Source organism: Mercenaria mercenaria, chromosome 18, assembly GCF_021730395.1.
Source record: "Mercenaria mercenaria strain notata chromosome 18, MADL_Memer_1, whole genome shotgun sequence".
Lineage (NCBI taxonomy): Eukaryota > Metazoa > Mollusca > Bivalvia > Venerida > Veneridae > Mercenaria > Mercenaria mercenaria.
The window spans coordinates 33724876-33796964 of record NC_069378.1 but is presented as its reverse complement, the minus strand read 5'-3'; the positions used below and the strand labels follow the sequence as shown (position 1 = coordinate 33796964).

Genomic DNA, 72089 nt, shown 5'->3' with positions numbered 1-72089 from the left:
AATCACGTAATATTCATCCCTGGAAGGTACACCTTCTTTAGATATCCACCACCAACAAATTAAAAGGTTCTGTAAAGAACGATAAAAAAATCCAGGATAAATGGTCATAGTATTTCACTTTCATAAAATGTATACATGATTTCTCCATAATAAACATAAAAGTGTATGGTCCATTAACACAACAGACAGAAATCTAAAACAACACAAACCTGCCCTGGTTCACCATCGGATAGGTACAACAATTTGAAAAGTCTGTTAACGTGGTATATTTAAAGCAGAGTCAATATTCCTACATAGCGATACAACAAAATACTTCTTGTGGTACGGATATGGCCTTGGAGTTGTTGGACTTGGATCGGTATTCAATTCTTTGAAAAAAAATCAAGGAAAACTATCCAAAGAACATGCCTGTGAAGTTTTATCAAAATTGACCTGGTTTAGGAGGAGATATTGTTTAAATAAAAATGTTGACATACAGTGGGCGGAGGACAATCACTGACCACAATGCCTCACACTTGAGCACTTTGTGGTACGGTGAGGTAATGAAACAAGGACAGAATCTCAAGAGGAAAAAAAAACACTTTCAAAGATAGCAGCCGCCCACTTTCAGTTGGTAAATAGTGATAGATATTGACAGAGAAACAACTTTTGCTGTAGTTACTGTTGTATAGTTGGTATTGTGTTATTGGGAAGTGTCTTTTACGTAAAATATAATTATACAATTAAAGTAGTTTTGATTGCTCTTGTATTTCATATATGTAGTTCCTATTGTAACTTTTTATGTGTTCCAGTTTTATTTATTTATTATGTAAAATATTACTATACAAATATAAGTTTTGCTTGTATTTTGTATAGGATAGATAGATAGATCCATAATAGATGTCCGTATCATCTTAAAATTCGGATTAGAACAAAAGTAATTAAAAAAAGTCTCATTACTCTGCAAACTTACAACATATTTTATTTCCATGAATAAAGAAAAATAGATACAAGTACATTGTCACACAAGAAATATTAGAGACTAAATACTAACACACATACGTACAATTCTACGACAACATAAAAGCAATCTTTTGTACACTAATAAAGCTATAAAATCTGCTATCAAATTAATATTTTGAAAACATATTCTACTGTGAAACTGCGTTAACGTATCAATATACCCCCGTAACATTTAAAATAAATCGCACATCACGGGCATTTTCTTTGTGTAATATCATTACAGGTACAAAAAGTAAGATGAGTTATTCCTACAACAGCGATGTAAAACATTTTTTTTTTTGTAAATATATAACAATTGTTAATATATCACTGAAATATATTTGTTTTTGATGACCGCATGCAAATACAATGAATATTAAACTTTAAATACGCCCTTGGTTGGGTGCTTATCTATATCCTTTTTTTGGAAACAATTGAGACATAATTGGCATATGATTTTATCTCCTGATTACATATAATCATGATGACAATGCAGATCTTGCCCTTTACACAATATGCACCAGAATCAGACAAAAGTATTTCGTACTGTCAAAGCATTCTGCCAGTATATAAATTCATTGCTTACCAAATAAAGGCTTCATTTACTGTGTAACATTGCGCAATGTTTAGGCGTTCAAGTCAAATATTTCAGTGACATGAGGATTCCATGTATAGATAGTCTCCGAGGACTAGGTCAAGTTTACAAGCCGGACCATTTGAATGTATAGGACGCCCAAGGAGTAATACTAAAAAAACGAAGTAATTTTATATCAAATAACACTTAAAATGTATGAAACACTGGATTTTTAAACAAAACCATGAAGGAAGACAAATTATGAAATTAACGAATTTTACTTGATAATAAATAATGAATCAAACATAGTTGGTGTTCAAACATTTAAGACGTTAAAGTATATGGATGGCGATTTTCTGCTGTGTATTTACAACTTGGCTCATGCAGCTTATGGAAAAGTTAAATATTCTTATCATTTAAGGTAATCAAACTAAATATTTTGTCTGGTCTCAATGCCTTCTCAGAATGCAGTTTAATGTTGATATGCTCAGTACATCTAGGATCGCAACGTATTTTCCCTCGAATTTTACATACTACTTTCCTTGTACACGTATGTTTGAAGTTTGTGTAGTAGTATTGTAAAGTCGTATAGAAACTTGACCATTATCCAAATCCACAATCCCCCACCCCCCTCGCCCCCACCATCCCTCCTCACGAAAAAAATCAAGTGAGTGCAGTTTTCTTGTCAATTGTCAGGCTAAAAATATTGACTGTAGACCAAGTGTTGCGTTTCTATGATAAATTCTTTGATATTACTTTATTTTTGTAGTAAATATTAATTTTTAACATTTACCTTTTCTCGTTTTAATGTTTAATGGCAATAAATCACTATTATGAGATCCGTGTTCCCTTCGATCAGATCGAAGAGAAATCAATAAGGAAAACAATTTCCAGAACTTAGTTAAAAAAGTACAAACGTAAAAAGAAAATTCGCATTGCATAAAATAAGAGGTACTGCTTACACTACAGTATATAACTCATCGTCCTGAATATGCGAGAAAGGAAGTGTAAGGATGCCACAGACTATGTAGAATTAACAAAAAATGCATTCTGTTTGCTTCACTTATATTTGAGACAAACAGCTTATAATTCTCACTTTAAGGTATTAGAGCACTAATAGTAATGTTTACAAAATGGCCTTTGCTTGGTATATTCTAAGAGGTAACCGTGTTTTGCACTATTTTGCAATTTTTAAACAACTTTTACCGTGCCGTTTTTTATAAATTTTGTATAACTTATGGTATCTCCTCAAGCTCACGTAGAGACAAATTTCAAAGTGATAGCCACTATCCAAAACGTTTGCAGAGAACTCATTTTACCATTAATTTTAATAAAAGAAACATCACACTATTGGTAAACAATTATAAAACACAAAATAAAAATGTACATATCATTTTTTCTATGGTGCCTCAAGTAAGCGGATTTAATGAGACAGAATTCATACTTCAACATTGAAAAAATAAGGTCGAATGCTGTGTTTCTGTTTTGAATTTTGCTTACTCCATTTAAAAATAACCCTACGGCAGACGTAAAACCTATCTAAATTTCTTCCACAATATATAATCTAAGAGTGAAAGCAAAATAGAGAACTTTCACCGCGTCTAACTCAATATTTTTAAAGATGTGCAACTCTACCCCTTCTGTTTAAGTAGTAAATTAACTTTGAACACCAAGAAATCGATTATAAGATTCATCTTTTTCCATTTTTGTACAAGAAATCAATAATAAGTCTTGAAAGAAGTAAAAATTACTAGAAAAAAAGGAAAATAAGGAAAAAAAATTTGGTCCCAGTAGGGCTTGAACCTACGCACCCCTAAGAATTGCAGTAAAAGTGGGTTTATAGTAGGAATTGAATACTCTTCAGAAAGGAGGTTCTCTATTAGTGATCTAATACCTTAAGTTAGGAATGTCAAAAAGCAAGGATTATTATATAGATATATTAAATAGGTGGCTTGATGTTTTACCAGCTTAAGATAAGTCTTAGTGAGTGGAATATAGAAATAAATGAATAGATAGAGCAAACATATAAAATATTAAAAAAAGAATGTAAGAAAGACGTTTATCTGATACTGCTTCAATTAAGAGTCGTGTTAGTCTACATTTAAATGGAAATACAATACTATTCTACGGCACTCCAGATATTATGTGAATAAAATATGCGTGACTGCTTTGAGGAAACTGCATTTATTTTAAAGCATTTAAATTGACAGACATGTATAAAACCAATATAACTATCGCTTACTATTATAAATCGAAATCTCTTGATGCCTGCCATTAATTAAATATAAAGAACTTAGGGAAAGGGGACCAAAGTGACATAATCTGAATGACTTAGCATTTTGATGTATGTTTTTTTTATATTTATTTCGATGATTCTGACACTGTGTGAAATGTAAAACATTTTAGGTTCATAAACAGATATAGAGATGTTGTCGAAACTGAGTGCAAAATTATGAATGTGTTGCATATCCCATTTTATATAAGAACTGTACGGACTACTAGTACTTTACCTTGAAAATGAATGAAATTCGCAGTTGCGTGAACTAGTTCTCGTCAAAAAGTAATAGTCATTTTGAATATGTAACAATAAACGCCTTTATAAACATTGGCTTTTATAAAAACATTTTTTCCTTTATAAGAAGACGTTTGTAATACATGCAAAATTTTAATATAATATCCTGCTCATTTTCTATTTCATTACACAAAGGATACTTTCTAAGTTCTTCAGTAAGGTCGTCATATCGTTAAGGTATTACGTATATGTATTACGTAGCAAGCATAATGATAAGATAACACGTTTACGTAATTTACAACGTTCAAATGATAGTGCTAAGTGTGGAACCTTAGAGCCGCCGTTTCTCCAGTATAATTTTCAGCATGATTTCGATGATTCTCCTATATCCAGTCAACGGGATGGTGTTTGATATTGACACGTTATAGTATTTAAATAAAAGGTTTTGAGGAAAACCTCGTTTTGAGAAGCATAAAAGTCTATAGCGATTTTAATGAATAATCTTCTAATCTGATAAAGTCAGGAAGTTTGAAAAAATGGATGTTCTTAGCACAGACTAGTGGAGTCTGAACACAGACTAGTGTACCCCTTGTGTATACACGAACAGATTCTTGATAGTAACGTTCACAAGTACACGAGTTAAATGTATATACATATATGAGCCGTGCCATGAGAAAACCAACATAGTGGGTATGCGACCAGCAAGGATCCAGACCAGCCTGCGCATCCGCGCAGTCTGGTCAGGATCCATGCTGTTCGCTTTCAAAGCCTACTGGAATTAGAGAAACTGTTAGCGAACAGCATGGATCCTGACCAGACTGCGCGGATGCGCAGGCTGGTCTGGATCCATGCTGGTCGCATACCCACTATGTTGGTTTTCCCATGGCACGGCTCATATATGTTTTTCATGCAATATTATTTTTCGATATTCAAGGAAATTTTCGCTATCCTTACAATCTGCTGTCTTTCTTTTTATTTTGGTTCTTGTTTGAACTGAGTAAGTCACTTTACACAAATTTCACAAAATGTTTTAATTTTGCTTTCGCTCTTGTTTTAATGAAGCTATAAAAGTGAAAGTGACCCTGGCAGCCATCGAACATGCAAGCTAATTGTTCTAGGCTAAATTACTAGTACAGACATTATTTCAGCTTTTGTTTCACTTGGAATGTAAGAGAAGCGTGTTCAAATTGTTTATATTTTAGAGAACACTTAATTGTTCGTGAGTCTTAAATTCTAAATTTTAATTTCACAAAAAAGTCCATATTTACCAGCCTTCTGCAGCGCACCACCGTATCACACAGCATCGCATGGACTGATAATTACAAGAATATATTCTTGTCTTTGGAATGTGTTATAGAAGTTAATCATACTGTCAGCATAATTTGCAAAGTTTTGATTCAGGCATGTCGAAGATTATAGAAAGGGTGCGAGTTCGATACGTGCACGTGTAGTTAATCTCTTCACATAATAATAATCATCAGCTAAAATTGTCTGCTATTCGATTCTCCTTAAGGTAGTTCTGCACGTTTGATAAACCGGAAGTGATGGGGTAACGTCATTTATCCGGAAAACGTAGAATAAAGCCTGGATTCGGCGTACGGAAATGAAAATAATTTTATGATTTAATCGAAACCTGTGGGTAAATTCATTACAATGGCACTGTTGCTATATTTCTAAAGTCAAAATATGATATTAAAACATATGACACGTAAAAGAAAAATAAAAAAAAAATGTCTTAAAATTAGTGTGAAATGTCCGGTTCACTTTAATCTTGGTCAGATATCTCAAAAATAAGCACACGGACCTATACATTTTCTTTGACCAAATTATAGGCCATATGTTTATTTACAACTGCGAGAATTTTCTTTAAAATCTACAGTGTAGAAAAATTTCTATTCGCGAAAATGTTATGAAAGCTATGCTTTTCCCATAGACTCCCATTATGAAATATTGCGTGAGGTCCAAATTTTTCAAATCAGTCTAGCAAAGAATCAAGCACACGACCCTATCTTTTTTATTTGAGGAATTTTCTAGGCATATTCTGAAGTTTTGAAATATCAGTGTTAAATCAAATTCTACATTGTAGAAAAAAAATTGATCCGAACGTGCAGAACTACCTTAATGAGACGATTTGGCATGTGTATCACCTAGACTTCCTACATAAAGTTCAAAGTCACACATGGACGTAAATTTCGACAAGGCTTTTCCCTGACCGTTCCATAACTCAACCATCCTTGAAGGAATTTTAATATAAAAATGTTGGTGTAGTTGTTTTAGAATTAGGTCCTTTTAATACAAGGAGTTATTGTACCTTTTACCTTTCTTCTATATTTTTTCAATGATTTAAAATGAAATGTTATTAAGATGTTTCTTTATTAACAGTTAAAAGCAATTAACAAATGTAGGTTTTCAGACATAAAGATTTAAATCCAAACATATTGCACTGTAATATATTGTATATATAGCATTACAGTGTATATGCATCATTGACATAATGATTATACACCAGCTGAGATAATTAATCTCCTTGTGGTAGCTGCATTTTTAAAACATGCTGAAATTGTATAAAAACCCATTTACATTGCTGAGTACGTGTTATAATGTTAAAAACATTGTCAAACAGTTTTCAGGGACGGAGGACGTGTGTGAGACCAGAGACTATCATCATTACATCTGCCATAGCGTAACAATATTGATCTAAAAGGCAAAGTATTCCGAAGGCCGGAGGTCACAGCAAAATGGTTCTAATAGATTTTATTGTTTACATAATTCACGTCGTCACGTTAGACACACGGATTTTATGGGAAGTTGTCCAGAGAAAAACTGAAAACTATGTAATTAAAACAATGTAGCTGAGACAGAAAGCAAACTTTTACATACAGATATGAATTGCTGTTTTAGTAGTTTTTATTTTAGTACCAAATGTGTTTGCAAAACTACTCTACAATCTTTAAAATAATTTATGAAGTTCGTTTCAAAATAAAAACCGCGAAAATGCTCAATGCAGAATTTCAGTAGAGAAACCTTTATACATTATTAATCTAAACAAGGAGTAAAACTTGAGTGAACATAACGTTTTTGTTTATGGGTGTTTTAAAAATAAGCTGTGTGTGAAGTTGGCTAAACAAATGACTTAAAACATACGACATTCCAAAAACTTTGAAACAATGACATGAAAAACAAGTTCAAATTTGAACAGTTTAGTGACAGTTTCAGAAACTCTCTCAGACTTCCAGGAGGTGGTGCCAAACGAGCGCTTCCTCCTTTATACGTCACCAATCCATTTACACCCAGTCTGGTCTGCGAAGAAACACTTGCAAACTTTCAGAAGTCAATGCCTAACAAACAAATTCTTCCACTAATAGACATCCCTTACAGTTTCATATTAATTTACAATAGTCAGCAACATTTGCAGGAACACTCAAAGACTTTCAGGAGGTCTTCCTCCTTAATACATCAACAGCAGGTTCAGTTTTATTTGCATTTGTCTGTGATACTTTATGGAACACTAGAAGACTTTCAGGAGGCAATGCCAAGCAAATTCTTCCTCTCATAGACATGACTTGCAAGTTAATATTAGTTTGCACCGGTTTGCGTCACTTGAAGGAACACTCGCAAGCTTTCAGGAGGTGGTACCAAATGAGTTCTTCCTGCTAAATTTGCACTGGTTTGTAACACTTGCAGGAACAGTCACAGAATTTCAGGAGGCGATGCCAAACAAATTCTTCCTCTCATAGACATCCACAACAGCTTCTAATCCATTTGCACTTGTCTGTGATACTTTAAGGAACACTCGCAATTTTTTCTGAATGTCGTATGTCGTGTGTCGCATGCTTAGCGACATTCAAATTTTGTTCGTATGTCGTGTGTCGCATGCTTAGCGACATTCAAATTTTGTTTCTCAAAGTTTGAATGTCGTATGTCGCATGCTTAGCGACATTCAAATTTTGTTTCTCAAAGTTTGAATGCCGTATGTCGTGTGTCGCATGCTAAGCGACATTCAAATTTTGTTTCTCAAAATTTGAATGTCGTATGTCGTGTGTCGCATGCTGAGCCTCATTCAAATTTTGTTTCTCAAAGTTTGAATGTCGTATGTCCAATGTCGTTTTTTTGCACGACATTCCATGTCGTCTGTCGCGTACTGAACAACATTAATTGTTTTTGATTGTCGTATGTTGTTTGTTTAGCCAACTTCATAAAATATCTGGTAAAGTGTATATAAGCATTATCTTACATCTATATTCTTATCACAACATATTCTTTCCACTGAACAATGCAGACTTGATTTGATGCTTGACGCTGAGCAATGCCGTCATCCAGTAATATTACACTGTAAATTGAAAAAGTAAAAATATGATTTTTAGCTTAACTACAAAGGCTGCATTATTGGAAAGGATACAAAGCGGAAGGGAGTTAATTAAAGAACAGCAAGAGATATAAACGAAGAAATGATATATAATTATCCATTAGCTATTAGGAAATGTCTAAAATGTCTTCTCATTAAAAGAACAAAAGCCGAGCAGGAAAAGCAATATTTCTGAATGAGGTAGACAGAGAGAAAAACGAATTTGTAACGTCTGTATGAGACTACTTACCAGTGTATGGGTCTGACAAGGAGTTCCCATACCTTCCAAAGACGCATGGAACTTTTCCCAGAGGTTCACTAAGGATAACGTTAATTATGTATAAGGATACTATTTTTTCCTTAGAGAAATCTTTTGAGGAGACTAGATAAAAAACTTGAATAGCTTTCAAAATGTTAGACTTGACTTCTGTTTATTTGTTGAGATCATTTAGAGGAGTGACAAGGAACCATAATTCTAAGTGGTCCCAGTTTTAATTTATCTCCCTTTTTGAAAACTTTGATACTATGTAAGGTATTGACTTATTGACAGAGGTCAGTGAGAGAAAGAGCAGTGACAAGAAACCATAGCTCTAGATGATTCCATTTTTGAATAACTCCCTCTTTTGAAAAGACCTTGTCTTAGGGCATAACTTGAATATTACGTAAGGTATCCCGACATCTCTAATCATAACATATTAAAATAATTAACAGTGATAATTGTATTAATTGGCGCATAAGTCTAACTTATCTGCACGTCCATGAATCGACGACAACTATGACATAAAATAAAAACCGAATTAAGTTCAGACTTGTACCAGACAAAATTTTTTTGTAAATGGTTTCGTTTATATTTGCAATTGAAAAATTACCATGTTCGACCGGAGGTCGGAATATCGCCATAAAGGTCACTGCCCCGTTTGACGTTGCTCAGGAAACCTCGAACTACCGATTTTTCGAACAAATTTGGCTTTCCCGAGGTTTCCGAACTGTCGAGAGTCGACTGTATTTACACACAAAGACGCATGCAGATATCCGATATACCAATATTGTTTAAATATTTGGCTTGTCGTTTGTTTGATACGTGCTTTAAAAGTAAATTTATTGGTTTTATGAACAATAAATCAATATTAGTTTAGTAACAATATGCAACTATTACCTAACCAGTGTTTCTGTACACTGAAATTCATACAAGACCCCCAATGCCCTCCGAGAATTACTTTAGGCACCAGGGTAGAACCACTGAATTTCCGTAATCCAGAAGGGCTTTCTAACATGGAAGGATTATACAATGCACACTTGAGTGATGTAACTAACCCACAGCGACAATAGGGCATGTAAAGGGATAACTTAAAGTATTTTGCATAACATATATGATGCTGATCTGTATTATGCATGTCATTAGGATACGGAATAAAATAACTATTTAGAAAAAACATATATAAACTGATAAACTATGTCATAATTCTCCATTGTCTGAAAATTAATGTAGTAATGTATTAAGAATTATATAGATACGTTATAGACCCGATATTCCAGTTTCAACACGTCGTTTAGAGTTACCTAAACAGTGAACATTTAAAAAAGTGTTTTTAAACTATGAAAAAACGTATAATTATTTTGCATGGCCCACCTTCTCCAATTTCGCGACTCAAAAATACCAGAATGATTTATATATTTAATTACAATATATAATAGGTGGTGCCATGAATGTTGGAATAAAAAGATCTTTTCGCTGACGCTTTTCTGAAACAAAGGTAAAGAACCCCAATAATATATGGACTTTAAAATGATAATCATGCCACTGACTGCATTTACAAAAGTAATTCTAAAAAGCTGCTAAGATTCCGTTTACTTTCCGTGAAATTCCGAAAATATAAGGAAAAGTAAATGAGAAGCTCTATTGATATAAATTAATGCTCAAATAAAGCGCCAATTAAACAACACGTTTTTACAACGTATTCCACTATAACACTAAAACCATTTTAGGAATACTAATAATCATATTAGTTATTTTGAGTACGTTTAGTTATTTTGAGTACAAACATGTTGAACTGCATGCAATGATTTAAATAATTTTTGTGGGAAATTTTCTAAAAACCTATTAACTGATACTTCCCAAAAATGTTAATGTGAGTTCTGATACTAAATAAATGCACACAAAACATGAGATTCAATTCATTTACAAATTATCGACGAACTGCTTTCGACTGAATTTGAGTAATAATTCGAGAGTAAACAGATATTAGTGCGCTTTGAAATGTAGCTTATACAGTAAAATAATCTATGGATTGGGTTGGCTCGCATCTTTTATAGTACAACGAAGAGGTTGCAATGGAAAATACTTGTTCTGAATTTGCAGTTTCAGGTTTAAACAGGGTAGTTTCCGACAAATAATGTAGTTTCTTTATTTGTTTACTGAAAAATATTTATTCATTTACCTCCAAAAAGTATAATGACTTACTTTTATTATTATTGTCATTATTAATATTGTTATAATACTAATTATTACTATAATGTACAACGCCATTGAATATAATTTATCATTGTATAAAAATAGGCGTTTAATAAAATTATTCAGTTTTCAGTTTAGGACATTTCGGTATCTATATGGGACATTGTCATCTACGCAACTAATGTAACACAGTTTGTTGTATAGTTTAGGCGCGCATGCCAACGCGTCATGACGGAATTTTGAGAGTGACTCTGTGTCGTCTTTATGCACTTGCCAATGTGGCAAAACGAAATATTTAATATCGTGCTTACCACTTACAAAGATATCATGTTAGTGCGTTTACGTCAACACAAAATGGAATATTTCGTTAAGTCGCGAAGGCGTGTGCGCGGCTCATGTTACATATTTTTTTGCTCCATGAGACAACTAAACATTTTTATTTAATCTTGGCGTAAACGCCAACGCACCAATGCATAACATTTGTTGATTGCGCACTCGTCAACAAACAAAAATGTTCGTTTTGTTGAGTATAATGTTTCGGAAGTGCGCGTTGACAGATTCGTTTTCGTCACTCTGGCGCGCGCAAACACAACTCAGTTGAAAGAATTATATTATGACACTTAGACAAAACTACTTTATTACATACTAACGTGCACGCCAACGCGCAAGTGCAAAATGTTTGTTGATTGCGCGCTCTCCAGCATGAATTAAAATATTTCGCGTAAAATACTTCATTTCTTCGTTTTTTTCGTGTTGGTGCAAGCGCAAATACAACGCAGGAAAACTTACAAAATTTCGTGATTCCGCGATGGTGCGCGTGCCAGGCAGACAAAACGAAGTGTGCTACATATACTGCGCGTAGGCAGATCTACATGATGACTTTTCCTAAAGAGTAGTGTGGTGTGTGTTTAGAGATATGCTACATTTGTACAAGTCGTTGTAACACGAAATCGGCTATGGTTACTACTCCGGACCAGATGCAGCTCCGCGAAACACTATTTTTGTGGTGGTTTTAACCGAATGTTTAATTTAGAGCTAGATTGTTTTTCATTATTATGATACTTTATCAACAAAATGTATCATTTTATTGCTGAAATGTCCTTCTTATTTTTAACGACAGAAAAAAATCCGTGCCCAACTAACAAAAGAGATCTAACTTTCAATGCCCATTTAATGACACACTAATTTCTGAAAAAAAAAACAACAACAACAAAAAAAAAAAAGAAGCAACTCCATACAGTATGGTTAGGCGTAGATTTGCACTCAATCCTAAAAATTCTAAAGAAATCTTCAATTTCCTCTACAACTTATACAATACAGGATTATGAACTTCTAACATTTTATCAATTTTTAACAATTTGCAAATTTAACAGCTTAAGCCGAGGCCTTACTTTATATGTACTTCAGCTTACTTTTGTGGTGTGCCATTAAAAATTATAGCAGTTTTATAATGTACAAATAACATTTTCATACGTATTGCTTCATAGTTAACAGCACGCGTTTATAAATTGCACACATATAACATAAATCGACAAAACGTAAGTGCTTAAACTGAATTATTTCTATTAAATCATACAACAGAAAGGTATTTATTATCATTTTATGAAATCATACAAAAGAAAACCCGAACATTTAATTCTAAACGCTTGGTGTGTGACCTAAGCTTTTGCATCAGAAACTGCTATTTTGTACGGTCAAACTGCTATTTTTGTACTGTCAAAACATTTTGCAATTGTGTTATTGTCTAACAAAGATTTCAATATTAATCGGCATGAGGATTCAAACTATGGACAACCTCAGACAGGAAGGTTCTTTAATTTCCTATTTCCTGCCACTAAAATTACTTCATGCGACCGATACATGTATTTCTGTATATTAAAAGCGTCCTAGTGCCTGTAAATCTATTCAAGTAGTTATACGTAACAAACGAAACAACTTTATACATTCACATTCTCTATACATTTTGTATCGAAAGAAAAAAGGCGTTTATTTTCGAATAAGCAACATTGGTGTAAAAATATCAAGGACGGCCATTCCTGCGAGACTGTACGCGTAGTCTGACGTCATCACAGAAATCATGAAAAAGTGGCGTCATTCGAACAACTATTTCGAAATTTGGCATCAAAATTTCAAAAATAACATTATATTATAGCTTAATCTACATTTTTTCTGACGTTAAAGATCAAAACTGAATCGACACGACTGTATGATTTTTCAACGGATTAACCGATATTTTAGATAAAAACCAGCATATATTTTTATCTTCCGGCTGTTCTATTCAGATATTGAAAAAATCGCTATCGTGTCATTTACTTTGATTTTTTGTTATCCATGGAAAGTAAGCCATTAATTTGTAGCAAGCTACCATAAAATTGTAAATATATGAATAAAATGTTATTTTTGTTTATTTAAAACGGGTAAAAAACACATTTTGATTTCTTGCAAATCATCCATGAATCGCGGTAGGCAAAAAAAAGGTTTTTACTTGAATAACGCATAAAATATCGTTTAATTTTTAAGCCAATACAGTGATGTTTAGTTTATTTCGGATATATTAATAAGTTAAAGATGCTGTATATATTGTTACCTATGACTATAAAATTATGTAATTAACCATGTGATCACATTTAGACCGAGGAATAACTAAAAATATAGATTTAATAATAAAAGTAAATATAGGCCTCTTATCTAAGCAGATAAAACTGTTCTTTGACATTATTTTTATTAAAACATGGAATGTGATTGTGAAGGCTTTTTATCATTGATTTTTCTGATGAAAAGAATTGAATAAAATTTATAAAGTATTATACGTACTTTCATATATTATATTTCTGTCGTCTAAGTTCAATGGAATATATTGCTTCTAATAACACTGGCCTTCTGGAACCTATTTCGTATCTTTGGGCTGTGACATTTGGTACCACCTGAAACAAAATATTTCTCTTTAGTGGAAATGGACGCAACTGACCTATGTTCAAACTTTTCCGGTATATGTATGAGCGAATAACAAAATAAGGAGGCAAATGTACACGCGAAGTAGGCGTCAGTACCAGTAGAAAAGTACTGGTATAAAACACGAAGTACTAAGACGTAAATATTTGTTTCGAATCTTGGAAAAAAAAAGACAGAATATTAGGTTATTAGATTGAAAGGTACCATACGTGTTCAATAACTGATACGTTATGTTGCCTTGGTGTCTATTTCTAAATTAGAATTAAGAGATAATCAGTATAATCAGAAACTTGTAGAGTATGAAGACATTACAATATTTATAGTCGAATGCATTTGCTACTATACGACTATGTATATCTATAATACATTTGTATTTCAGTAATGATAAATATTGTTCTGAAAAGTTAGATTACTAAGTCTGTTTTAAGTTTATAATTCTTGATTTATTTTCATATATATAATCAATATCACGCATTTATATATTTCGTATTTCAACCTTCTTGATAAACAATTTTAAACAAAGGAAATCATTTTCATATGATATCATTTTAAAGACTACAAAATACCTTTCTATTGATATATCTTGCACACAATTCCGATAAATTATAACATATCTATGAAGACACCAACATCACTTTTTGAACAGCCCTCGAAGTTTAAGTATTCTCAATGAATTCAATACATAAATGTACTGAATTCTTAAAACAACCTTATTCCTAAAACTTTTAATCAGCCTTAATATAACAATATTGATCCGAAATGCAGAGTAATCCGGAGGTCCAGCAGAATTGGTTGATAAACTCTTTTTTTACAACAGAAATGACGCCAGTCTCACGTAAAAAATACATTTTAACTGACGCTGTACGGCGAAATGAGGCGGTGTGATGCAAAAATAGCCACCATAAACGCACAGGAAAATGAAACATTGTATATTGTAAACATTGTAATTCAGAAAGAAAACAGACATTTAATATTTATAGTTGTTTTCATATTACTAGGAAATGCCTAAGCGGCGAGCTTAAGGATGTACAATCAGAATTTTTCTACAATTATTAAGATTTTTTTTCATACCCTGTGAGCTTGAAGAACATTAGTTTTTTAAGTCATGTTAGAGCAGAAAAAGCACAGGTAACCGCACTCTTTTATATTTTATTTGACATTTTTTTTCACCCACTGCTGAAGCGTAAAATTGAAAAAGGGGCAACTTTATAAAACATATGATATCTCATTTAATGTTACAGGAATTTAAGGTCTTAAAGGTTACTATGAATATATGATACTATCGATTTTACTTAAGCATAAATGTCACCAACAAATCACTGTCATTTTTACATACTGACATCCTTGCCCCGTCCACTTTTTTTTCAAGGAAAAACAAGTTCAAATCTAAAATAAATTCGTTCTTAAGATTTTAAAAGTATTTTGCTAAATCTATGACACAAAAATATACTTCAAAATGACAAAAAAAAAATTATACTTCCTAGATAATATAAGGTGCTATGTTCATTTTTTTATTATATATATACTGATCAGTCAGAAAAATACCAGAACCAAACTTTCGGCCAAAAATAAGAGTCGAAATTTTATTTTTGCAAAAAGAATATTCTGTATTATTATTTACATTTCTATTCATATTTGATAATTTAGCATTTTATTCTCGGTATAAACTTTGTTCGAAAAAAATATTTAAAGAAACAATTTTAAAAATGACGGATATTTTGAGATAAAACGCTCGTACATCCTAAAAGAACGTCTCCGCAATCTTAAACGACGTTAATGAACCTCATATCAAAATTAAAAACTGAAAAATTTCTCGATGCATTAGTTGAATAGAAAAAACTTTAATACGTCATTCATAAAAAATAGAATGAAACTTTAGCGAAAGTAACGCTTGTATTAACATATCTAGTAAAAATATAAATATCATCATACCTTTGCATCAAGCCTTGACCTTCCAAAATGAACAATGTAAACTAAATCTATTCGGCATGTCTTTTTTCTTTAGATGCTTGGCGCTTAGCAACAGCCTTTTCGTCACCCGGTGATAGTACCAAATTGTAAATTAAACAAGTAAAATTAGAACTTTTAGCAGAACTGATTTTGAAGACCGCATCGTCATTCGATTATCAAATAAATTGGAAGAAAAAGTAATTAACGGAACTACAAAGGCAACATTCTGGGAAGATTAGAAAGCCATAGGGATTTCATTGTAAAACAGCAAGGGATTTAATACTAGCTAATTAGCCAAAGGCTATTCTGAAATTTATGAAATGAATTCGCTTTTAGCATGTGTAAACAACAAGGACAAAGCCCCAGCAGGAAAAGTCACACCCAAAAACCGCAGCTATTCATTTAACTTCCTACATGCTCTTATTCAAATATTATTACGAACAAGACAACGCAATACACCAGACTAATCAGTTACAAATTAAACATATATCAGCGACATATATCGATCGCATTTTTCCCGAAAGTCTGTTCAGGAATATGTTTATTTAAAATAAAAAGTAAGACCTTACCTTGTTTTGCTTTATGTATTTTGTGATGTTTTACTAGTCCTATAGTAATACATATGTTAATATATCTATATTTTTATTTTTAAAAGGTTGATCTCATACTGTGTTATTTAAACTGTTGTAAAAGATTAAAAGTATTTTGCACATGTTTAACTTTAAATTATCTACGATATTCAAGAGTTATGACCTAATAATTCCGCATCTACTTTATGTTCAAACAATGAAATTTATTCATTATCTAACCAAAGAATAAAACAGTTTTAAAAATAAAGCTTCCACAAACATAAAGAGTCAAGTATTCAAAATATGTTTAAAATATCAGTAGTTCAGCATAAATATATACATTTTAGGTTAATTGTCTTCAAATAAACATTTATATATTGCCGAAGCAAAGAACATTTGAGACGGTATTGGTTTTTACTGCAAATAATGGACAACATCATTATAATGTAAGTCAATAAAATAACTTCTTTAGAAATACAAGGGCATTTAATGTTGCTAAACGAATTCGAAAATGTTTACATTTGATACTTGCTGGCACATACTTCAATTGCGAATATGTATCATCTCGTAGGTGCAATCTTAACGTTTACGTTATGGTATATAAATTTTGTCAAGTTCTTGGGAGCTACTTAAGAGTGATTGTTTCGGCAATGTAACATACCAGAAAGACATACATGAAAACAATAAAAATTATCACGTGGGTCGGATAGAGTAATAGTATATTGAACTTTAATCAATCAAGATTATCTACCGGCTTCTTTGTTCCGATGAGGTCTATAAACACCTTATAGACCGCAATTCTGCCCAACCACTTATCTAAAGTCCTGCAGCTACCTCATGATGCCATTTAAAATAAAAATCTCCGGAGTAATTTTGCTATATACATCTGTTGCCGTGATAATAGTCTTTGCCGGGGTGTGACGAACATAAGTTTTTTTGCGGCTATATATGGAGTGTGTCTGTAATTCAAGAAGTGTCCTACCTTTCAGTCTTGTCTAAATATAGTTTTATAAAAGAAATATCTGATAAAGACAGTATGTTTTAGCTAAATTGTAATATAATTCAACAATTCGTGTTAAGGCTTTAAATCCTTAGAAATATGCGATTCAGGGGAAACTGAAGGTTGTTATCGTGTTGACTGTAACAAGTATTCAGTTCTGCTCAAACCGGGGCTAGAGGGCGTGGACCTTATCATACATTTCCACTACAGTCCGTGAACAGGCTCAATGAAAACGTGCCTGCAACATTTACATTTATGTGTTGGGCGACCTGTAGTTTTCCCCTTTTTCAATCTAATCATCACAACAGCGTTGACTGTGCTGTGTGGCGGCCATAAAAAGTATTCCCGTACATTAAAGAGCTGTGATATTTTGATACCTTGTAATTTTCAGCTTGAAGATTTCGGTTTGGGTATTTTCAATACTCGCGCTTTATTAGCTTTTAGCATTGTTTAAGCACTCCTTAGATATAGTGCCTGCTTTTTAATTTTGTCTTTTGGCAGTTTCTGTGAAATGCAGACTATATAATATCAGATTCCCTCTCTAAATTCCAGTATGTTTAGCTCTGCCCATTGTTTTCTCGTTTAGGGCAAATTCCACTTTTTCTGTTTCAGCAGCTTTCGATTTGACGCTTTAACAGATTGAAACAGGAAAGCGAATAATAGACTCTGATGCTTTCAATGGGTCCAGATGTTAGGAATACATAATGGTAATCAAGTAAGCCGAGAATTCATTCACAAATGAGAACTCAACAAATATTCACTTTGCATATTATCAAAACTAAAAGAGAAAAAGAAACGAAACGAAATAAAAAATACTACTCAATATAGAAAATAAAAGTGCATACACAAAAAACCCATCAAAATACATGTATATGATGAAGTTCATTGACCATGTCTTTAGCTCATTGGAACGATTTTTTTAACATTCATTCTACCTTAGAATGAAGGTAAATTCAGTCGCATGTCAGACTATATGAAATCATATTATAACTAGAAGATGCTTTTGTACAACAGCACATGTCTCTCCCGAAAGCATAGTCATAGCCAAAAAGCCACAGGGGGGCATTGTCAAAATGACCCTGATGGTTGGCTAAGCGACTGAAATGCAATAGCGATCATCTAGGTCATCTATAGGGAAATAGTTTCCAATAATCAAGTTCATGTGGTCTTAGGGTGGGGGAAGACATACTTCTCAACAGATACATACATCCTGGCAAGTGTCAAGGTTCTGGGTTAAGTGGTTGTGAAGTAATAGACTCAGCGATTCCAAAATCACAAGGGATCGTCTGCTTGGCATGTCCAATAATCCTTTGAAGTTTCAATGTTCCTTGTCAAGAAGTTCTCAAGTTATTGATTGAAAACAGTTTTTCATGATCTGGTCAGGGTTGGCAAGTATTTCCCTGGGGCGGGAATTACCACAGGTATTTTCCGGTAATTCCCGTCCCGGAAAATGATCCAAATTTCACAAAAGTGGGAAATAGTGGGAAATACTCAATATTTGAAAATTTTTGGCATGAAAATCTACTTTTTAATATAGATTAATTCAATAAATTTGCAAACATTTTAGTCACATCGATAAATTAGAAGTAAACAAATGTATGCTAGTTCAATACATGCATGGTCTGACTGGCTAGGAGTGGAACACTCAATTGGTCCATTACATTTTGCTGTATGTGCCCTTAAACGGTCACTCTTGCCACTTACAACTGTCTTACAGTCTTAACAAGTCACAGTCTTTTTAGAACCATCTTCAAACACATCGTAAAAATCCCAAACTGGATCCTTTGGCTTGAACCTCTTCATGTTTACCCTTTCACTTACAAAATCTAACTGGTTATGTGCTATGAGTGAGATACCGTCAGACCACGATTAGTGACCATGATTAGAAATCAGCAGAGCTGAAGCTAGATTAAGCATTGTATTACCAGTCAGACAAATACAGCTTCAGGCTAATAGATTACCTATACATTGTACAGGTAACTGACTATGACAATTGAGGGGCCAACATAGTGTGAAAAGAGTATTAGTCCCAGTTATTGTGAAAAGGTGTTAATAATGTATAATTAGGCATCACAATGTGATGCTCTGATTCTCAATAGTAATAGGCATTTTTGGTAAACAAAAAAGAAAAGAAAAAACAATTGAAATAAAAATTTAGGACTTGATTTTAGTACATTTAGTGCTTAAAAAGAATATTTATATTATTTGTTTTTAATTGAGAGAAATATTTCATGTTAACTGAATTACATTTGTTTAAGTCTCTGCTCATACAATGAGATGTTCCTGTATTTCCCGCTGTCCTGGTAAAAACTAGTATTTCCCGCTTTTATGCCAACCCTGGATCTGGTCCCTGTGACCTTGGACTTTGAAAGACCTCAAGACCAATATGGACATCTTCTCTGCACGTCCAATCATCGTATGAAGTTCCACCTTTATGGGTCAAGTTGTTATCAAGTTATTGATTGGAAACGGTTTTCCATGTTCTTGCCCCTGTGACCTTGACCTTCAACCGAACGACGCAAAAATCTATTAATGTTATCAACTTGGCATGTCCAGTCGTTTTTTAAAGTTTCAACGTTCTGGATAGAGTCGTTCTGAAGTTTTTGATCGGAAAACGGTTTTCAATCTTCTGGTCCCTGCGATCTTGAACTTGGACCGAGTGACTTCAAAATCAATAGAGATCTTTTATTTGTATGTCCAATCATCTCGTGATATTTCAAGGTCCTAGGTTAAGTAGTTCTCAAGTTATTGATCGGAAGCCGTTTTGCATGTTTTTGCCCCTGTGAATTTGACCTTTGACCTACTGACCAAAAGCCGTCATCTCATCTACTCTGCATGTCCAATCATCTCATAAAGTATAAACGTTCTGGGCAAGTGGTTATCATCTTATAGATTGGTGAGGGTTTTGCATGTCCATGCCATGTGATCTTGACCATTGATGGTGTGACCTTAAAAACAATACGGGTTATCCACTCTATGAGCATTATCAACCTGAAGTTTGCAGGTTCTGGGTCAAGTAGTTCTCAAGGTATTGATCGGAAAAGGTTTACCATGTTCTAGCCCTGTGAGCTTTGATCTACTGATTCCAAAATCAATAGGTGTCATCAACTCTGCAAATACAACCATCCTATATAGTGTCAACGTTTTGGGTCAAGTTGTTCTTAATTTCTGGATCAAACTACATTATTTATTTTGTTAATGATGCGACATTTTAATTTAAAAAACAGACGATTGCGACAATGCATACAACAATGATTATTTAGGAACATGTAATATATTCTCTTGTTTTACAATATTTTACGTTATGGCTTCTTTCTGCTATGGGCCTACTTGGCGATGCAATTAAACGAAGATAATGACGAAAGCGAAGAAGAACTGATAATGAAGATTCCGAATAGACACATTACTAGAATGTTTCAATCTCCATAGAACAGCTGTTACTTTTTCTACGGATAGATGCATTGTGATTCCAGCATAACAGTTGTCCTGTATGGTATATCTGTTATTCTCAGACTGGACATAAAATTCATGTTGAAACTTGTTTGGATTACATAATATTTCAGTTTCGTTTTCTATAATTGATTCATATATCATCGACATATATGATAGTATGGCAGTGTTTAATTTGGTGAAACAAAGATGATAAAATTGTAGAATTAAACAATGACCTATTTCTTCTGTTTTAATTTTTTTTTTGACAAGTTGTATCAAATTTTGATGTTGTAAAGTACAAGGATTCAACGCTTAGGGCTTAGTTTATACATTATCAGTTAAATTTGATCAATAACCGGCAACTATGTACATAAATCGTATAAATCAAAATGTTACATTTCTGCCGACATTTATTTTCAATCGCAAAGATCAAGTTCATATTTTTATTATTAAGTAATAACAACACATGAATATGATTTTCTTACCTTTATTTCATTAATTATAAGTTAATACATAAATAATAATAATGAGTATATTAATCAAATAATAACAAATTCAAATAACAAATATTTTAATTATGCAAAAACCACTTTATGTAAATGCATTAATAACCTGTTTAAATTGGTCGTACAATAATCTACTACAGTATATAAATAAATTGTAACAATTAATTCACTAATTCACTAATTGAAATGTAAATTTTCGTAAATGATTTGAAGTAATATAAAACATCGCCTCATCCAAACACCACCCCACCAAACACCATGGAGGAGAGAGGGGGAGGGGAGGAGAGGGTGCGCTCAAACCTTAAAGTATAAGAAAAAAGCACAAATCATGGAATACGGATTAAGGGGACGCATACTTTGAAATTAGAAAAAAAGTGGGTGGGGTATTATAAAATTTATCTGCAAAAAAGTACACGGTTTTGGTAAATGAAATGAATACTGTTTCAACTGTTATAAGTACACAAAGGATTGCTCACTAAAATAAAAATGAGAAAAACTGAAACAAGAAAGTTATTGTTGAATTACATAAGACTTCTTGTGTACATTCAAAGTCAACAATTAAGACTTTTTGGTGCGAAAATAATAGTGCTTCACTTTGTCCAAACATTTATCAATGTCCTACAGATTCTAATTTAAAGAAAGAATGTGAAATAAGTTCACTGTCTTGCTTTTCATTTGGCATATGTGAGCTAAAACACATTATTTAGTTTGTTTACAAAGTAGTGCATAAGAAAAGATACGGTGGTCAAGGAATGCCACATTATAAAACTAAAAGAGTATATTCCCCTTAAAACATTAAACATTTATCATTACAGAAGTCTAGTGGCTTACAATAAAGGCCTAGAAATGTTGCCATTATTAATTTTTAACTTGGTATTCATGAACTGCAATGCACTTAAATATCAAAACACATTCAACAAACTTTTGAAAATCTACTGTCTTAAAAATCCCTAAAATAAGGTATGAAATTTGGTTGAGAGGTCCAATCAATGTGTATATGTGCAAAAGCAACATTCTAATCTTGTTCACAAAAGTTACTTAATACACAGCAGGAATGTCAATGAATGATCAAAACTGGACGAATATACAGTTATCCTCACTTTAATGTCATTTATAATTTGTCCTTGAATTCTCCACCATACTTTTCATAACTCTGTTTGCACGAGTTGCACGAGAATGCTGTCATTCACGTAAAAAAATGGGGTCAAAGAAGTTGTAAATGCAATATCATGTAAACGTAGTTAATGGATTATGCAGTTCAAGATAAACTTTATCTCATAACGTAACGAACATGTATAATGTTGTAACAACAACTTTACCTACACTGATTTAAGTAGCAGTCGGTTTATAAGTGACTTTATTGATTCATTTTGTGTTTTGTTATTGTTGTCAAAAGTATAACGGAAGTGCCTCACAGCTGAAACGGAAACCAGTTTGATGCGCAAAGTAGTCCACTGTAAGTAATATTTTTTGACAAATGTCCACAGAAATTAATAATTTTCTAACATTAAAGACGAATATCTGAATAGGATTCATTATTTGATAAGAAATTATAATCATCGACATGTTTTTTTAAAAATCGTACACGTGCTGACACCTAAGTTGTCTCCCGTTGTTTATTAGAGTTACCTTTCGTCCGGCACAGTAATACATTTGCAGTGAATCGCCGAGAAGTCGTGGGAAAATTAAAAACCATGTAAACAAACTAAAATTAACCACCTTTTCAAGATGAATTTCAAGTGATCGACATTATGCATTTAACCCGCCTGACCTGTGTAGCATCTTAGATATCTGTTCTAAGGTATTCATTGTGTAGAATGTCATGTTATGTCCTTGCAATGCTAATTCCACTCTGATTTTTTGTTTACATTTTTTGTCAATGAGAAATATGGCGTCCATCCCGAGATGAACTGACGTGGCGTTAAATTTTTACATGTTTAAGCAAACCTGGTGTGTTAGAAAGAAAATCTCATCCCTTCAACATTATTTGGAACACTGTTATTGTAAAAAACCTGTTTTTTCCTTATACAAAAGCTTAATATTTTGTGTTGAATGTACTTTCACAAACACCTCTGTTTTCCTATTACATTCATAGTACCACATCCTTATCTACAAAATACTGAATATTACAGGTGTCCATCAGTATTATATCAGTTTAGGAATATGTTTTTTATTTTCCCACCATCGATTTCTTGAATATGCACCCCTTCCGCATTGCTGTATGAACTGTGAATGTAGCAATATGCGTCCCCTTAACAACATTATGCACAAGTGTCAATTTGGCAATAAGTGTTAAAATATTCAACAGTACAGTGTATTTATTACAATACATATGAAATGGTTCATTACTTCAACATCTTATAATGGCCAAATGCTAAGCTGTCTATGCCGGTAAATAGCGCTTGGCATCAACAATGGAATAAAGAATTTTGACCACTGCGACCCTTTTCCCTGCCAAATAGAAATCAATGTGTTCATAGAGGCTTCAAGAAAGATAATGAGTCGATAAATCTTAAATTAACCAATTTGAAAGAGAAAGAGAGATATTTCTCCATATTGTCTGGCATGCAGGAGATAGTTTTGTCTTTATATTTACCCACTGATTCCATCAAAAGGTGCATATCGTATCCACATAAATTATGAAATATAATTGGAATAAAGAACTTTGACCCTTGCGACCCTTTCCTGCCTAAACTTATTCTGCAAATTACAATCATTATTACTTGCTCCCCTGTACATTCCGTTTACATGATCATGGTCTCTAACCCGGTCTGCGCTTAGTTCCTTTTCACATATATGACAAACTGTTGGAATATGGCATAACCTGACTTAAAATATTGCAAATACTTTTCTCCTCTTATAAAATTCTCAAAAAATGTATCAGCTACGTTAGGTCCTCTATAAACTATGGAAAGTTTTGACAGCTTATCAATACAGCACTTAACAATGAAAATACACAGGGCTTGTGTTTTTGATACCGTGTTTTCGATGAAATGTGTGGGTCTTGATCACAAGAGACAATAGGTTTAACAAACTTTCAAAGTCTGCATAAATAAAGAATGAATTTTTAAGTTGATTGTTAACGTGATTGAAATAAACCTTCTGTTGATCTTTAGGATTTGGGAAACTAAACTTTGAGGTATATGTGGTGAGCAATAGGGTATATGATCATTCAGCAGATCTTCTGTGGTAAAACCATGAAGAAAAAATTTGATGTAAAGTGTCTAAGATTTATGTGCAGTTCTGTCCCCTAGCAAACGGCTGAGATTCCTGATTAGACAATAATTCCTGTGCTCACCCTTAGAGAATAAGAGGATATTTACGTGCTTTGGCATGCTTCTTTCAGAAGTGATTTGTAATGGGTACACCTCCTTGCCTTCCAGTCCTAAAACATTGACGGAGATGTTATTTAGCTTTTCAAATTTAGATGTTTGTGGCAAGGGCAAGGGGAAATTGAGCCTAATCATACCTTAAGCTGTTTTCATATTGCATATTATTACTAAATCGTTCTGAGTGGTCTGTTCTAGATTTAGGATGCAAAGCTACCGATACACACAACAGGAAACATTTCTGATAACCATTTTTAATATATCTGCTGCCTTCCAGTGGTTAATACTCTGCAGTACTGACTTTAAGTTTTAAGATCTTGTCAATGAACCATCCACTGTCGTCCGGCTCAGAATTTGGATATGCATTGTGCAAATGCTGAAAAGCTTCAGCTATTCGGTCACCGTGCTGTGACAAGTTAGTACAAGAATGATTAATTGATCTAAATGTAGGTTCGGAATAAACAGCTCCATTGTCCTGTTGAATTTTACAAAAAAAGATGTCGTGAACCATTTAACACCTTTAAAAATTTAAAGGCGTTCATCCAAAATATTTGCAGTTTGTGATTTGTTGTCTTTAAAGAACTATAGAAATCTAACAAGATGTTTTGCGTTGGATCTAACGTAATCGATTTTCCATCCCCATACTGATACCGATGTCTATTTTGCCATGTATTACGCCTCCTTGAACATCTGTCATACACGTCTGTCTTTATCCCAAAAAATCTTTCTGGAAGAGGACGATGGCACCAATTACATTTACGACCATGAACACACAGCTGGAACAAAAGGGCTTATCGGGTAATACTGATTTTGGTTTTGAACACCAGTTGCATGATTGTGTACTTCTAGCTGTCTTTGTCTTTTTTAAACTGAAGCCTCCATGTACTGATCTAGTTTTCTTTTTCTGACCTTTTGTTCTGACATGCTCTTTTGTTCTGGCGTTTTGTTTTCCTTGTGTAGCTGTAAATGACGTATAGCATTATATTTCCTTTTGAAATATTTATGACAGTGTTGACACACTAGTTTATTTCCCCTTGTTTCGTTCTAAAATGTCGAAGTAAATGAGACTGTTGTTTGAATTCATCTCCGCACGTGCTGCATATGTTTAACTGCTTGTTTGTAAGCTCCTCGGCAAGCAATTCGTGGCGGCGTAAACTTAAATTAGTATTATCTACTGTTGACGCTGTGCCTATACATCTTGCTCTACCACTGTGTTTATATTATACATCTTTTCAAAATAAATAAACAACACACTTCAGTACAGAGAATATAAACTAATACATTTATTTCAAGTTAACAGCTTTAAAGTGCAAAAATTTGCAACACACGTAAAAAAAACCTATGAGATATATTGTTACTTAAACATTATAAAAGTTGTGGGTATTCATGTCTTCGTTTAAATACTCTAATATTTGCATTCAAATACATCACAAAGTATACCTTGAAATTAGATGAATCATTTTACAAATTATGAAAATTAGGTCATTTTAAAGTATATTTACTATACCTTTGTGAAGTATCGTATAGCAGTTTCATTGTATTATGTCTGCTGAAGCGATGGAATAGTTTCGCCTACCCTTGTAAAATACAGTTTTGATGTGAACAGTTCAAATTAGCCGTGATCAACAGAGGTTGGTCTCTCAATTAACCGGTTATATATGTTGAAGTTTCCCATTTGTTATGGTTGCGGTTATGAGTACTCAATTATAACGATATTAATATCATATTCAACAGTGAGATATAGTAAAATGTTAAGCATTAGAATTGAAAAGCACCGATATTATTTTGTACTATTTTTGTAGTGGTAAGATAGCGCAAAAGTCAGTTTAACAGTTAATTGTGCTGTTTAATACAATGACACTTGTCCAGGTAAAATATCATGTTGTATGCTTTTATATTACCATGAAAATCTATAACCTTTGTCATCTGGTTTTCTCACACGCGCACTTGTCCAATATAAACTACTAAAAACTAAAAATAACACAGATAGTATCATTATTTATGATATGATAACATTTCATGACACATTTTGTTAATGTATGCTGATAGAAATACAGAATGAATAGGAATACATATATATATAAAAACTTAAAGCCTGTTGAAACTAGCAGCGTGTAACCAGTACATTGTTTTCTTGTTGACATCTTTTGGGAGCGGTATAAATAATATTATGTCTACGACTTCTAAACACTGATGGATGAGTCAGCCTTTAAGCAAGCTACAGAGTGTCAGAAAAGTTGGTATATTTGATATATTGTTAACGTAACACATATGCCCAGATAGTGTTTGACTCTCTTTACATGCTATCATTGCTATAATTATTGTTGAATTGCTGTTAATAATAGAATTTAGGTAATTTATGAACGATCTGGGTTAATTACAGTGTTAGCTGGATCCAAGCAACAAACATTATATTATGAACAAAGTAGGGGACTAACTATTTGCTAAAGCAGGTACGCTTTGTGCTGATTTGGACCAATCAGAAACAAGTTCTATAAATAGCACTAATCTAAGCTCACTTCTGATATGTATGAATAGGTAGATGGATGACAGTAATTTATCCCAGTACCTTGATGAGAAAGTTATTGCAACTACGCTGTCAGGGCGGATAAATTATTTAAAAGTTCAAAGACTTAAGAAAAGCTGCAGAATTGTATCTAGGTTTAGAGCTATAAAGCCGGCGCATATAAGTTTTACTCTTACGGTAGACGAATGCTATAGACAATTGCAAATACAGGGTGAGCATCGAAAATCTGAGACATAGACACGGAGTTTGGTTATCTACTGAGGTAGTAGGAGAGTTCCAGCTTATAGACGAGGTTCAGCGGTTTTGGCGAAGTACAGCCAAGGCAAAGGGGGTTATACCAATATGGTAGTTGAATGCTATATGTGATAGTATTATAGGCGCTGGGCATCCAGGAGTCAGGACAGTCTTATTGAGTTGCAGCTTCAATTAAAAAAGGACATAGGCTGAATATCTATGCGATAGGGATTCATAGACATTGTCTGACGAGAAACTTCAACAAAAGGATCAGTCAAGTATAGTACCTCCAGCCTATAGTGTTTGTATTGATTATTATTAGTTAAAGGCTCTTAGATTGAAACATTGTTTGATTTGCCTGATCCCTGAAATTTATCTAGCTCATAAATGAAATAATTTAAGAATCATTGGTACACGAATCATTTAGGCAAGGTAGCCAGAGAAAAGTTTTATATATGAGATTATGGTCTCACCAGCCATACGTTTTAACGAAGGACTTGTCAGCTAGTCTAAGAAATAATTACCTTAGCGATTGGACCCATTACATTGTTCAAGATACTAAAGGCGTAGGCTCACACCTATGTCATATAACCCGTATCCTGACAAGAGAGAATCTCTATAAACATCTTAGGAACAACAGAGAAACGCGTTTTGATACAGCATTTTATAACCTGTAGACTGTGTTTTATCTTTGCTAATACATGTACAATTAATACAACTACTAACGTCCGATCAACACACACGCACGCATACACGCATGTACGTACGCTCACATATACACACTTCCCATCCTCCTCTTAAATTTTTGGCTATATATTTCTAAATTTCTCACAAATTTAGAAGAATAACATTTTAAAATTGCAACTTAGTCGAACTGTGCAGTGATAATAATATATTCATCCATTTTAAAAATTACAACAAATGCAAACGAATGTTTTGCTTTTCTTAAACATGCCAGTTCAATTTATAAGGACGCATAGGTGTAAACATTGAATTTTCCGCTAAATATGATTACTCAAGTTTAAACAAACTTAAATTTGTTTCATAGATATGTCTGGATAAAGAAGTTATTTAGTTTTTTCATGATTTTCCTGCTTTATAACGATGTTAGCTCTTTGGTAAATTAAGCGTTTGCGATATTTGTTGTTTTCGTAAAATTCAGCAAAATGGTACCATTGCATTATTCGAAATTATTTAATTTTTAACGTTTTGAGTAATTTTATGCACTATCTAAGTGACGTTAGAAGTATAGGTGTGACTAAAAGACAAACTTGAATATTTATCTCTAATTGGTATTTCATAAAGCGTTAACTATAAATGATTATAGCACTACAACAATACGTCGATGTACGGGAAAAGATTCTAGAAGGACACTATACAGATTTCTATTAGTGCCATCACATTTTGGCTTTTAAAATTTTTGAAGAAACACTAAATGAATACGTACCCTTCGAGATTAGCATAACTTTAAACATAAAAGAAAGAATTTTACGTTGCGATGCGACAGAGTGTTTAGCGTTGCCAATGAAACGTCACTAACGAGATTCTGTAGTAAATTACAAATTCTATTTTGTCCTAAAATCTTATACACATAATGCAAGAAGGAAACAGACGAGTATTGTGAAGGGTTCATTTCTTGTTCCTGATCCTGTCTCTTGATATATTTCCATCCTTTCTTCGGATCTGGAAACAGTTGCATTTGCAATGTAAGCAAATACCTTCATTTGTCCAGAAACGCTTTTCTTTCCATCAAACCAGTTGAGGACGTCAGTTGTGCATTGGACCAACTTTCATAGCAGTAGCTCATTTTCACGTCTCCGATTGAAATTTGTAAAACAGGAGAACCTACAATGTTATTATAATATAAAATAGTCCTGAATCAGTCTTTTTTGAGTTAGTAAAAGTACCAATGCAAACATTTAGAAGTTACGTTCTATATATTCCGTCTGACTGTCACACAATAAAAACGTTTGTGAATTCTACTTTATATCAAATTTGATCTTGCACAATTGAATGCATGCACACAATCTTATTTTTCTTTACTCTGGTACAGACTTTAAATGCAAGTTTTATCACGAACAGGTTCAGAAACTTCTGACTGCCTTATAGTATTAAAGCAACACGTCCGCGGATTGGTTGGTTAACAGTAAAGCAAAAGCTTGATCAGCCTGCTGTGCATTTGCTAAAAATAAATCAGTTAGAAACCTTTGTTGGTTGCTTCTTAATATGAATTGTAAGATACTCAAGCTTCATATAAAATAATTTTTACCTGACAAAAGCCATCACTTGCAATAGATTCCTTAGACAAGTTTTGATCTTTACTACAGTATATTATACCCAAAGAATATGAACTGAAATTATATTTAACGCAGCCGTTTAAACATAATAACTTAGACTTTAAGTTTCAGCATTTCAATATATGTAGTTCAAATGGTAGTAAGTTAAACCGTAATTTACTTACCTTCATCAACTTTGATTTTTCCGAAGAAAATTCGCCTCCATCAAAGAATACTACCAAGCTATTTATGGCATATCCTACATCCTTAAACTGTTTTTCAACAAACATTCCAACATTCTTGGCGGCGTTTTCATCCTCTTCCCCTTGTATGGAAGCCTTAATATCTCCTTCAACATTTTTCAGTATTGTGCTATCAGTTTCCGTTACATTTTTGTCTGTAAATATGGCCATTTTGTTTCTGTTCGATCTATGCCAGAATAGAAAATTGCCAATATTACTGTAATACGGGAACTGGAATGTTCCGTATGGTTTCAAAATTTGACGTCAGAATTTTTCCACGTATATCTTTCTTTGTTATCAGTCCACAGCTTTAAAGCGTCATCAGCATTCCGAACATCTTCCTCTGCATATTTTGGGAACTTTCTCTTGCATGTGATTTCTAGAGTATCAAAGATTTGTGCTACTTCCTTTAATCGAATACTCCACTCTTCCAATGTCTTTTTTAAGGAAACATTTGTACTAAGCTTTAGATATGAAAGTTCCAGTGAAATGCCGTCTGAAGTCAACTCAATGTAAAATTTTCCAAATTCATAAATCGCTGACATATTACATCGTGCTTTTTCTGCAAACAAGTCCACTAATTTCCCTGTAGTTCCAGGTACTTTACCTACAACATCATACGGGATCATTAGTTTCGAAAATATACCTTCAATAAAGGCAAAGGGTTTAATAATTGTTACTGGAACATAAAAATAGTCTCAAATTGTTATAAAGGTCTTATAAACTAGATTCATTTTATCCTTGCATGAACAATGTGAAGTCACGATGTCATGTAGTGACGTAACACCAGTCAAGTGTGTGTGTGTCGGGGTGGGGGGGGGGGGGGGGGGGTAAATATTGTGATCAGACATAAAATTAACAGAAACTTTTTTTATTTGTTCTTACTTATTTTTTTGTTAGTTTGCTATTCTAATGATGAAAACACCAATTGGAAAATATAATTCAAAATTCCCTTTCATTTCTGATTTTACATTTCTTCTGCAATTATCTTTCATCCTTGAAATACACCTGATGTTCATCGCTGAAAGACAGTTCGACATTGCACATCAAATACATTTTAAATAATTAGATGGAGATTAAAAATGAAAAATCATATTTTATATCATCACATTGACTGTCCCTTTTGCAGGTGTAAAAATATAGACGATTGCAAATATAGGGTGAGCATCGAAAAGCTGAGACAGAGACACAGAGTTTGGTTATCTACTGAGATAGTAGGAGAGTTCCAGCTCAGACGAGGTTCAGCGGTTTTGGCGAAGTACAGCCAAAGCATAGGGGTTTATACCAATGTGATAGTTGAATGCTATATGTGATAGTATTATATGCGCTGAGCATCCAGGAGTCAGGACAATCTTATTGAGTTGCAGCTTCAATTAAAAGAGGACATAGGCTGAATATCTATGCGATAGGGATTCATAGACATTGTCTGACGGGAACTTCAACGAAAGGATCAGTCAAGTATAGTACCTCCAGCCTATAGGGTTTGTATTGATTATTATTAGTTGAAGGCTGTTAGACTGAAAATTGTTTGATTTGCCTGATCCCTGAAATTTATCTAGCTCATAAATGAAATAATTTAAGAATCATTGGTACACGAATCATTTAGGCAAGGTAGCCAGAGAAAAGTTTTATATATGAGATTAACGTCTCACCAGCAATACGTTTTAACGAAGGACTTGTCAGCTAGTCTAAGAAATAGTTACCTTAGCGATTGGACCCATTACATTGTTCAAGATACTCAAGGCGTAGGCTCACACCTATGTCATATAACCCGTATCCTGACAAGAGAGAATCTCTATAAACATTTTAGGAACAACAGAGAAACGCGTTTTGATACAGCATTTTATAGCCTGTGGACTGTGTTTTATCTTTGCTAATACATATACAATTAATACAACTACTAACGTCCGATCAACACACACGTACGCACATACACATATACACACTTCCCATCCTCCTCTTAAATTGTTAGCTATATATTTCTATTTCTCATGTAGTGACGTTACACCAGTCAAGTGTGTGTGTGTCGGGGTGGGGGGGGGGGGGGGGGGGAGGGGGGTAAATATTGTGATAAGACATAAAATTAACAGAAACTTTTTTTATTTGTTCTTACTTATTTTTTTGTTAGTTTGCTATTCTAATGATGAAAACACCAATTGGAAAATATAATTCAAAATTCCCTTTCATTTCTGATTTTACATTTCTTCTGCAATTATCTTTCATCCTTGAAATACACCTGATGTTCATCGCTGAAAGACAGTTCGACATTGCACATCAAATACATTTTAAATAATTAGATGGAGATTAAAAATGAAAAAATCATATTTTATATCATCACATTGACTGTCCCTTTTGCAGGTGTAAAAATGTATTACAAAAACGCCCGTCTATACGTACACATATTTTGAGAGTATTTTAAAACCATTGTTGAAGCCATTATATACTGAATATAAAAAATGAACAATAAGTACAGTGTAATCGCATGATCACATTGAGCTTTAACACTGAATAAGGTATCATTTGTGAATGCGACCAACATTCAAAACATAATGAAATCCATCTTCCTCAAGTTTCACCTGAAAAAAAAAACGCAACTTTTAACTTCCTTTGTTGCAACATGTAAAATATAACAGCGGTTTTAAAGAAATATTTGTTTTTGAGGTATTTTCTGTAATAGTATTGAACCCTTTCTCCTTAAGGGTTTTCTTTAATATATCAATATATATTATACACTTCGATGTCATGATTAAGATTATAATGGAATACCAATTGCGATAAATGGGTGGAAGTAAAAAAGCTGGCTTGTTATTGAAATATAACTTAATTTCAAAATCATGAACATTCATGTACTAGATATAATAAAACCTCAAAATTTAATCCACTTTGCTACGAAAGAAGCGAATGTTCTGCTGATTTATATAGTATGCAACGAGAATTTCAAATCTTTCTAAACTTCTGATGTCATCGCTGGCACGAAACATTTAACACAAATGAACTATTCTGAACTTAATAAAAAAAAGAGATATAACATGTCAGGTAGGGCATTTCAAGCTATCAGGCTCGTATTTCTGGATACTAGTATGTAATTTAGTGTTCCCCAGTGTCAAAGAAACATGGGTCATATATTGTTTGTATGTTCGGATCTTCTTATAGATTTTACTGATAAACTTTAAGTGGAGATGAGGATATTGCCGGAGTCTAATATCTGATAATTATTATAGGTTTGAACTTTCTGTCAAGTATTTTAGGGGACATGTATTATTCAATATTGACATTTATAACATTTCTCTTCTGACCCTCAAGACTTCAAGGTAAAAAAGGTGTTACTAACTTTTAATCCATTTTGCATTAATTATTTCCTTTGGTTTCTTTCATAATTGTCAATTCAATTGTTGTATTTTTCTGACAATCTCACATGAATTTAATCGTTGTCAGATTAAAAAATATACAGACAACAAGTCTCGTACAAGTGATACGCCAGATATTTAACCATTTGTTCATCTTGATAGTGTCGATACATGCCGGGTCAGTTTGCCGTGATTATCCCCCAATGAAAAGCTTTTGCTGCTGTAATTTCTACTTAAATCAAATCTGTTTACAATACTTCTTATCTCTGCCAACATATTGCAAAGATTGTAGCAATAAAAAATCTTATAAGTACATAAATACTTGAATGCTAATATACCATTTAGACATTTGTTAGTGAGCATGAAACAACTATAATATTATAAACTAGAGCTATATGTATAAACTCTTTGAGAAACTCCCCGGCTAATTTATGCGCTGGGTATAAAATATGTATTTGTAGATTGTGTAATAAGTAAAGTATGACATCTTTGATATCATTTGTTGTAATTTTAGCCATTATACTGTGCTAAAGCCAGACATAAATGTCTGTATCTGCAATGAGATACAAGTATCAGGAGTATCAAAATTCCCCTTTAAACATGTTGTGTATGAAAAAATCATTTTAAAGAATATCTTTTAAATTATGGGCGCTTGTTCCATTAATTTATGTTTGTTCTGGTTTTCTGTTTTACATAAGTGGGTAATAAGTTGTTTCCTTTTAGTTATTCCGTTTTTATATCTATATAAATGGAATAGGAAAAGAAAGCATCGAATAACATTGCAATCTAGGTGTGGCTGTAAACGTCGTGTAAGTAGATTTCAATTGATTGAGATTGAATAAATGGGTAGGTGTATAAGCGTTAGGTTAACACGAAAATTTAAATGTGATATTTTTATAATAGATAATTATCAAAGGAAAGCAAAATCAAACGCGACCTTACGGGTGTTCTCAGCAAAAGGTCAAGCACAACCGACTGTGCAATTTAATTTTGGTAAAAGTAAATGATCAAGATTGCATGTGTGATTTATTTTGCAAAAGTATTGAAAATGTAATTCATCATGTCAAAAAATAAAATGTTTTAAATATTAGAATGTTCCATTTCATACGTAAAAGCCTGTAGTTTACATATTCATCATTTTCAAGCTGGTTCATGTACTTGCTATTCATGTACATATTTGAATAGGGGCCTCCTTGGCCGAGTGATTGACTTAAAAGGCAAAGAAAATCTCCTATATAAGTGACCCCCAAAATGCCAGACATCTTAATCCCCAATAAACAGGTTCCTGTCTGGTCCGGTCTGATAAGGGTCCATAAAACCCCTGTAGACTTGACATGTAGTCCATGTCAGAGGATCATAAGTTTTATCAATATGTACAGATAATTGGTTATTTCCTGCGTTTTGCATTTTATTGAATGAAATGCAGCTTTTGTTTTTAGAATATACACAAAATTATTTTAGTTGATAATATACTAATTGTAATTGCTCAGTCAAGTTGAGTAATGTCCTGACCAATTAAATTATAACTCTTACAGCAAAGCAATTCTCACCCTTTAAGAAAACTCTCACCTTTATTTAATAAAAAATAGACCACGATAATCCGTAAATAGCCAATCGCAAAGCAGTCTTGTACCCGTCTATATTTCATATACAACAGTAGCCGGCAAAAAAACGCGTGGATTTCGTGTCAATTTGCCATCTAACAATATAGGCTAACGGGTAAAATGACCTTGCAATATTCTCACCAGTTATCAATGGGATAAAAAATAAGACTGATCTGGAGGTAAATGCAATTCACAACGTCAAAAATATTAATATTGTAAAAATGACACCAAGTTATTTGATATCAATAAAAGGGTTCACATAAACTGAATTACAAAACTGGAATAACTTAAACATATAAAAATCAAATCAAATAACAAGAAACTCCATCCCAGGACTATGTGTAGTGTAGAACCAACTGTGTAAACACGTAATTTACACATTCACTGAAACGTTTCCAACAGTTGTAACTTTTTAGGTTCACTTGTTATAAAATAAACATGTCGTTTGGATATAACGTGATCTCTGTCATAGCTTACTTATCGCTCTTACACAGGATCAGCACGATCCTTACATTTGCAAACATCTGTTAAAAAGTAGAACAACTATATCACATATATTACAAGAAAAGCACGCTATAGCAGAATGTGTTCGTATTCCTACGAGCGTCTACGCATTAACTATATCAATATTCGACATAATAAATAAATAGATAAATAAACACCAACACTGGTTCCTGTTTTGATGGCTTCAGCGCTCAGGAACAAAAAATCAATAGAACAACAATTATTTTATCATTTTATATTGAAGAAATTGATAAATTGAATGTGATCATGTAGTCTTATAACCAGTAAGCACTAGTCCATACTTCAAATACCAGATTACTTCAAACAACAGTAAATTCTTCTTTTCCAGCATGTTTACGTCCGATTTGCTGTCAGCATTTTTGTAGTTTTGGAACCTGACGATCGTCTTGAATCAAAGTTTATGTCATCGTGTTTGGCCAATGTGCCCACTCCTCACAAAAAAATAATTGTTCAGCAGCTCATTTTTTAGTATTTTTGGAAAATCCATATTGCTACTGTTCAGCACTGGCGATTGCAACTGACTCAAAGTGTTAATGAACGTCAAGTTTTAGTAAACCCGGTATTTGGAGAAAACTGAGTTTATGCAAACTAAGGGCCATATTCATAGCCGTCGCTCCAACTCACACTTGACTCAAACTTTGGTAAGCTTCACTCAAGTGGGCCTCGAGTAGGCATTGCGGGGGTGTGAGTGGAGTTCGAATGTCGTATTCATAAATCCGACTCAATCTTAACTTTCGGAAGAGCAACTCAAGTATTGGTTTCATTGTACACAATGGATTTAGCGGATTATAACGGTATGTATGACAATAACATCGATATCAAAGGTATGCGAAAGTGCTGACTGTTATTTTTGTAGATGTAGAGCTCTTTTCCAAGTCGGAAGTTGTCATATTTTTGAAAATCTGTATGTTTGTCCATCCATTTGTTTTATAATACATCCGTCCGTCCGTCCGTCTATTCATCTGTATTATTAGAATGAAATTTATACTTCAACATACATGAGTTTATTCTTCGCTGACATTTAAAAAATGAGATTGAATAGATATAGATTTTCGTAATGATACTTTTAAATTGGAAGGAATGTTTATATTTTTCAGTACGAATTTTCCGATATCTATGCTTGTTAAATGTAAATATTTGTTACTAGGACGTGTGTTTCTGAAAGTGACTGATTAGCCCTGCTAAACTATGTTTCGTAGATCTATATTTAATTTGCATATATCTACTTTTAAATAGTTAGCATCAATTTACTGTCTGTTTTTTTTTTTGTTGTTTCGTTTTCGTCGTCCTCAGCAAATTGTATTATAAAAAGAACTTTATAAAAAACTGGCACAAATATGTACATTCGCATAAAATACTTACACGACACTGTTATCATACCTTCAAGTGAATGAAGATTGTAAATTTATCATCTAAACTTGCATTTTGATATTTGAGAAACACTCAAGTGTCCCCAGGACCTCCATCAATAATCATTCACTCTCGGGAGTTGACTCGACTATCACTCACCTTTATGAATACAAATCAAATCTTTCCTGAGTAAAGGAGTGACCGTTAGACAATTTAATTAAAGTGCACCCAATGAGTGGAGTTGGAGAAAGGTCTATGAATATAGCCCTTACATGCATTCTTCCATATGACCTACTGACAAATAAGCGCTAACGGTACAAAGATAATATTACTCTTATGAAAATAGCAGACAATAGTATAATCCTAATTTCTACAGAACGCGTTGTTTTTATGTCACTTGATCTAAGTCGGATAGACAACTCATGCCGTTGTCTACGGGATATATCCAACTCGCTTTGCTGTGTTTTATATGTAATGCAACTGTGGTTAAATCTCGAAATACACGTGCGCAACTGTCATTAAATCAGGTTTTATTGAAAGGTTTATCCTTCGGTTAGCGATGCATGAAATTTGACACAAAAACATTGGGCCAGTTTTTAACACAATCGTTTTGAATTAGGTGTAGTCATAACCTTGCATGTTAAATGGTGGGATCACGTTCTGAAAAGTGGCATGAAATTCGAGGGTATATCAAAGCTTGGAATAATTTAGGAATAAGTGGCCGAAACATTTTCAGTGAGATTTGTGATATACATGACATAATGAAGTATCGTATAGCACAGTTACGAGGTGGATGTATCGTATCAAATCTGGAAATGAACAGTTACAATACCTCCCAAAGTTTGGACCACCAAAATCAGTTACGACTAGGCAAAATGTTATGAAAATCGAGGAATTAATTGAGGAAGATGCTCGATTGACTTTGCGCGAATTAGCCCAAAGATCAGGGATATCAGCTGCACGAGTTCACTTTATTCTGCGGAAAATATTGAAAGTAAATAATATGTGTACGTTGGATACCCCATTTGTTAACAGCTGGACAAGAACGAGACGGTGTTAAAAAGGCTAAACGTTTACTTAAGTTGTACCTGAAATTTAAAAGTAACACCCTTTTCTAACTTAATAATTGGTGATGAAATGTGGGTGCACTTTATGTAACCTAAACGAAAATGTTCCAACCGTGTATGGATATTGAAGCATTCCAGGAGACCTGTAATTTTCAAGAGAGCAGCAACTGTGAGGAAAGTTTTGTACTGTATTTTCTTTTCCATTCAAGGACTCAACATCCAAGTTGCTGTCCCTAAAGGAAAAAGTTTGACTGCCAAGTACATTACCAATGCAGATTTGAAGAAAGTGAATAATTATTTTAAGAAACGTCGACCTAAAAGCGGCATAAAGCACGTATCTCTTCTCCATGATAATGCTTCTTCTCATAAGGCTCACATTACGACTGCATATTTGGACAAACCAATAAGTCCGAGTCTTGGATCACCCAGCTTATTCTCCAGATCTGGCACCCTGTGAATATTTTCTATTTGCGCGGCTTAAATTGGTGCTTTCTGGAAAGCGTTATAGCACGCGTAGTGCATTGGGCACAGCAATAAGTCAGTGCCTTAAAGACATACCTATTGATGCTTATAAAAAGTGCTTTCAGAATTGGATTAAAAGACTGAAACTTTGTATAAATGCTAAAGGAGAGTACGTCTAAGGATTGCATTGATTTAAATTGTATAAAATGTGGCAAATAAAAAGTTACAGCCTGAGTTGCATTACTTATAAATCACCCCTCGTATATATCCCGTAGACAACGGCACTCGTTATCTTTCCTACACATAAAATAATTATTTTAAACTGAATAAGAGAAATGACAAGTAGTTGTTTTATTCAATTATTATAATCTTTTTATCTAAGTAACAAAATAAAAACAGAAAAATTGATCATTGCTTGATTATATTAGAAATTAAAGAAGCGTTCAGTTGCATTTTTAATAAATAAAAAAGAAATATGGAAGGATTTTATATATGAAAAATGCATTCACGGAAAGGCGCTTCTTATCGCGGCCAACAATGCTTTTTATGTTTTGTTTATTTTCCTTTTTGTGTGTGTGTGTGTGTGTGTGTGTGTGTGTGTGTGTGTGTTGAAATCAGAGTCCACATATCACTTTCTTTCCATTTGTGGCTCATGTATGGAATGTTTCTCGGGTTGGGAAGCCACGTTCTACACTTTATATATAGTTCCCCGTGTGTGGTCTAAATACATTTTCTTTTATTTATAATAAAATCCAGCATTAAAGAGATATCATTGTCCAAAATACACATGATTTATTATTTGTAAAAGGTGCCTGAATGCATTTTCTTTTAGTTTTAATAAAAGTCCAGCAATAATGAGATACTATTGTAATAAAACTTAATTTATTAAAAAATAACAATACTGTTGTATCTTATCACTTTGTTTGTTCAGCCCTAATTTAATCAGGCTTTCTTAACTCGTTATAAAGGCGAGAATTGGTTTGCTATAAAGGTGAGAAATATCACATGCAATATATGTACTGCACAGTTGTACAGTAGGTTATCATAATAAACAGAAGCTAGTCTATCAATAGTCAAGTCTTGTATATTGCCCTTATGATTACCGCCAATACACAGACTGTGTCTATCCTATAGGCCACATACCTCGAATACCAGAATCAGTGTCTTTAAAAATCTTTTGCCACTCGGTGGTGTGGGTTCGAAACATCTCTTGGGTTGTACTGTCATGTAATATTCTTCGTGTGAATAAGCCATTCAGCTGGCTTACATAGTCTCAACGTGTTTTATTAATATATCCTGAAACGTTGTGGAAGAAATTACAGTCTTTTGAACTTGAAAACCAAGCGATGGTTTTTGTTTTTGATGCTCCATACTAGCTGTGAACTAAAATGTGGTAAAATTGCACGTGCTAGATTTTGAAATTCAGTTGGTTATCGCCTTATTTTTGGATATTTTAACGAGGCTTATTTTGAGCAAAGTTTATTATTATCTGAATGACAAGTGGGAATGCAAAGATCCGTAAAGTCTAGCTTTCTTCAGGAAAGTCAGTAGTTCTACGTTGGTTACCCCACGTGATTGAAACTGGGATATGTTGCAGAGATAAATTTATTTCTCCATTAAATATTCAATTGAAAAATAACTTTAGTGTTGAAACATTAACTTTGAATTGAAGCTCCATGCATATCGTCATATTAACACACCTGTGGATGTCCCTAAATTGATTTTGCTACTAATGTGTATCTCCGACCTAGTAGCATGCATTTCGACTAGGGTCCACGAACAAACTCAATCAAACAGAGGTTGCAAAAATTTCTTTTTTGTCGTGTTGGGCATCCTGTAGAGTTTCTATTTCTTCTACTATATTATTAAAGTAGCGTTGTTGTGCCTGTAAACGGTCAAAAATAGTCTCCGCGTACATTCAGTCAGGGCTGTGACATGTTTATCTTTTCAGATCTTTCAGCAAGACAATTTTGTTTTGTTAGTGGTACTGTTAAGTTTTTCCGCTTTGGTAGTTATTCACCACGCTTTCATAGTTTTTCGGATATTTTAATCACCCCTCGGATATGGTGCCTGCCTTTTGTCTTTCTGCAGTTCTTGTGACATACAGGCTCCATAACCTCAGATGCACTCTTTAAATTACAGTTTGTTCATTTCTGCCCATTGACTGCTCGGTTAGAGCTACCCCGTTAATATAAATTTGATACAAACGACGCTCTATTCATGGAATTGCTTCCGGTATATCAATAAAGGTTCCATGTACATCGCCATATGTACACATCTGCGGATATCTGTAAATTGTTCTTTCTACTTGTAACATTGCAGTTGTCGAGTTTTGCTCAACCTTGGGCTAGAGGGCATGGACGGTAGCATGCATTTCGACTACCGTCCATGCAACAGTTTTATTCTTGTCGCGTTGGGCGACTGGAAGAGTTTCTACGTTTATTCTCTATTCGGCGATAGCCACTGTAGATAAACTCATTCAAATAAATGCTAGATAGAGGCACAGGGAATGTAACCCTTAACAGTTTACATTAGTATAATATACAAAGTTACTTCCCTTACAACTGATCAATATCAGGTAAACTGAAGTTTTTTTTCGCAGCAACACAAAATATTCAGAATAAAAATCAAACAATTAAAATACAAATTTATAAAGTATTGTTCCAAAAGAGGTGGCAAATTGAAATGTTGTATACAAATGAATATTTTTGTTAACTTTTTATTGCTGAATGAACAGAATTATTCTCATTTTGGATATGACATCATTCTAAGAAATTGTGGAATTGTATTTCAATATCAAAGAGTTTTTAACTATACTACACCACATCATGGCTATGAAAAATCTGTTCTGATTTTGACCAGTGCTGCTATTATCAGAAAATGTTGAGACATTTAAACACAGGTTTGAAGTAAATGAAACATTGGAAGCAATTTCTAAGGCAGCCTGCTTAGAAACTGTCTCATTGAAGACGTACGTGACAGTATGATCGAAGACCAAAGAATTCATATTCATAGTGGAAGCCGCGTATTGATCTTGGCAGGTGCTCAGAGAGCAAGAATTAACATTCTTGTATACTTTGCTCATAGCAAATATAAAGATTATTTTATAACTATTTTACCTTCAAAATAGCCACTTGCACCACTAGACCGTACAGTGGATACAATATATTTTATTTTGGTCGGTAGAGATTGTCACAATTCCCATGTTATTGTAAGCAGTAGTAAAATAACACGGTACTAATTATAGTCAAGTTAACACTAGTCACTTATGTACTAATTCGCAGCCTTGCCCTATTATGTACATAAAAGGGCATTGATATAATTGCTTTATCACAAGTGAACACTGACACAATATATTTAACGTATTTAAAATGCAAATTGATATAAAACATGTTACCATTTTTATTGATAGGGAAGTATAATTGCCTAATCCTAATCCAAGTTAAATGATTATTCAAATAAAAAAAGCCTAAACAACGTTTGCACTTACCAAGAAATAGCCTTCAGCCGTGTACAGCAGCTTGCACACCCGTAAGTGTATGGGGAGGTCGCATGTTTGATTCTTGGCTACTCCCATTGCGATGTGTCTTTAGGCAAAGCACTTTATCGCGATTGCCTCAGTTGATCCAGCTGTACATGGGTACCAGTAAATTGCTTGGGTTAAGGAATTATTGTAAGGTATAACTGTTCTTAAAACAGTGTCGCTCAAAAGCTCTAAGGATCTTATGTTCATTGATTCACAAGACGACGGTAAATAAGTTTTGCCTTTACTTTACCTTTATATGCTTATGCATCACATGCCTGCGGCGGAAACCTTTGGTCTCAAGTTTTCATCTGGATTTCCGTTAATCTCAAATGATTTAAATATAGTATGTGCATTCAGGGAGCACAAAAAGAATTGAACTTTGGCATCGTGTTAAGTCGAAACAGCGCTCAACTAGAGCTATCACAAAAGATGATTCATACCCCCACTGAAAACTTTGTTTGAAAAGTATATAATGGCAATAAATAATACTCATTGCATCCTCTAATATACTACTCACTGTACTTTTATCTTCAGTCTGACAGATCAAGCTACATGGAATTCCTTAGATATTGTCTAAATTATAAAATGTTAAAAAGTGAAAACTTAAACTTTTATAAATATTCAGGATAGAACAATGTGTTTTCCTGCGCTTTATATCCATTTGTTATCGTTTTTCATTGTGTAATATTATATCCAAATCCTTTCAGTGTAATCAAACAAAGTGATATTCTCTAAGTACACTTAAAACCATTTTTACACCTATAATTTTTTTTATGATACATGATATTTAGATTATTTTGGAGCAGAAGCCAAATAAGGGCTTGTATTGAACTTTTGCAATAAACAAATATTTAAACCATTTTTGCAATTTCTATCGAAGTCATCATTTTTAATTTGATTAAATATCCAGTATTTTTCAGTTGAGGTTTATATCTATTATGAAGCTAAAATGTAAAAAAGTCAGTTTTGTAGTTTTGTAAATTTTGGAGCTAGACTGTGATGATATATAAATAAACGACAGTTTACCCTGATCACGGATATTTATCTTCTTTTAGACATCATTTTAGTTATTAATAAATAGTGTTTATGTATATTTATACTGTCTGCCAGTGATAATGGTACATATGTTTGTAGATTTATTTTATTAAATGTTACTAAGACTTTTAAATATAGATATCGAGGACAAAACTATGTAGTTTAGTTGATTATTCAGTATATCACAGTATAGTTGATATTATATTCACATTTTTTTCTTTTTGTACTAAATATGTCTCTAAAGCACAATAGATAATGATGTATGTAAAGGCATTTAAATAAAGTAATTAGGATCACATATGCTTTTCACAGATTTTCACAAATTAAGCGCTGCGAATAAAAACATAGATTTTAATAGTTTCAAATAAAATGAAACAGGTATCCATGTACAATAGAAAGAAAACATACTTGCGTAGGTTATCAAATGTCCTGCTCCCTGAAACCCATGACAACATCCCCCTGGTAATTCCGCCAAGCTCTCCCTGATAACCCCTGTCAACATCTTCCTACCGCTTCCTGGTAACCCCTGCCAAACTTACTATGGTAACCCCTGCCAGCCACTCCCTACCTCTCCCTGATAACCCTCCCTACCTTTCCATTTTAACCCCTGCCAGCCTCTCCCTGGTGACCCCTGTCAACATCTTCCTACCGCTTCCTGGTAACCCCTGTCAACCTTACTGTGGAAACTCCTGCCAGCCACTCCCTACCTCTCCCTGGTAACCCTGCCAACCTCTCCCTGGTAACCCCTGTCAACATCTTCCTACCGCTTACTGATAACTCCTGCAAACCTTACTCTGGTAACCCCTGCCAGCCACTCCCTACCTTTCCCTAGTAACCCTTCCTACACTTCCTTTTGTAACCCCTGCCAACCTCTTCCTGGTAACCACTGCCAACATTTTCCTACCGCTTCCTGGTAACCCTGCCAACCTTACTCTGGTAACCTCTGCCAGCCACTCCCTACCTCTTCCTAGTAACCCTTCCTACACTTCCTTTTGTAACCCCTGTCAACCTCTCCCTGGTAACCCTGGTAACCCTGCCAACCTCTCCCTGGTAGCCCCTGCCAACATTTTCCTACCGCTTCCTGGTAACCCCTGCAAACCTTACTCTGGTAACCCCTGCCAGCCACTCCCTACCTCTCCCTGGTAACCCTCCCTACCTTTCCTTTGTAACCCCTGCCAACCTCTCCCTGGTAACCCCTGTCAACGTCTTCCTACCGCTTCCTGGAAACACCTGCCAACCTCTCCCTGGTAACTCCTGCCACGTTACCCTGAATCTCCTGTCCATAAAACCCCATCATCTGACACAAATAAACGTGCAAAAAACTTTCAATGTATAAATTACATGTTTTACATTTGTGAACGTATGACCTGGATACCATACCACTCAGTATCTGAACCGCCGTACAACACAAGGGAGACAAGTCCAGAAGTGTTCTTGCAATATCCCACAGAAAACATGGTTTATCTAACTCTATTATATCTGTAACACTTGTACAGTTACTTTTTAGGGTTTCAACACGCGCTCTTTTGCTTTTAAGAACAACGCTAGTAATTAGAGTATTTTTCCAATTATACTGTCCAGGAAATACTTCACTCGCGATATAGTCATGCAGGACATGAAGCATAATACTGTTGCAGAATTCTATAAACTTCCAGAATAAATCCAGTGTACTGCTCATCATGGTTCAGCTCATTATGGTTCATAAAGGACATTAACCAGCTGAGAAAAACCGTTTTCGCTAAGCAGGTCGGTGGCAGTTGACACAGCTGGCCCAGAAATTGTAGCTTCTTTAACTCAACGATATTTTCAGTGGATCCCATGTTTAACGCACACAATGTGAAGTCAGTGTTTGTGTTGACTTTTAACGATTGTACGTGTTTTATACAAAATCTGTGAGCTACTTCCAAATGATCAAAAGTTGTTCCACATTTCGCAGCCGTATAGAGCCTTAGGAATTACCACAGAATTGTAAATTATTCTAGATGTCAGTGGGTTTAATTGGGTTGGATGTAAACCACTTTGAGTCACACTCAGTACTCAGTAGAGTTCCTCTCAATTGAGTCGCTGCTCAATGTAACATTTTTTCTGTTGACAGATATCTGTCATATACAAGACCAAGATGGGTGTAAGTCTCTACTTAAATTATCTCCTCATTGCCAATTTCCATGTATATTATTTCGGAGGTTTGCAGTCTCATTGAAAACTGTTATCGCACATTTCGACGTATTATAGTCAAAACGCCATTTACACGTCGAGTACTTGTGACAGATATTTAGCATTTCATCAAGTGCTAGTTTTGAAAATGAAATCAGTATCATGTCGTTTGCTACTGTTGGAGAGCACAACTGACCGTTATATTAAAAGCCAAGACCGCTTTGTTCCAGTTCATGTATGAGACCGTTTATATAAGCAATGTGGCAAAGATCCCCCCTTTGTCGCGTACCTTGACCTATAGGAAACCATTTTGAAATAAAACCACGATTCTTCACGCAACGTGTCGTATTTCTGTACATCTCGAGAAATGTGACGTATCATCAATAGTTTGTCTGAGTTTATAGAATAGGCTCAAATGCCACACTCTGTCAAAAGCTTGACGACCGTCAAGGAAACATATTAAATTTTAGACTTATGTTCCTTCGCAAAAAAAACACTTTCACGCACTATGAAGGACGTCATGAGGCAGCCGATGTTTTCCTGGAATCCACCTTGCTGATCACTCAAATTATGTAACATGCTATGTTTGCGTCTTTTCAACACAATCATTTCATTTTTTTTAAAAAAATAACCGATGTTACCAGTACAAACCTGTTCTCCGGTGGAGGACTAATGATTTCAGACACAATGCCGTTTATCAAATAGTCATGGAGAACATACGCCCAGCCCGAGGATCGATCTCACGACCCGCGATCCGGAACGTACCCAGAGCTCAACATATGTTTGAAGATATTGGCAGGAATAGGGGATACATAGTCTGACACTGGCTTTAAATGTTCATACTGTATATTTTCACAGCCACGAGCTTTTCCGCTTGGACAAGATGTAATTACATTGATGACGTCATCCGGATGCACCGTTACAGTAGGATCGGGCACTAGCTCATTACAACTCTGTCTTAAGCCTTCTGAAACATGATTCTCCCAGTCTATATCATATTCTGGTGACAACGTAGTTGTATACAGTGATTTGAAATAGAATCCCCATTGCTCTGCTATTTTCGCTTGACTTTTACAATGATGAAAGATATTATTATACATGCTAGCACATAGTTATATAGAATTATACAGGAATACTGTAGCTATAGGACTACTGTAAATAGTCACAAGTATGAAAACAATGTGTAAAAACAAGCAGGAACGCATGATATTCATTTTGCTAACATGTCTACATCTGCAGATAATCAGTTTGATGCGGATACTTTTGCTCATCCTCGAGATTACCCATTATATGTCGACCAGTTAGATCAGCCTTTTACATTTGAAGACGTTTGTAAAACGGTGTCTATTATAAAGCCGAGAATATCTCGGATTTTATAACACGCTTAGACGGGTATTTTGCTAGCCAGATACGACGCGGTCTAAGGGAAATAACTGTATCAAGCATAAAAGTGTATATTGCACCGAATGTATCGAAAAGTCCCACACTGCATAAAGGAAAACTTTCTTTCATTACGGCAAGAAAACATTACCTTAAACTGAGGGTAGAAAAGCTACCCAATTCCTATTTAGGCACATTAACACCAAAGTGGGTGGCAATTAAGCGGCCTCGCATTTTGATGTAAAGTCACACTTTATTTTTGCAGTGTATCATGTTCACTTCTGTGTTTAAGCAATAAAGACAATAGTGTTACGCACTATTTTACGTGGTTCTTATCTAGATAAATTAAGATAAAAAAGAATCTATAAAACTAAATCTATAGTTTCCTTTAAACAAAACTTGTTACTATACTTTAATAACAGTTTTTTTTCCATCCATTTCTAACACTAAAGAGGAGAATGTTTAAATGTGTTGAAAAAATTAGTTTTTGTTTTATCTTTAACAAATTTATTAAAATATGTTACAGTATGATTAAGGCACAGTTGCAGCCTGAAGTCAAAAAAGCTAACAGACAAACAGAAATCTTAACATATATTGTATATGTGTATGTAATGAATTTCCTACTTAATACTTTTTTTTTAAAAAGTAAGGCATACAATGTTCATATCATAAACTATAATATGAATGGGTATGATATAAACTGTCTGCAACCAATAACAGGCTAAACATGAAAGTATACACAGTAAGTATATCATGTGATGGAAACTTTTTTTTTCCAGCAGCTGTTTCGGTCTCAGCCTCAGAAGCTTTTAGTGAAAATAATTGTCAGAAATTGGCTTAACAAGAAATTATAACAATTCACAACAAAAAAGGTGACAGCCACGGTATAAACAATATTCTAGCATATGACTGATGTTCTTGTCATTTTTTGGGGGTGTTTTAACAGGAGAAAAACCGTGTGTTAACAAAGAGATTGCTGCTAAAACATAGTTTTATATATGCGCGTTTCGTGGCAAAGCATAAGCGCATTACAGCCCCTTAACGGATAATTAAAAAGAAAATAACGTCAACATAAAAAAGCAACGCAGACGTTCCCGGGCGTTTCATGGAAATTTAATGATGTCGAGGGGCACCAACCAATCCGATGTTATAACACTAAAAACATAAATTATCCCTACATAAAAAATGCATTATGAGCCTTTAATGGCCGATAATTTATATGCCCCGACATGGCTAGATAACCTAGATAGGAGTTACAAAGTATATGTTTTCAAAATAGTGCAAACTCGTAAGTAAACTGTCACAATAATTAAATGCTTTATTGAGAATAAGGTAGTACGTAGTTAAGGGTTATTCAAAAAGTAATCTCTAATAAAGTAGGTATGGAACTAGAGATCAGTCAATGACTCAAATAATAATTCTACCTGGAATTCATCTTACACCTGTATGATACAAGTTAAAGAAAGAAAGAAGTAACTGTATAGTTACAAACTTAAGGACACCCTATAGGGCCAAAGGGTGACCTGTTTTAACATGATTGTTATCCATATTTCTTAAGAACACACATAAAGTGTAGCAAACCAAAATGAAGGTGAAAGATAGATACTTTTTAATAACATTTTATGCACCGGAGTTCTTTTAAGATAACATTTTTTTATAGTCAGTTGTTCTCTTCAAACGTATTCAACTCGCTCATCAGTACCTGAAATGAGCCAAAATTTTGTGTGCAGTATTGGAGGCTCATAAACTTCCAAAATCTGTTTCCTTCCCCTATGAATTAAAAGTGATATTATTCAAGAATGGGTTCATATACGAGTACTAAAAACCTGTGATTTCTTTTTACAGATCATCTTTCAAAGGAACAGATTACCAATTGTTATGCAGTTTCTTTAATAAAAAAGGCATTGAATCACATCAAACACTTCATCAAGTTGTGAATTTCTGTTCTGAGAAAACGAAGAAAATATATAATGGGACTTAAGTCCCTTGAGCACACATCCATCAAATCGAATCAGACAACTTCATTCTTCCATTCTATGTATTAATAGGTCCACAATTTGATCATTATTAGTAATCATTCAATAATTAACGCTCCTGTCAAAATCAGTTATATTTACCTGATGAAAATCGCTCATGTAATTTCGATTACAAAGCGATAAATCTCAAAGTAACGCTCCCTCTAGTATCGTACAACTTTTGTCTGCATTGAGAAATAATCTAGTTATAATTGAGGATTAAATATTTTTCAATGGCTTGGTATGTAGGGTTATCTGCAAGAGCGGCTACATTGAAACTAAATAGGAAGTTTCTGAAAATCTTACACAACATGCTTCAAAATGACTAAATCAAGACATCATTTCACTTGGTCTTAAATGTTATATAAGCAACCAACTTCTGTAATTTAAAATGGTAGTTTTATCTCTACATAAATGTGAGTGTTCCCTAAAAATATATAATAGCGGCAGTGGTCCAGTGGTTACACTCTAACTACGAAACAAGGGGCCGAAAGTTCGAGACCCCGCTCCCCAAATTAAAACTTCCTAACATTTAGACTTAGTGTGCCTTGTATGGATGTTTTGTATCTGGCACGCTAAGGAACCAAAGAAAAAGCTTCTGTAACTGGGAAGTCTTCTGTATCTAGCACTTTCCTACCAATAAGTCTATTAATAGTCTTCTGGAGGAGTAGCCCTTATTAGTTACTGGCTTGGCTATAGATATGCTTTCAAACGAACAAACAAACAAAATACACTACTTGCAAATTAAGTACATGATAGAAAAGACAAAATAAAAATTATATTTCCAAAGGACATCAATCTCACATAAAGGTGAGATAAGGTAACCGTGGCATTCATTGATTGTCATTGTAACTTACAAATGTCAAAAAGCGAACATTTTTCTTGATTCTTTTAAACTATCCCTCATTTTCGAAAAACTGTAGGTTAACCAAATGAATAATTCATACGTGTTCGAAAGATATAGCTATAGATAAAAAGGATCATATGACAGGTAGATTACAATACTTTAGTCAATACGCAGTTGTAAAACACAAGTATAGTTGTTTTCGACAGAAGACGGAACGGATCATTCAGTCACATATCCATCAGGTAATTGTTTAAATTATAAACTAAACTATTGTAGATAGTTATAATTATAGTTATACAGTCAAACGTGTTGTTTCAGGACTTTTATGAGCAATGAAAGGCAGTTAGAATGCATGCAGTTTCGGTTTATTTTATTGTATGCTTATAGTTCAAACAGCTTTCTTTATAATATTATCTAGTATTTAAATACTGACCAAAATTAATTCAAATTTGATACTTCTACTTCTGCCATTAGCTTTTAGATTTAAGATACTGATATACAGTCTTTTTCTCCGATTATTGTTAGATCATCATCTCCTAAACCATTCTGTCAATATCAATACAACTTCACAGGAATGTTTCATAGGTGGTCCTTTATCAAGTTGTTCTTAGAAGTGTATTACATGCAAAACTCTGATAGCCATGTCAATAAAAAACAAAACAAAACAAAACATTTCGTCAGAAACTGCGATTTTGAAATAATTTCACACAATTGTTCTTTCGGTGGCTCTCCACCAAGATCGTTCAAAGTATAGGTATGCTGTCAGAAGGCTTGCTCACTTTTACTCGTTATGTACATAGTGGAAACTTTAACAGGTTCACGTCCGAAACTGGTCGCCAGAATTTTAAACAGTTTCACACAATTGATCCTTAGGTGACCTTCTGCTAAGATTGTTCAATTTACTGCAACTTGTAAAAAGGGAGTTGTCACAATAACAGTTTGTCTCGTTAGAAATTGATGGCCTGATTTTAAAACATTTTTCTCACAAATGTTCCTAAAGCTACCTTATGCCAATAGTGTTAAAATTATTCTGACTTGTCGTAAAATGCCACCTAAGCTATGAACAGTAAAACGACTGACAAACATTTCCTCCCTTTTGAAAATGTTTTTAAATGACCTTCTACAAAGGATGTTCATATGATTGTGATCTTTTTCTGAAGAATTGCCGCCGGAGCTACAAAATGTAGTCGTTAAAAACGATTTTCTTCCAAACCACTCGTTCGGTTTTAAAGTCATTTGATTCTCTCTCCTATACTTGCAAACGCCATCTTAATATGTCAAAATGACCGCCGTGTCTGGATCTAATTTTCCATACACGGCTCTTTGGAAGACTTTTCAAATATTCTCCTCTGTGTTTGCAGGGCAGTGTTCAAAATGATATAGACAAATTGATGCTAACAACTTAATATCAATTCATAATAATCACATATCCCGACTTATTTACATAATAAGATAATAATATATTGTGTCTGAATGTGTAAAAAAAATCAAGATAGATCTAGATAAAGTTAGACAGATATAAGATAAAAACTGTGACAGTTTTAGCTCAACCAAAGCTGCAATAAATATTTAACTTCTTTCAAGGCCATCCGTGGTTTTTGTCAGCTTATGTTTTGTTAAAGTTGTAGTACTAAATAATCGATTGTTTTAAGTGCGCACCAAACTGAAACGGGTATAAATTACATTCAAAAGTTGTCATTACTCTACCTATCTGGTGTACATTGAACCTTTTGTGAATTGATAATATCATACTCGACTGAAAATGATTTATAAAGGCAATATGCATATTTCGTTCTTCGTTGCAATGAAATCAATACTTAGTCATTGATTTATATGACCCAACTTTACTGTAGATTTGGTAATTTTCGCTTGTCCGTTTTTCTCAAATTTATAGTCTGCAGCCCATAAGTGATTGTATATAGAGAAATTTAGCTAATTAATATCTATATTCTGAGTCATACTATTAGGAAATATCAAACTATAAAACAATTAAGAAAATGACCCTGTTATAACTACACGAGGCCTGTTAATGTACAATACAGTATCTAGTAAAAATCCTGATATAAGTTAGTATCCTCTAGGTAAAGTTAACAGTGAAAGTCGCAGCTGTCTTAGGCAAGTATCGCAATGTCCCGCAGTGTATTCTGTTCTAAGTTCGGAAAAAAGACGAAAATTGCATGAGGCTAAATCCCGTGAATATACTGGATTACGCAGCATGAAAATGTGATTTTCTCGCAAGTATGGAGTTACGAAGTTTTACTTGTGGGTTGTCATGTTATCAGTATATGTGGAACAAAGCGTTTCAGAAGATTTTTGTGCATACAAAAACAAAGATATAAAAGGTTCTTGCAGACTTCCCGGAAGCACAGAGCACCCCAAACACAGTTATAGAGCAATGCATCGCAAAAATGGCCCGCAACAAAAAGAAGCTGTAACGGATATCACTGACGGGTTACTTCAAAAATCCAACATGTACAATCTAATTATAGGCAAAATACAAAAATGGGTTAGGAGTAGATAAAAGGGTTGGATAATTAGGGGAAATGTATATAGCAAGAATCCATATTCATCAGGGAAAGTCAAGCTCCAAAAACGCTGTCTCACTACACCGTTCATCACAGCAACGCAAACACGCATGTACACAAGACAAACACAGCCTCATGCACGCACGCACACATTTACAGACACAGACACATACATTCAAAAACACTGGGAGCAAATAAACAGACACGCAAGAAAAAAACAACACAGTGAGGCCCCGTCCAACACACGCACACACACCCACAAGCTCACTGATCAACTTGTCTGAAATCAGCGCACCAAAAACCTAACTTTTAAGGGCACGACTACGCAAGCCGCAAATGAGCCCATATGTTTAACAAACTTTCCGGATGTGTGCTGGGCATCAAATGACTTGAATAGTTAAAATATTGATATTATTATTTACAAATATTCTAGACTAGTGCGACGACGCTAATCTGTGTAGACTTGAAACTTTTTATACTGTTTGTGACTATAGTATACGATATATTATTGTGTCCATAAACATAATAAACGTCTTAAATAATTTAAGGTATCCGATCCACAAATAGGTAACATTTTGATGCCTGGTGACCCCATGTTTTTTTGTTTTTTTGTATCATTTGAAAGAGATGTGTCTGCTGAACAAGAATTAGTAAATAAGACGCCCATAAATAATATGCACGAATCTCTACGGTTATGTTTTTGACTGCGAAATGATAAATCTTACATTGTATTAACTGGATTTCTGTTGAAATATCACTGAAAACTATAAAGTAAAAAAAAAATATATTTGTAACATATCTTTGTAATGTAGTTTATATTTTGTTTTTTTGTAGACAATACACTTTTAAAATTTTAATGATACAAAAATTATAGGACTTTACCAGGCAGCAATATTTGATATATTTAAATAGCACTGTTAAATAGAACTTGCTTATTTAAGGATCGGATACCTTAAACCAAACGCTCGTACATTGTATTTGAAATGTGATTTTTTTCCTTCTTCTCTGTAGCATGTCTTAAAAAAGAAAAATATGAATGAAAACATGCAAAGATTTTTGTCGAAGAGTGGTAAAGATAAAAACACTTGCCTGCCCTAGAACAAATATAGAAATCAGTTTGAACTATATAATTAAAAGTCATTGTACAAATTGCTTTATTGAAAAATCATTGCAGTTTAACATACTATAAACAATTTGGCCTTCAAGTTCTGAAATGCATTTTTGTAATATATTTTATATTAAACAAATGATATACCAAAAAGAAGTTTGCATTGACAAATATTCGCATTGAAACCAATTTAAATCATTCATTTGAACTTCCTTGTGAAAGATAACCCGCAATTGTATCTCAAATAGTACATGCGGTTCAGTATTATCGTACCGGGAGAAGTACAAAGGTAAAGGTAAAGGTAAAGGTTAGTCATGTCTCAACGAATACATGTGACAACATCTCAACAAAAACTTTTGCACTGTCGTTCAATGAGACCCCGTTGATTAAATTACCAGGTGTAATAAACAGTAATTATACGTTTTCATAGGTGAAAAATATGGCATTGAAATGAAATGAGATAGATATTACTCTATCAATTTCGGAAAATGGAGCAAACTGTGTACAAATAAAACTGATAAAACCTGTTCATAATAGAGAGAAGGAGTAGAATACATAATACTACTCATTTAAAGGCAACGACAAACCCTTAACTTTAAGTGAAGGACAAACTTATATGAATAGTATGTACCAAAGCCATTTTTAAACTCTGCACAAATGTTACAGTGTAGCAACTATAACAAACAAAAAATGCCACAGCGTCACATACAGTGTTAAAAAGCCTCAACGTCACAATTGTCATTTGAAATTATTAACTGTGTATACTATATGCATTTCGACAAAAGGATATGGTGGATTTCGCGGTAAGAAAATACCATATTCTCACAAACACTTGGCCAGTTTTTCAACTATTAAGTAATGACTTAAGCTCTGACATAAGCCGTGTCGGATATTTACAACGATTTAGTCATCACGTGAATAACGGGGCTCGACAAAAGTTAAACTTTAATTGGATTTTTCTACTTTGAGCGGTGTCAGCAATTACTTATCTTTCTATTGTTATTTTAAACCTGGGGCATAGGTGGTTTAAGAAAAGATGGAGGCGGAATATTTAGACATGGATTTAAATTTCCAGTATGAAGTTAAAGCAGAAATGGTAAGGAGGGAGGGAATGATACGGGACTGAGCAAACCCTTTCGTTATGACCGACTATTTGGACTTTTGGAAAGATTTCGTCTCAGTAAAGCTAGTATTACAGATGTTTTACTTTATTAAAAAAAAACTTAAACCAACGGCGACACCGACGCCGATGCTGGAGAGAGTGCAAAAACTCTATTTTTATTCAAAAACTCGAGCTTAAATTGTAACAGATTCAACTCTTCAATTTTAGCTACGTTTGTACACGTTTCAAAATATACGTGCAAGCATAAATATATAAGTGCATGTAATTAATTATAAGTACATGTAACGCACAAATATGTAGGTGAACACACACACACACACACACACACACCCCCACACACACACAGATATATATATATATATATATATATATATATATATATATATATATATATATATATATATATATATATATATATATATATATATATATATATATATATATATATATGGTATATACGTCTCCTTTCAATGACGTGTGGATTTGGAAATTCATGCATTTGCAAGTGCAATTTGAGTACCTGTACTATTGATTTAAATTTACAAATGCATTCCTAATTACAAGTGCATATTGCACGTGTTTTGTAAATGAAAGGTGGAACATTTAGGAATTATGAAAACAATAAGACTATGAGCAAACATACGAATGCATGTAGTGTTACCTTGAAATAAATTCACCTTTTTTCCCAGCAAATATTTTTTTCACTCATTGGACGGGCGCTAGTGCTTTTGTGTTTTAATGTGTCTTTGTATTTTTCTATGATTTCTATGAGAATTTATTTTTCGAAAGTAGTAAATCACCAAAGTAACACGTTTTATATATGAAACAATACAGCGAAACGGTCCGATGGCTGTATCTACATGTTCATAGTGTGTGACCAAGGCTTAGCTAATACATCGCAAATAAACCCACCGAGTATTAGTAAAAATCCGTTAGAAAACAAGGTTGAGCGATGGCTGAACTAATACTGGTTTGAGCCTTTCTTAGTGCTAGAGTTGAAAAACTGGCCAACTGAGTTACAAAGTTACACTTGTTATCAGGGTCGTTGTCATGAAATTGGCACGTGTGGGACGAAACATTGTGAAAATTTTCACCCAACGTGTGTTTGACTATACGACAGGTTATTGTGCCATTTTTGTAATTATTATACTGCTAGGGTTGAAAGTTTGGTTTAACTTTTCACCCATTGAACTAAGAAATTCATTCGTTGCATGTTGAAATGCAGGGTACTGAAATATTTATTGAACAGCGGTTACGTATCACTTACATTTAATTGTATCGGTTGTTTAGTTTCGACTTTGTTCTTACTAGACATTAGCGAACTGACGATCGAATTTTCACGGGGGGATGGGGGGGGGGGCATCTCAACATAATTTGATTATATAAAATGCGTAAACGGTGATACGGCCTGGCTTATTTTACCACTACTATGCGGTGGGGGTGCAGATTTCGCTTCGTGTGTTCGTCTGTCCGTTTGTCCGTCAGAGAAAATTTGTAATACACATATCGAAAAAAGTATTGAACCACTGTCATGAAATTGTGTAGGAATATATTTATCACTTAGAATTGCGCACCCGAGATTTTAACACATGTTAACACATTTGAGCACAAAGAGCTGAAAGTGATCTATTTTGGTAGCACTGTGTCCGTCGTCTGTCTTCATCCGTAGCCACAATTTCACTGTTAACACTCACAGATAATATGATAGACAATGATAATGAAACTTAGTCATAATGTTGTATTAGGAAATTCTCGGCAGATTTTGATACTAGGTCATCTTTGCCAAAACAATACGTGACTAGGTCAAATCATAAACAAACCTTTTTAATACCCTATATTTGTCTTTTTAAAAAATTGTCACCATGTTTGAAACTGGATAATCTAAAATAAATTAATTAAAAATCAAAATTAATGTCACTAGTTGAAGTTATGGAAAAACATTGTTAACACACTAAAGGCCATAATTTATTTTCGATCTCTATAAAACCTGGTTAGAATTTTTCACTTTGAAAAAATCTAGATCTAATTTTGAACTGGATAATTTGGGATCATAAACGGAGTCACGAAGCTGCATCGTAGGAAAAACATCACTGACACTCTCGAGGCATTATTTTCTACTGGATCTACTGAATCTTTTGAAACGGGGACAGAATAGTTGCCCATGGCCAGCTTATGATGAGAAATATCGAGTTTTCTCTCCCTTGATTATCGACTGCTTTAAAGCAATTTCCCCTGATTGGATTGTCTCCCTTACATTAGCTAAGGTCGTATATCAATAATTCACTTTCATATATTTTGATATATTTTGCATTGATCGTGGTATTGCTTTCATTCATGAAACAACATGTAAAGTAAGTTTCCTCCTTGATCAAAACAAGACTAATATAAAGACACAATGTTCTCCTATTTTGTTTGCATGCTCTTGTCTATATAACGGTAACATGAAAAAAAAGTTGTAAACTAAGCAATATTTATAACGGTATCTGATATATTTATAAATTTCGAGCAGTATAAAAAAACGTGATTGAACAGGCGTGTTAGTAAATCACGCATACGCATTTGACTGATTACCAATTTCAACTGGACTTGATCCTTGCTGTAAAAAGCAAGGTTTTACATAAAAGGGAATTAATGTATCATTTGGTATATGATAATCAAAAACCTTTAGAAAATGTCATTGAGTTATGAAAAAAATAGTTCTGATTATTCTATCTACTTTTTAATAGTGTTTTGGAGGGGGTGGGTGAGGGGCTCCATGGCCGAGTGGTTAAGGACGCTGACTTCAAACCACTTGCCCCTCATTGATGTTGGTTCGAGCCTCATTCGGGGCGTTGAATTTTCAATGTGAGGAAGCCATCAAGCTGGCTTACAGAAGACCGGTGGGTTCGCCCAGGTGCCCGCTCGTGATGAAATAATGCACGGAGGGGCACCTGGGGTCTACCTCCACCATAAAAGCTGACCCATTATTGTGTCGGTGCGACGTTAAACCTAACAAAATAAATAAAATTTAATTAAATATTGTGAAAGTTTGACAAAACCATTCCTGTTTGCGCTGATTTTACAGTTCAATCATGAAATAAAATTTACCTGAGCTATAATGGTGACTGATTTGCATGTTTTTCGCGAACAAAACCGTGAAAAAATGAAAGTCGCACTAAAGTCTTGATAATCCCACTTTATACACTCGTGGAAAGCATGCTTTTATTTATTTATTTTTCAATTTTGGTTTTTCATAGCTAAAATGAACATGATATTGCTGTTTGTTACTTCCCCATGATTTGTACATCTGTAGAATTAACGTTTTATCTTTTATTTAAATAAATGTACCAATTCCGCTCCCCACTTATAACTTTTATTTTTCGCCGGAATAACAAAACAGAAAACACTTTTTTTCCATAAACTGAATCTTACTGACCTTTTTTCCCCTATCGTCAAATACTCTAAAATATCTAACTGTTTTGTCCGAATCAATTCATGATTATTCGTATTGTTCTTAAACCCCATGGTCGTATTTTCCTAAAACAGCTGGAATAAATAAAAGCTCTGTTTTTTTCTGTTTTGTTCTGTTCTATTGTGTTCTGTTCCGGTATGATATATTTTGTTCCCTTTCCTCATTGTTATGAACGTTATGATTTCATATCCCTGGATAGAATTGTCACTTGTTGGTATTTGTAGTTCTGTAAATCAACACAGCGTAAGTTACAGTAGAGCATTAAGAAAATCGCCAGTTTTTAGATTCTTGGTTAACTTTGACGCTAAATGGAAGCAAGAAGCTTTAATCTTTATAAAGTTATGAATATGTCATCATAATGTTCATAAAGTCAAGAACACCTACATATGTGCTAATAAATTGTCATATTTGGGAAAACATGACTTATTTGCCTCTAAAGTGATAGAAATTGTAAATTTTAGTGATTTTCACTTAATGCTCAATGTAAGCGATGGCGATACTTTTAAAACATAATTGGAAGCAAGAAGATATTCAGTTAGAATAAACATTTTTACATCAAATTGAAGTGGAGAAATTGATGTAAAATGTCATATCTGCTAAAACATTCACAAATGTAAAGAAATATTTGAAATTAACCATTGAAAATATTTTTCCCTAAATAATCTTTTGCTCAAAGTTTATTCAATCGGGAAACCAATATTGATTATCGGGTTACTTTCAAGGAGGACAACCTACTATGATATGCCAGTTGGAATATAATAAAAGCTGTGGATGCTTTATCAAATCTAGGTTAACTTTGAAACTGGGTGAAAAACTTTGTATACACACTAGAAACTAATATTTACTTGTTCTATATGAAACATAGTCATAATGTCTGTCTTAATCAGTTCTAGGTAAAGTTTTGAACTAGCGTAAAAAGGTGGGTCAGTAAACCAAATCATAAAAAAAATATTTTTTTAACTCTCTATATGCAATATTTTCTACTATATAAATTGTAGAACAAATTTAAAATAGGATTATCTGGGATATTAAACTAGGTCATTAGGTCATATTATAAAAAAAAAACATTCTGAGCACTCTGAAAGCCTATTTTCTACCTGATCTACGTAGAACTGGTCAGAAAGTTTTTTTTTATAATATCTGCGTCAAGTCTAAAACTGGGTTATGTTGGGTTAATAAATAAGTCGCTAGGATAAAACATAGAAAAACCTTTTTAGCCATATATAGGCAATATTTGTTGTTTGATCTATGCGACTTTAGACGGAACATTTTCATGAAGTTTAAATCAATTTCAATAAGGTGTTTATCCGGGATTAAAAACTAGGTCACTATGTCAAATCATAGAAAATTTTCTCAACCATCTATAGACCTAGTAGCTTTACCCAGTTTCAAACACGTCCGGCATTCTATTAAGTCAAACATTCTGAGCAAGTAGCAATATAATTGGGCAATAATTGTGATTTCTGGAGTGTTCAAAGCGAAACTGTTTACGTCGGGCGACAAAGATGGACGACGGACGCTGGACGATCATAGTGTATCACCTTGACCGCTATGTCTCAACTTATTATGTTAAAGAACGTTTCAATGATGTGTAATGACGGTAGATCACAAACTTTCTGCGATATGTATAACATGAATTTTCTCTGACGGACGGACAGACGGACAGAAAAATCTATATTCCCCACTGCAAAGAGGTGGCATAATAGGCCAAACCTTATCATTATCATGTTTATGCATTTCTTACCGCACATAACCGACCCGGTAGCCTAGTGGATTCGATCCCTGACCGCGTCATACCAAAGACGTAAAAATGGCACTTGTAGCTTCCTCGCTTGGCGCTCAGCATTAGAAGGAGAGTGCTAGGACTGGTTAGCCTGGTGTCAGTATACTGTGACTGAGTGGGGTATCATGTCACGTGATATTCCAGTGTTGCAGCAATATAAAGTTGGGCATTGTGCTCACTGCTATGAAAAGAGACCGTCGTTGTTATGACTGAAACACTGTTGAAAAAGACGTTAAAAAGACGTTAAACACATTCCCACCGCACATAATATAGTTAACTTATGCTGAAATGGTCCCACCACAACCTAGTGACCTACCTTTTCCACCCATAGGAACTTCGTGAAAATTATTCTGATAATTCTGGCTACATTCATTCAAGACATTAAACATATTGTCTTGGCCTAATATATGTAAATGTCAGTTTTTAACCAAATAATTGTATTTCTGATGTTTTTCATGCAAATCATGTACAATTACCATCATGGAAATACAAAAGAATATAGTTATTTTGCGGCGCGTCTTCTTAAGACCCACCACAACCTAGTAACTTAATTGTTACTGCCACAGGGACTTCGTGAAAATCATTCTGATAATACTGGTACAGTACAGCTATACTAGAAGACGACAGGTGGAACAATTTACGCCCTCCCTGAATTACTGTGTTCTCAAAACTACATCTGCAGAATTATTCAGTCAATCTCTTTCAAGTATAGTTTTAGAAAGGTAGATGAATAACTATCTTACACTAAAAAACAGAGTGAAGTCTAACCTCAACTTGAAACATATATTACTGTGCATAATGCTACGTTCATTCAAGAAAATGTTTAGACATTAAACACATTGTCTTGACCTAATATATGTCACCGTCAGTTTGTAAATAAATACTTGTATTTCTCTTTTTTTCCCATGTTAATCATGTTTAATTACCATCATGGAGCTTCTTTGATTTGAAAATTTCTAGTATCCTTGAGTTAGTGCTGGAAAAGCGCGAAAACTTTGGGGGAAAAAAACACAATTTATCACCATAATGTTATTTTGTTTCTCCCTGTTACGATTTATTTTCTCGCTGATTAATATAACTTAGAATTCGGTATAGCATACATGTAGCTGCATTATCACTTTAAGATAAAATGGTATCTGGCAAAGAATTTTATTGTTCAATAACAGTAGTGTGCATGATGTACCAAATCTGATTTTGCTCACCGATTAATCGTGTCACAGTGTGATGTGTGTTAATTATGTAAGGTTTTGATAACTTCTCTTGTAAAAAGTGTTAATAAAACATGGTTACTTGCAAGTGAGGGATTTGTTAATAATACTGAAAGTTTTATTGACAGTCTGACAGATGTAAATATTACTTAGTCTGATTTTTTCTTGATATTTCAGCTGAAGATGACTTTTTGCAAAAATGCGTTGTCCAAACTGTGAAGTAGAGAGTGGTCCAGGTACCAAATTCTGTCCGGAATGCGGCAAAGGTTTATTGCCTTTAACATCAGCTAAGACATGTCAGAGTAAAAAGAATGATGGAACTATATGTGGGCAAGTTCTTCAAGATGGAATAAAATTTTGCCCCTCATGCGGGAAACCTGTTGAAAAGATTGTTACATGTAGGCATTGTAATTCCAATCTTGGCGCTAACTCAAGCTTTTGTCAAAACTGTGGAAAACCAGTCTTAGACACAAAGAAAGAAATTCCAGGTATTGTTTCAAATGCTGTTTTGCTCAAGTTTTAAACAACAAATAGCAACTGTTAACTGAATTTTCGGAAAATAAAAATAAATTGTATTCATCCATTCTTTAACGTTAATGTCACAGTAGTTTTTAATTTCATGATATTCAATACATTATGTTCTGTTGAAGAAAAACATATTTTTCTGCATAAAGAACTAATTGACGCACTTATTTGCCCCTTCCTACGATTACTGCCAGATCAAAGGTATCACTAACATTATATTTTTAACTGAGCCAATGGAAACTTCTGGAAATAAATTAGTGAACAAGTAATACCTAATATTAATATTAAAGGTGAAATAATTTGGCTTTAAAACATATGTCTATAGAAACTCCCTTTCAACTTGAAAGCATTTTTATTGAAACAATCTTATTTCCTGGTATCTATGTAAACGATTGAGTCATCATTTTGCATTCGCATACAGTGTATATCTAATAAATACACCTCTGAACATCGATAAAATTTCATTAAATTTTCAACTATAAGCTTGTGTCTAATTTTGTTCAACAAAAAAGGCAATACCATCATGAATATGCAATGATCAAGTACATTAAAATAGACTTACACTTTAGCTTTAATGCGTATTCAGTGATGGAGTGTTATGCCTGGAATCATAAGCGTTTCGTCTTTAAGTGACGTTTTTACCTAAAAGATATGTGGTATATACATAATGTCATTGTAGGTATTAAAAATGACCTATTTTAAATATTGAATTCTTTTAAAAACACTGTATCAAATTGTTAAAGATTTACATTTGCATTTGTTATTAGTATCCTACTGGCTAAAAACCAGTTTCGGAGACTATGAGTTTGTGCTTGTCCGTCCGTCCGTCCATCCGTCCGCAATTTCGTGGCCGTGTCCGAACCATTACTCTGTCATTCATCAAGGGATTTTGATTTTACTTAGCTCAATGTTCCCCATGATGAGACGACGTGTCATGCGCAAAACCCGGACCCCTAGCTCAAAGGTCAAGGTCACTCTTCGAAGTCAAATGTTAACTGGGCTTTTTTACTGTCCGGTCTGTAACTCAACAAACCATGAAGGAATTTAAATATTACTTTTGCGCAAATGTACCCAATAATAAGACAATGTGTCAAGCACAACTTTTAAACCCCTAGCTTAAAGGTCAACGGCACACTTCGCATGGCATAAACATGTTCTGTTTCGTGTCTGGACCAGAACTCTGTCATCCATCAAAGGATTATAATATTACTTGGCATTAATGTCTCCCATAATCAAGTAAAGTGTCAGGCGCAACACCAAGAATCCAAACTCCAAAGTCAAGGTCACACATAGAGATCAAATGTCCATAGTTTTTTATATCCGGTCCATAATTTTGTAATGCAAAACAGATTTTAAATATCAGTTGGCACAAATATTTCCCTAGATGAGACGACGTGTCATGCAAAGCACAGACCCCTAACTTGAAGGTTAAGGCGATACTTGGAGGGTCTTTTCCTGTCCGATCTGTAACTCGACACAAACCATGGTGGGATTTTATTATCACTAGGCAGAAATATACCCTATAATAAGACAGCATGTCATGCACAACACCAAAACCTCTAGCTCAAAGTTCAAGGTCGACGAAACTTCACAGGAGTGATCAGTACTAACCCTAGTTGTGCATATCGCTGGCACGTTCCACTTCACTGCACAAAATAGCCGCCAGAGCTAAAAATAGAAAAATCTTGTCTGGCTTTCACAGGTCAAACTGCTGGTTGGTTTTCGACGAAACTTCACAGGAGTGATCAATACCAACCCCAGTTGTGCATATCGCTGGCACGTTCCATTTCACTGCAAAAAGTGGCCGCCAGAGCTAAAAATAGAAAAATCTTGTCTGGCTTTCACAGGTCAAACTGCTGGACAGATTCCGACGAAACTTTACAAGATTGCTCAGTACCAAACCTAGTTGTGCATATCGCCGGCACGTTCCACTTCGCTGCACAAAATGGCTGGCAGGGCTAAAGAGTACATAGGGGGAGACATATGTTTTTGTGACAAAAACACCAAGTTTTTTTCAGATTTCAAAGTATATTGTTATCAAAATCGACATTAAATACTTTTTTAAATTTATAGATATTATAAGCAAATATAACTGTAGATTTATATAGATGCAAATTCAAATCCAAACTTTATGTTTTAACATATTGTATACAAAGTACTATATTGTTTTTACATCATTGACAGATATAAGGTCATTATGTTATACTGCAGTAGCGAAAATTAGTTGTCTTCCTGTAAGAGGGCTTTGAATTGCATTGCAAAACTTCATTATCTTGTTAATCAAATACTATGCTTATCTCTAGAACAAGATATACAACAGAGACAGGGGGATCTAGTGGCACCATCTGAGGAAATAAAGGAACCTGGGTCCTCAAATGAAGAAGAATTCGGCTCGATCCCATTTATAGATGCAGATGAGGACCCAGAAACGATACCAAAAGGAACAGAACATGATGATAATGACTCGTCACAGTCTGGTATGAATTCCCTCCCGACATATTAAAATTATTGTTGTGTAATTTTAAAGCAACAAGAGTTCCAGTATTTTCTAAATATATTATATCTCGATAAACATGTAGTTGGCATTCTGGGATAAATTATCTATTTCGATAGAAATATTTGAGGTAAGTGGCATTCTTATTTATACAATTTAACCTGTCACAGCGGGCACTTGTATTTAGGAGTAACTTGCCTCAAGCAAGCCAAACAACTAACTTCCCCGAACTGACATTTTGTTCTAATTTCAACTTGACATAATAAGTCATATGCTATATTGGTTGACTGTTTATATCAAGTCTGTATATGAATCTTTAAAAATGTGTTATTTGCTTCACAATAGAGGAGGAGGAGTGGTTCGACGCCATAAATGAAGTTGATGAAACAAATGAAGAAGGGCAAGAGACACAAGATTCACCGAGTATGTATAAAACTGTAAGACATGCATTTCTGTATTTAATTTAGATGATGTTTGTCGTTGTTCACTTCAATATAATTTTGTCACTTATTTCATTGAAATGAAAATAAGAATTTTATAAAGGAATGCTGCATAACAAATAAATTGACATTCACAGTATAAATACTGTATTTAAGTCATATTACATGCATGGCCGCTGATTTACCGCTTAAAGAAACTATAAAATGATTTCAAATTAAACTCCGTTTTTCTTTCTTTGACTTAAACGTTCTTTGAAAACACACATTTCATTTATGATAATGATAACGTTTGATGAAACTATGAAATACAAGGACCTAAAGGTGAAGATGAAAGGAAACAAGAATTGCAGTTACAACAACCTGATGATCATACGCCTCAAAAGGATGCCAATGTAAAGACGAAAAAAGAAATGCCAATCGAAAGTGCAATTACTGAAAAAAACAGCGAAGATGAATTTCAACATGTTGAAATAACTCCTTCAAAAAAAGCGAATGTTTCTACTGAAAACTTTGGCAATCAATATAAACAGCCGGCAATGGGATTTGAAACTGATGTAGATTCTTTCCAGCAGTCAATGATTTATCAGGTAGGCATGTTACACTATGCTCGTTAATATCTCCCATGTCCTCAAAAATTTGTACTAAATGAGTGATCATCGTTGATTTTCCTTTCAGGTAAGAAACTTAAACGTATATAACTTGCAAGTAATGCCAATAACTACATTATGCAAATTAGCTGTAATTACTAAAAAGTATATAATTATGCACACATAAATAAATCAATTTTGAATAAATCTCTTCATTACGTCACGAAAATATTATTTTTCAATTGATTGGCAAAGCATGTTTCATTATCTGTTTTTTTTTTCTAAATAGAGCAACAAAGAGCTACCGAACTATTCGGTACCAGATAGTTTTGTTTTCGACTGTAATGGAATTTAAGATGATTGGGAAACATCGTACAGAATGTATGTAACAAATATCAAATCTCAGCGGCGTTAACACATACATTTATTTGAATAGGCCGTTGAAGAAAACTGGATTCGTATTAATTTCCATGCTCTTATTGCTCCAAATATGAAGTTCGATCATCAGACAGACATCGTAGTTTTACATATGTGGACCAAAAATGGAAATGGTGGAGCAGTACAATGGAACAAACCAATGACATTTGAAGGGTAATGTTTTGTGGTATAGACTGTGTCAAATACTGCTGCAATGTAATTTCGATTAAGCAACGTGTCGTAACGGCACAAACTTTACGTTACCACTATATTTGTATATTATATTGTTAATTGTTTCCACATGACACTTAGAAACGTCTTTTTATTGCAGGGAGGTAAGTAAAAACTTATACATGCAACAGTTTTCGTAAGTCCCTACCGAAATGGTTAAACAGGAGCCAATAGCATGTTGTCACTATTTATCGTAAAATGGGTGCGTTTTAAAATATCATTTACAATCTGTCGTTATCATTTTGACGTGTAAATTACTGAATCATCATCTGTTGAAAATTGCATGTTTTCAAGTATACAAACGTTTTCAAAAGCGGCTCGTTCACCCTTAAGGTATTTTTTTTCGCTCAAAAATCCTTAAATTGTGGGTTCTGTGAAAGTGATCAGTTGTACAAACTAAATGACTCTGATTTTTGCAAGGTATTCTAATAAATTACCAGAACTATTGTTGTGCCGAAAGGAGTAACAATTATCGCACTTTTGAAATAATGTAGCAAATCAACATTTTTCACCTGTTCTTACACTTCCTTTCACTCATTGTATCAGTTATCATTGTGATATAAAGTTTCTATATCAAAACTTGGTTGGAATGAATATGTTGGAAACTATTACATCAGCTGGGCAAGTAGCTTTAAGTGAGGTGTTTTTGCGAGAAAATCGCATTTGCCGTTCTCGCATTAAACTTGAATAGAATGCATAATACAATGTATATAATTTTATAGTGTCAAAAAACAAAAAATGATAGATAAACGATGTATCCGCTCAGTGGATGTTTTTGTTTAAAATATTCGCTACATCTTCATATAAGAGATACGTTGTGATTTAAAAAAGACAAATAAGAATGTGCTGAAAATGATCGAAGTAGATGTAAGTATGTAAAATATATGCGTTATATAGCCATGTAATTGTTATAACCTCAATGATATGATCTACCGACTTTTTTCGCTTTGTATTTGTTGGTATTTAATAATGAATGAACAATAATATCTAGATATCCACACTTCGAATTAGTGAATATCTTACAAACTTACTGACACTAGCCGTGCTGAAATCTATTCATTGATTTTTATCACATGCAAATATAGGGTATAGATTTTGAGCGATGCACTCGCCTGTACGATGACTACATTAAGTTAATATAATTTCAGAAAGACATGAGTGTTTTTTTCATAATGAATTTATTCAACGAGGTGAATAAAAAAAATTGCGAGGCTCTGCCGAGCATTTTATCAACTTTATTCAACGAGTTTAATAAATTCAATGTGGAAATTCACAGATGTAATATTCGTTTTATCACATGCTAGCTGTACCTGCCGAAAAATACTTTAAACGACGTCGACGTCAAAGCTTTATTACACTTTTGTATTATTAAATGTATGTAATGGCTTTATTTCACTCCCGCGACGTCAAACTTGATAACAATGGAATAGAAAATGGGTATCAGAAGAACTACTAAATATATAATGTAGAGCTTAAGGAAAAACATATCTAGTTCTTGTGTTAACCAGAAAGACTTAGTGCTTTTCAGTTAGTTTAAAGATGCTACTAATCAAAATGTGGATAAAGATTTAAGGCAAGCTTATGTGTTTGTGTTATTAAAACTATATTTGACACACAAGGTTATCAGTTTCTGATAATATGTTTTAAGTCTAACATTTATGAAGCCAAAATTATCCACTATAAAAACCACAGCAGCGGCTAAGTTGTGCAACGCCCGCCTTGCATACTGGAGGTTTAGTTTTGGTCCTCAACTCGGTCGGTCACAGACATTACCAAAATAATATTAATAGCTTAGCACCAAGCATTTAGATGAGTGTACTAGGATCAGCTAGCCCAGAAAACTTTGATGTAACTGGGCGTGATATTCTGGTGAGGCAGCAATATAAAGGCTATATTTGCTGATCCAAGTAGAACATATCATAGAAAAATGTCAGAAATAAAATTTGCGTAACCAGAAGAAATGCTAACCACATGTACCACGCTCGGTCACACACAAATATGTACTCATGTGCCCATCACTTGCGCCTGTATCCCCTCATGTCATTTTTCAAAGGGATACAGATACATAGCCACGATACAATCAGTTGTGCGTGACATATTCTTTATTGGGTTGAAAAACGATGAGGTATATTCTATTCAAGTTTGTTGCGCAAACTACTTTCAGAGATTTTTATGGATTTCAGTGAAAATTCATTCATTCATATGATCACAGTGAAATGGAGATACGTACGACGCATTTCTTCGGGGTGGTTGAATGTTGGTGTCGCTGGACAACAACCATGCAACTCAATTCATTTCTTTCTTACTTAATATAGTTTACCTCTCCCCACCTCAATATTTTCCTCTGACGAAAGTTATTCAGTGTATTATAAAATTTTGCGATAGCTCTAGTTTTCATATATCAACAGAGTTGATTGCATCAACATTCATCAATTCTACTTACTAAATATTTTATAATTGCGATTTATATATGCTGGAAGACTGGAAGTAATTTATCGCGAAACTTTAACTTAACTGTCACTGTCATTAATGTATTGTTAACATGCTGCAGAAATTACATATTTTTGTTATTTACTTTTAAGCAATATGTTGGTAATGATTTCTAAACAAGCAGTTGCCAAATGATAACAAACAATTACTTTTCAATGCAGAACTCACTTAGAAGCCCAGGGAGTGGCGGAAGTTAAATTCGAAGTTGACCTTCCTAAATCGGATGTATTCAATGCTAGAATAAGTTACAAGTATTTTGTCGAAAGGAACAGTGAGAAACATGATGGTACCAAGCGCAAAAGCGTGTGGGAATGCCTTTATGGAAACAAATCTGACAATGACAGAAGACAGTTACATGTTGACAAATCATCTGAAGGACTTGGTATACTTGTTAACTTGAATTTTATTGGATCCCCATTCTTTACCACAATTAAAATAAAACAGTTACATAATTACAAGTATTAAAAATACGACAGAATGACGGAACAGTTATTTATAACACCATAATATCAAACTATTTTTTCAGGTAATTGATACACGTTCGTATATGCTTTTCTGGAGCATATGAATAAAATTATTAGGGAATTACTGTACTAAATATTTTATAAATTATTATGGTATTTACCGGTTAAATATTATCATTATGCCTTATTTTTACTTCCTTATTTTTATGTCTCAGCAAATTAGAAATTGGACTCGGTGTTATTATATCTTATAGTCTTTTATGATCAGGATGTCCATTCAAAGGTATCTTTTTTTCCGTATCCATTCAACCTAACTGTATGTATTGAAACATCGTTTCACGTTGATGTACTTATTAATAATGTAAATGAATCAGATTGACAGTTGCAAAGAACTATATCAGCAGATCTGTTTTTTGGGGGGGCGTTCAAAATGTACATATACATGTAACATTGCTGACGGAGTTTCCGGATGTTTGGGGCATATGTCCAAATCATTTCGAAAGCTGAACATGTTTTAGTACATTGTTTCTTTTGTATTCTGCACCAAAACGATGGACATAAGCCAAGCTTTAGTCATCGTCTGGAGCAGTATGATAAATATTAGAGTTCAAGCAATTCAGGCAATATGTGCCAACGAATGACGGTGAAATCTGTTTAAACACGTAATTATGAACAGTTCCAAGTGTCAAAAATGGGCTTGAATCCTTGTTTCTGTTGTAATTCACAATAAAGGCAAGACATATTTCTTTTATCTTTAAAACTTCTAGGTAAGGTATTACTGTAAAACCTTTGTAAAACGTGCCCTTTTTTCATTATTCCAAGTCCCTTAACTGGTATTTCAGCTCTTGTCAATAATAGATGTGTGTTTAAAAATGCAACATTACGATACTCTAACTATTTAATGTAAAAGATCCCCAAAGTGTTTTACAGTAAGTGTATGCCATTACTTAGAAGAAGGTAATATATTACCCCAGAGATTTTAAATAAGTAAATTACATGTATGTGCTAACATTTTCAGATGTGCATATTTCATGCCTGATGCAGATTAATATATGAACATTTTGCATCCCTAAGTGACACTATTCGCAAGTATTAGCGAAAATAAAATAAAAGCAATTTACAGTTGCATATAAACATATTTAGAGATTATATTGCAAGATACTGTTGTACAAATATTTATATGAAGTGGACTTTTTAGCAATAAGTACTGTTAAGAATTGTACAATCATATTCATTTGACATCAAAATGTTGCGAAAGATTAATGTCCATGTCTTTTATGATTGTTTTATGTTGTCTTAATTCATCATCTGTTATATCTTTCAATATCTTACTGGAGTGCAAAATAATCGGAAGTTATCAAGACTTCTGAAAAATGTCAACTATCTGTTATACTTAGCATTATCATTTTTATTTCATCTCGTTTTCTTTGTCCCTGCAACACTTCTACCGGACCTCATGCAGAAATTCTATATAAGTTCCCGAGACACTTATATCTGTGTGATGACAATGGGGTCCTGATAGGTTTCTTAGTGGAAAGAAATCCGAGTTATTTGGCATTTCTTGATAGTGCTGGTGCCATGGTCTTTTGTCTGTCGTCTGCCCTGATCACTTTTTTAAGATTTATTGAAGCGTTTGTCACCAAAATAGGAAAAGTGGAAACTCCACAGGTCGAAGAACACGACAAAAATAAAAATGTTGCAGGCTCGGTTTGACTGAGCCTGTTCATGGACGGTAGTGGAAATGCATGTTACCGCCCACGCCCTTTAGCCCCTTTAGCAGAACTCTACATTACACATGCTACAAGTACAAAAGCAATTTAGAGACGTCCGCAGACGTGTTTATATGGCGGTGTACATGGAATCTTCAATGATACACTTGTATGTAATTCCATGGAAAGTGGCGTATGGTCCCCAGTTAAAATAATGGGTTTGCCTTAAACGAGAATACAATGGGCAAAACTAAACAAGCTGGAATGTTGAAAGGGGATCTGAGATTATGGAGCCTGCATATCACAGAAACTACCAAAAGACAAAATTAAAAAGCAGGCACCATATCCAAGGGGTGTTTAAACAATACCCAAAGTTATGAAAGCGGGAATATTGGAACCACCCAGGCCGTAATGATCAAGCTCAAAAGCTAAGCATTACCAATAACACGATATAAAAGTCGTGCTGAACGATCTGAGAAGATCGAAATATAACAGCCCTGATTGAATGTACGGGGAGACTTTTTACGGCCGCCACGCGGCGTCACAAACAACGCTGCTGTGATAATAAAATAGAAAAAGTGGAAATTCCACAGGTCGCTCAACAAGACAAAAATGAAAATGTTGCAGGCTCGGTTTGATTGAGTCTGTTCATGGACGGTAGTGAAAATGCATGCTATCATCCACGCTGAGCAGAACTCAACATTACACATGCTACAAGTACAAAAACAATTTAGAGACATCCGCAGACGTGTTCATACGGCGGTGCACATGGAGCCTTCAATGATACACTTGTGTGTAATTTCATGAAAAAGACAAAATTAAAATGTATACCATATTACTCTACAGTACCATAACCCGAAGAAAGACAGGACACGATGACAAAAATGCAAATGTCCTTCTGACAGTAAAAGGTCATATAGTGCACAATAAAAATAACTGAATGTACTGTTTCAAATAATTGAAAGTGAAGAATGCTGTTTTTAATCTCATTTAACTGTTTATACTCCTCGTTTTTAATAACATTGTCGTCTTGATTTTTCAACCCTTCACAAATACATTAGAATTGCTTTTACCCTCCTGTACATTTCTTCTTTTACATTTCTCTCACAGACGCGCACCTACACGTAGTACTCGGAAAGAGTGCGTGCCAGAATAGATAGATAGATGGATAGATAGATAGAAATTATAGTCCTCTATTTATATAAGAATATCTAGAGATTAGACAAACCCTAAAGAGGTTTTGATGAAACTGTTTCAATCATGATTCTAGTCTCATTGCATGTACAAGTTGTCTCTCTGCAGTCACTATTAAAGAAGCATGTCTCTATCTGTTGATCACAATATTAAAATAACTAAAAAGGAAACAAAAAATTTAAAAAAATCATTAAAACATTTTAGTATATAATGAATCGTTTCTTACGCACGAACATAAGGTAAATATCATTTCTTATTAACAGCAAGCTGTCAAGGAACAATGATTCATACAGAGTATCAACCCGTGCATTGAATATTTGATACTGTAGAATAGAGATTAATATAATGAATTGCATGATCTAAACATATACTCCGGTCAAATAGTCATGCAATGAAATAGTCGCTGGTCACGTGATGTTTTATAGCTTCAAATATATCTTTGCAATTTGCAAATGCTTAAGTTTAGGTTTGTGAATGCTCTTTTCATTTTTTACCTGTTTAGATCATTTTCTTGCGTTTCGCAAATGCATATGTGAAATATTTGTGTGTGTGTGTATGTATATATATATATATATATATATATATATATATATATATATATATATATATGCAGGTGCTTGCGTGTGTTCATTACATGACGAAAAGATACATAGGGATGGGGTTATATTTAACATGTGTAACATGATGCTAAGATCAGATTTTCTTAAAAGACAGAATATTGCATATGCGCTAGAAAGAACTTCAATGTTTTTCAGTGTCGTAACAGAACTGATGAAGCGTAATAGATAGATGTCTTGAAGATTCAACTTACATAAAACAGGCTTCGTGAAACAGCTTTTTACACAATTTGCTCCTACATTATATCCAAAGTTTATTATTTGTTATAAGTAGGCTTCGTTAAACAGATTTTTACACAATTTGCTCCTACATTATATCAAAAGTTCAAACTTTGTTATAAGTAGGCTTCGTTAAACAGATTTTTACATAATTTGCTCCTACATTATATCAAAAGTTCAAACTATGTTATAAGTAGGCTTCGTGAAACAACTACATTATATTCAAAGTTCAAACTTTGTTATAAGTAGGCTTCGTGAAACAACTACATTATATTCAAAGTTCAAACTATGTTATAAGTAGGCTTCGTGAA

The 72089-nt window shown here is 33.9% G+C and overlaps 2 protein-coding genes across 2 annotated transcripts in view; one reads left to right on the top strand and one right to left on the bottom strand.

The window, feature by feature from the left end:
• Positions 1 to 69, bottom strand: part of LOC123539202 (neurotensin receptor type 1-like) — a 5381-nt gene extending 5312 nt beyond the window's left edge. Inside the window, exon 1 of the mRNA XM_045323716.2 lies at positions 1 to 69. This exon is cut by the window's left edge and continues 68 nt beyond it. The gene's annotated coding sequence lies outside the window, so the exon portion shown is untranslated.
• Positions 70 to 49345: 49276 nt separating this feature from the next.
• On the top strand, positions 49346 to 68040 carry LOC128550541 (uncharacterized). Its single transcript, XM_053529774.1, has 7 exons — positions 49346 to 49435; positions 60569 to 60879; positions 63220 to 63393; positions 63756 to 63833; positions 64163 to 64437; positions 64874 to 65028; positions 67737 to 68040. The coding sequence occupies exons 2-7, from the start codon at positions 60591 to 60593 to the stop codon at positions 68038 to 68040; spliced, it is 1275 nt and encodes a 424-aa protein (XP_053385749.1). The 5' UTR covers positions 49346 to 49435; positions 60569 to 60590.
• The last annotated feature ends 4049 nt before the right edge of the window (positions 68041 to 72089 follow it).

Excerpts from the sequence above, each read along its gene's own strand:
- LOC128550541 (XM_053529774.1), top strand. The coding sequence starts at position 60,591 with ATGCGTTGTCCAAACTGTGAAGTAGAGAGTGGTCCAGGTACCAAATTC. Across the intron at positions 64,438-64,873 it reads AGCAGTCAATGATTTATCAG|GCCGTTGAAGAAAACTGGAT; the intron begins GTAGGCATGTTA and ends TTATTTGAATAG. Across the intron at positions 65,029-67,736 it reads AAACCAATGACATTTGAAGG|AACTCACTTAGAAGCCCAGG; the intron begins GTAATGTTTTGT and ends TTTTCAATGCAG.